The sequence below is a fragment of the Aythya marila genome (genome assembly GCF_965140915.1).
Source record: "Aythya marila genome assembly, chromosome: 9".
Taxonomy (NCBI): Eukaryota; Metazoa; Chordata; class Aves; order Anseriformes; family Anatidae; genus Aythya; species Aythya marila.
Window position 1 is genome coordinate 22,839,976 of NC_139050.1, and position 72,089 is coordinate 22,912,064.

A 72,089-nucleotide genomic window follows, 5' to 3' on the forward strand; every position below is an offset into this window, starting at 1 on the left:
AGTTGACAACATATGAGAAAAGAGAAATTATTGTTAACACAAGTGTAAGAACTCTTCAGTTGTGGCGTTTCAAGGAATAATGGGAATTCTTGATGACCATCTCACCATCTGTCAAGGCAGAATTTCCCTCATCTGGTTATGATAATTTGGGCAACAGTAAAGCCTTCTTTATATTTATTTCTGTTTCTGGAAAGAAATCCCGAAATATTCAGTTGTAAAGATTATTATTAAGACTTTCAAAGTCATTTCTGCTCTGTCCTACCTCCTAGCACCCTATGCATTGGCAAAGGGCTAAAATAAGTTTGTTTTTTTCAGAACTGGGGAAAAAAAAAAAGTCCTGTCTGCTGTGAGAAAGAATATAAATGAGAATGAAAAATGTAGGTTTAGGAAAAGTAACATTGAGATAACCCCCAAAATTCCTCTTATGCTTACTGGTTTGCAAGAGGGCCACTTTTGAATGGAGATAGATAGTTTAGGAAAAGAGCACTTATCAAAGCTAAACTTCAAGCCTTTGGAAACTTTGGTCAGGAATTGATTAAGATGTATGGAAAAAATGTTGCTAGCTAAAAGATGTCTATAGTTTTTAGAGTAAAAAACCACGTGCTGACACTGTTGTCACTTAAGTACCAGCACGTGCATGTTTCCATCTTCCCCAGTGGGAGCAAGGTCTTCTGAGAGCCTCAGAAGCTTGGTGTTGCTCTTACAAAGCCTGGTACTTAAAATTCCAGTGACAATATTGTTACTAATGCTACTTCCTGAAGCCTTCTCAGAAAAGAAAATTTTGTTTGCTTAAAAGTATCTATAGAGTATAGTGAGGAGGTGGGGTGTGCGGGTAGTCTCTTCAGTATTTTCAAGGCCAATTGATTTTTTAATTAACAGAAGTATGCTTGAAAATATAAAACATTCATTTCTGGAAATTGGTCTGCTTCCAGTTATTGCTGGAATTGTTTGGCAAGTCATATTTTTTAAAGTAGAAAATGAAATTCTCGTGCAGAAAGATAAATTGTTTAACTTCCATAAAAGTCTTTTAACTAATTCTTTTTACCTCAGATTTTGTTGTATTTTGTTGTGTTTAGATGTGCAGCATATCTGCTGTTGTGATTAAAGAAGTATAATTAATTTGAAATGCAGTTTCATTATGGTTTTCAATGCTTGCTTCAAATTAACTTATAATTTCCATCAATTTCTTAGGCATTTCTTCTAGATAGCTATTAGTTTTACTCCCGTAATATAATCAAGCACATTCTCAGCAACAGGAATGTGTAAGTGCATACACATTGTTTGAAGTTAAAATAAATAAATAAATAAATAAATAAATAAATAAATGTTTTAGTTTACTTGTAAACTAAAAGAATTATGAAAATGTTTTGGCAATTTGAAAATGTTCCTGTAGTTTTTCTGGACCTTGCTTTATTTTTTACTAGTGTAGAGAAAAATAGTTTAACTTGTGCTACCAAAATTAATGTCAAAACTAATTGACCTTCATAAGCAGATAATTTTATGCTTCTTTGAACATGGTCTGTAGGTTCACCCCATTGATATTACATTCATTACACTTTTTCAGAAATTACTTTTTCTATAAAAACACTTAGAGTGACTTATCAGAATAAAGAGGACAAAAATAGTAGACATAAAAGTTCTAACTTATTTTGTTTGGTTGCAGAGTAGTCATTGAGGTGTGTGAAACAGCTCATATTGCATAGGAGAGATTGGAAGGCTTCTATTTGAAAAGGGTTTTATAAAAAATCAAGTTGCATATAATATGAAGAGTGCATTAGTATTGGCTAAGTATCATTAAATTGTGTTAATGCAATTTCATTAATCAATACGTATTAATGTATCAATATTTACTTATAAATGTATTGGTTATTTATCAGTATATCTTTCTCATCCTCACTACTTTCCCATCCACTTTAATTTATAGATTCCTGTGAAAATATTTCAGTGCCTGTGTGCTGTTGCTGTTGACTTGTTTTCAGCATGATCCCACAATGGCACTGTAATGAGGCACAAAGCTGTGACTTGCCTTGTCAGAGCCAGGTGATGAAGAAATCTGAGATGTGCCCTACCCTGATCAACACAGTGGTTTCTATGGTACTTGAGTTAGAAATCTGAAAAACAAGGACAGTGATGATACACAAATTAAAAAATAACAACAACAAAAAACAACCAGTATTTTCCATTTGTAAATTGTCAGTAACTGACTGCTACATTCAATAGATAAATTATTCACAATGAAAACAGCAGGTTCTAATCATCTCCAAATTAATGCCTTCCTGGCTTTCTGTGTACTGGCTAACACAAAATAATTGCCTTGGCATATGCCATACTCTTCTATGAATTTTACAAGTACTAGGCTAGTCTGTAATAGTTGTTATCCACGGGATAATACAAATCACCTACCTTCTTCATAACCAATGCTTTAAACTGTATGCCACCATAAATTACTTGCACACCACACAGCTCTCTGTCTCCTTGCATTATTATGAGGGTAACGTATCCTAGGCATGCCTCTCCAATTGCACTGCATCATCCTAAGCAAACTGTTAGCATGGCATTCACAGCTGCTCTCACTATGTTGCTATAAATGATAGATGAGTACTACATTCTCTGGGTTTGAGTGCAATGCCAGTTCAGTACTTCTGGACTTGTTTACATGTCACTTTGAAAGCTATGGAGATATTGCAGAAGGGGTGAATTGGTTCAAATACAAAGAAATTAAAAAAAAAAAAAAAAGTATTCCCACCAGGAGATTTTTTTCACACTTGATTTGAATCTTTCAATACAGATACCCTCGTATTTTTTTGTTTGTTTTCTTGTATTCTGTACACATAAAAACAAAATTCTTTTAGACTAACAGGAATGGCAAAAGTAAAAGTTTGAAAGAAAGTAGTTGAATTTCATTGGTACTCTGACAAATTCTGTGCCGGAGACCAGCAGAGAGCAGATTCCTGGGTATTTAAAACTTCAGCAAGACAAAAAGAGATCACATAATCTAACTGTGCACACCTTCTCTGCAGGGCTATATTCAGTTTTCGTAATACTGACATATTGTGAAAAACTAATGGGAAAGCATTGTAGTGAATCATCTCAAATTAGAACAACTTTTTTCTGAACATCCTCAAATTTTCTTAAGGAACTCAAATTTGATTCAAAATCTTAAAGTGATTTTTTGTTGTCAGGGAGTATAAGCACACACTGGACCTGCAAGACTATCTTTTGCAAAATTAGACATTGAGGTCTGAATTTTCCATTTTAAGCCTGTCTCCTTTTGGGAATGGGCTAGTTGCTACTAACATACACTAACAGATTGCAATGCTATGGTGGCAGTTTCAAGTATAATTTTTCTTTTTGAATAGGAATGTTCGAGCAATTGTACAAGCAATTTGTTATCACTCAAATAAAGAAACTATTTTACAGTGAAAATCCCTGTTGTTTTGATCAAGACAAAATATTAACATTTAAAAATATATAAAATAAATTTCATAAGAGAAGAATATAATAAATTTATTAATTTAGCCATTTATTTGATATATTTTTTGGTGAGTTTTTCCTTTTGGTTTTGGCTTTCATGAGAGATTGGCCTCAAGTCCTCCAAATTCTGGTAGTTCTTATCAGTGAGGAAATCATATATATTACATGTGGATATATTCCTATGCAATAGCATGGGTGCTGGGTCCTCGGCACCTCTCTCATTCTTCCGTTGTCCAAACCACTTTTAAGTGTAGACATAACTTGTGGGTGTTTACTGCGCTGAGGGAGAGAATGAACATTTTTCCCGTTCCCAAACTAAACTGAAATCTTAGCATTTTGTATTAAAAAAAAATAAATTGAATGATATATATTTTATAAAGAATAAGGTGCCAAAGCTAGTATCAAAAAATGAGGCATGGAGATCTAGTGATTTGCTTCATTGCTCTGTCACTGTATATCATTCTGAATTTCTTCATTGCTTTTTGAAATCTATTTTGCCTTGAAATACTATGGGTTTTATGTATAAAATTGTATTTCTAGTGTTGATGTTCATGGGTTCCCAGGCATTAGGAATGCAATGTTCTCCTGAAGTCTGAAATGTATTTTGGGCATATATAGGTAAGGGAAGATTTGGTACAGCTTTAAAATTTAAGGGTAGTATGGTCAGAGTTATTAAAATCTTCAAAGTACGTGGAAAAGATCCTTATCCTCTTATTAATGTCTTGTAGCAGAGAATAAATCATGGAAAGTGTGCTGTTCTGAGTCTAGTTAGGAGTCTGTTTTTAAAAAAAAAAAAAAAAAAAAGCTAATGTTTTAACTATTAAATTGTGAGACATTGAGCCATATCAGTACTTTTTTTGTTTTTTCTTTATGAAATTGGGTAATGGAGTTTGAGTACATTTTTAATATAATGTATTGCTTTGATTTCATAATTGTTACAATATCTTTTTTCCATTCCTAATTATAATCACTAAATTTATTACACAATCCTCATTTTACTAATTATTGGTATAGAATCTAAACACATTTTTTCATGTTACTGTGATCTTTTTGATAATGTGTGGTATTAAAACATTTCCCCAGCCATATCAGGTGTTGTCACGAAACACTAGAGTTTGAAATGAGTCTGTGATGGGAGAACAAAACATTAATGAAACTGTTCTGTTGCCTTGATGTTATTCCTTAGCATTTTTGTTGCAAAGCCAGAATTAAAACTCCAAGCTTTTACATGCTCTGCTAGGAAAATTTCCTTTTATCTGAGCTTTGTGATATCCTCTTAGCCTGTATTTTTAATAATTCTTTCCATGTTATCAAGTACCAAACTTCTGTTGATGTGGAAGCTGTGCAAAGTGAACAGCAGAGAGTAGAACACTATTAATCTGTGGTTGTCTTTTAAATTTAATACTTCTCCTCAGATCAGTAGACTGAGGTCTGCTAACTATTACCCTGCATAAAAATCATTGCACAAATCTGAGCATAATGAGACCTGGATTTTGGTTTCATGCTACTAGTAATCAGAGCTAAAGTACAAATTATTTTATTTTTTTTTTTTTTTTTTCCTTTTCTGAGGTAGCTCCTGGTCCATAGCAGGATAAGTATGAAGATTTATAAATTTTAACAGATCTGCTGGTATGATAGTTCATTGCATACTAAATGAAGCCCATCAAAATTTATTGAGTGATTCCTACATCAATTCTGTATTTTACAGGTGAACCAGAACCTTACAAAGATATCTAATAATAATTTAAAGATTTCTAAGTGAGACAGTCAGTCTACAGCATCCTTCACTATTAGTTACCATTACTATCAAAATTTTATACTTTAGCTCACATTTATCTTGATACAAGTTTTTGTATGAGTTTTTCCATTACTTTTTGGTTAGCTTTATACAGTCCAAATTCAGAAATCTTAGCATTCATGGAATATGAACTTGTGTGGTTTGTTAGACATAAAATATGGTGCAGATAATTTCTCTTTTTATTGTAGCCAAATTTTTACACCTCCAGAGTAGATGCTGGCAGGGAAGAGATTCTAAGAGCTACTACACTAAGGGCATATTTGGAGTTTGGTCTGAGTTGATTGCTAGTCACATGAAAAAAATATTAATCATCATTATCATCACCACAGGTCTTCAGATTTTGAAGCAAACAGAATGTTATCTGATTGACACAAAGCAGAGCTACGTTTTGACAGAAGTCACCTGCATCTTGTTAATATATTCATGTACACACGTTCAGGCCAGTTCTGTCTCAAATGAATTAAGTTCCTGGAGTCCCACTGATGACATGAAGAAGAAAAATGACCTGAAATCACATGTTGAATAGGTAGGAGAATTCATGAGCTGTTTGTAACATAATATGAACTAAGTCGTTGGCAGATTCTGGATCTTCAATAAGAAAGGCAAACGTATTCTGGAGATATGTCACTTCCTCTTTATTTTAATATTATCTTTAAATCTTACTGTGCTGTTGCATGAATTTAATCTGTTTCATCACATGCTGAATTTGGTTTACAATTCTGTGGAAGAAAAGGTAGCCCTTATGGGATAGTTCACATATGCAAATTTCCTTGGAAACTGCCTCTTGTTTGGAACTTAAGATTATTTATTTTCTCTAAATTTAAGTAGCAATTTAAGAAGTGATACTAGAAGGAAGCTGTTTTGCTTCATCCAAGGTGACAGTAAAAAGGAGCTCTCCCTCTCTCCACTGGTAGAAGGTGCGAGGAGTGGCAGGAGCCAAAGCCAGAGATTGCTGTACCTAGATCAAGAGATCCAGTAGATATTAGAGCAACCAAGGGGACTAGACTTGTCAGTGCCTCAGTGCATTCATGCTTCTTAGTGGTAGTTTTAATTTGCTTTGAAGTACATTACTGTAAGTGTCCAAACTTACAACACAGTCTTCTAAACAATAGTCTTCTAAAGTCAGTTATTTTCAATCAGCAAAGCTTGCCTCAGTGGATATTCTTTAAAAACAATTGTGGAAATCACTGTTGAGAGGAAGCCAATTAAATCCTCTGCCATGACTGATTGATTTTTCTGATGCCTGGAACCAACCAGAGCTTTCCAGTCTCTTATCAGTGAATAATTCATGTCCTGTGAGTGAAGAACCCAACAAGAGTAAACCAAAATGTGCAAATATCCATCTTTAGACTTTCACAGCTCATCTTTGGATAAGACTGTTATAAAGTCATTTGGAAAAAGAAGCTCATACATAAAAATGAATGTTGCCATGCAACAAGTGCTAAAGAAAGAACCACAAGATTTGAGCCTTAATTAATTTTCCATAGCAGCTGGGAATGTTCAGGAATAAGGAAATTCAGGAGCACCAGTGTTGATTAAACTTCATTTCCTACAAATCTGTGGCTTGTAGTTGAATGACTTTAATGTCTGAGGGGATATATCTCCAACAGATACTTTTTCGTGATTGCCACATTTGTTAGTGTATACTCTCCAATAAAACTTCCTTAACATCTAATAAGATCTGATAAGAGTATAGGTTGCAGTCTCTCTCTATTTAAACAGGTACTACCTATTGCACAAGTACTTATTTTTTTCTAAATTTGTAGGAGTATAGTCATCTCTAAGGTCTTCAGCACCTCTGTTTAATTTGTGTCAGTATCTTGTAATAAGACCTGCAGAAGCAGATGGCCTGAGATCCTGTGAAGTTATTGGGCTCCTCCACGTGGATGAAACTTAAACCAGCATTAGGGCTGGTGTCTGTAAGAGGGCATAATTGGATGCAGATTTCTAAATGCTGATATCATATTGGAAAAAAAAAAACAACAAAGCACCAACCCTATGGTATTTACTATTTAGCTGACAGAATCCTCTGCTTCTGGGATTCATAAGAAATAATCTGCCAGACTGTGATTCATTAGTCAGAAGCTGATATTGTAGAAAAGGAAGAAATTTTGAAAGACACAAATTAAACTTGTCATTTCATCTTTTTGTGATTCAGTTCCAAATAGAGAAAACTGGATGTATCCATCTGGGAGAAAGGAGAGCAAAACAAAGTCTGTTGGTAGAAGTCTCAAATATTATGGTGAGTTAATGATCATAAAAGCATGTAAGTATAAACATGAATACCTTACATTCAACTATACAATCTAAGCTTCTTAAAATCCTACAGCTGGAGCATGCATGACCAGAATGGTCTTACTGTTTCCTCCATGAAATTGGTGCACTCTATGCACAGTGATTTTGGATATTGGTGACATTCAGTAGGAAACATTGCAATTAGGTCACACCTGCCTATGGCATATTATTTTTCTCAGTGAAGGAATTAATTTTTGCCCCCCAGAAAACAAATAATTAAGAAGAGCTGATTCCTCTCTGAGCTGCTGAAACAATTGTTAATTTTTGAGTGCTTTTCAAATGATCCATGGAATCCATGAACATAAAGGTTAGCAAAGTTATGCTCTATGACTGTGATGCAAAGGGCAGGTTTCTAGTCTAGCAGATGCTGAAGCAAGTGGAAACATCCCATTTCAGCAGCTGACACAATTATGGATTAGATAGGATTAGAGAACGTTCTGTTCGTTTCTCTTATTTCTCTTTCCTGTCCCACTGCAATTGCTTTTGTCAATTGTTATAAAAACTCATGGGGTTTGAGTGCCTGGTGGAAGTATCTCTGTTTGAATTCAGATGGCAGTGGATAGAGCCTGACTGAGTCACTGTCACTTTTGACCTTCACTACAATGTTAAACCCTGGAAGTAGAGTCTGTATCTTTAAAGGGATTTTTGTTTGCTGTCACCAAACATGATGCTTGCTTGCTGCAAAAGGATAGAAACGGAGCTTCCTTATCTTACGCAACAGGAAACAATATTAGCCCTGATAACACACCCACTTACACTGCTATCTTTTTCAGTATCAAATTTTGTCCATCGTATTTACAGTAACAAAATATATTACAAGCTGCTATGTTGACTGTGACTTGAGAGGAAGTTTGAACAAGAATCGCCGGGAGTAATATTCACTTGGATATGATTCAAAGCACACAGTTCAGAGATTAATAGATAACATAAAATAAAATTACAGATCAATGTGGCAAAGGATCATTCTAATGTACTTGTAATCATTTTCTCATCCATTGGTTGTGCTATCTCCCTTCTATATTGGCAGGGCCGCTTATCTTGTGGTACTGTGGCAACTCTGAACGTTTTATCACTTACTTTAAAAGTGGAATCAATTACAACTCTAGATTAAAATAGTGAATGTACTTCAGGGAGTAAAAAAGATATCTTGTTATGTGTTTTCTGAAATTGCTCATAAGGCCTAGCTGATAAGTCATAACTTGTAACTTAAGGAAATTAATAGGATGATTTTGGAGTAGATCTCATCTTGAGATGGGTGGAGGATGCAGATTCCTTCTTCACTGAGAACCTGTGGCAGCCAAAACTAGTAAGAAAAGGAGGGACTTTTAATACATTTACCATGTATATCTGTGTGGGAGAAACTGAAATACCTGTGTAATATGAAGACAAGGAATCACAATGATGGAGGGTGCAATTTTTCATCCTCTCCTGGCCTAGATTTGTTTTTGCTGCTTTTTTTTTGCAAGCCCCCTCTATGCTGACTTGCTAATTTAACAACAGAAGCTGAAACTATGTTGCCTATGTTTCCTACATTATCTCATTTGAGTTTATCATAAAGGAGAGGTTCTTTTCTTCAGGATGAAGTTTTGGAAAATATGAACACAAACTACTTGTCATTTCCAGAATGGGAGTAAGAACAGTATCATTATACGAAAAAGAAAACTTAAATCCAATGATTTTTTTGTTGCAGTTCAGAATTTTGGGAAAGGTCTTTGAACCTTGGCACAGGGGTGGAAATTTGACAAAACTTATATTTGTGATTATTAAATTTCAATCAGCTCAAGTCCCTGAAAAATCCATCTAAGGTGAAAACATCCCAGTGTGATATAGAAGAGGCTCAGCAGAACTTTGCTGTAATTGTGACACCTACCTGCAGGAAGGCCATTTGCTTGTCAGGCTCTGAGGAAGAGCAGAAAAGCCATTTCTTGCATTGAAATTGCTGTCTCTTCCTTCTGTTGGTCCCTGGCATCAGGGTAGGGAGCTGTCACACTCAAATACAGAGGAAGGAATGAAGACTGGCATAGAAGAAGGCACGAACTGAGAATTGGCATTGGATAAAAGGGAATAGGGAATGAGCTGAACAAGGAGATCCAAACTAGAAACTAGTTTGGGTGGGCAAACTAGTGGGATGAGAGAATTGGGAAGAGGAGGGAAAGAGATGAGAAGAGGATCGGCTTGTCCATATTCAGATTCTAGTTCTTTAATGTAATATGACAAAAAGTTGTCTATTTTTGAGTTAACTTATTGATTTGCAAATGTACTAAAACAGTTGTGAAAGCAGTGTTTATTTGGGGTAAAGTATATTAGTTGAGTGCTTTGTTCATGGAGCTGTTTCCTGTTTTTTTAGACCTGGCAGTCACTGCTGGTCTGAGCACTTGCCATTGAGTTTTGTTTAACAGTATAGATATAAATTTGGTTGCATTTTTTCTGTTGCATGTTAAGCAATCCCACTTTTCTTTGTGGAAACAACACAGCTAAAATATATACTATTTTGGCATTTGACATTGATTTTCATTTTAGTGTCATGAGTGGACATTTTGGTGGAGCCTGGAAAACCAACAGGATCATATATGGTGCAAGGAAATGAGCTGGCAGACTCTGAAGGTAATTAGGCAGCAATGCAGAGACCAGTTTTTCCTTCTAAAGTGTTGAGTGGTATGGATCTGAGAAAGGGGACTGTTATCTTTGCAATTCATCGAAGAAGCTTTGGCAAATTCATTATTACCAGACAGCCATTGGCTGCTGCTCGTGCCATAGCAGGTGTAGAGCAGACGATAAGACTGTATGGGCTACAGGGCTTTGGATTCATTCTGTGCTTAGTTTTGCTCTTGCTGCCATTGAAGCGAAAGGAAGACAGTCGGATCTGTACAAATTGTGGACTACCATTACTGTTTATGGTTCTCCATGTTGTACCCACTGAGTGGACCTTTGGAGGAGGATCAGGAACCAAATTTCTTTCAGTGGGAGATGAAGAGATACTATGCACTTGTTAGGACCAAACTTTAGAAGCATGTGTTCTTAATCTCACCTCTATGAAAACACTCAGTTACTAGTTTTCCTGTTTTATTATATGAGCTTTCGTTACTGTGACATTGATGCATATCAGTTCAGCATTACATAGCATTTGTCCTGTATCTAGCCACATCCTGATTTCTATCTTGTGGTTCATCTGGCTGCTAGTGTTTTAGACATCTGAATGCCATTGGGTTGCAGGATCTCATATCCTACAACCTTGTTCAGCTCAGTTCTGACTTCTAAATGTACAGATAAAATAGCGAATCTGTCTTATAACAGTTGAGTAGATGGAGTGTTTGAGTTTACAGAGTTATTCTAACTGGACTGTCTTGTTGGTAAGTCTTGACATTTAGGTTTGATATGTGGCAATCGAATGAGCTTTTAGTACACTGCTAGGATTGTATCCATTAGGCTTCTTTTCAGTAAAAAATCTTGCTGCTGTTTGTTGTGACATTTGAAATCTTGAGTCAAATGGCATTTTCGGAACTTTTGTACTCTATTACAACTCTGGTGGAGAAAAAAAGTTGGCATTAGCCATGACATTTTATGGGAATACACATCCAAACCCTGTCTGAGCTTGGATGTGAGTCTTTATTACAAACAAAGAGGACTTGTACCAGTATTTTTGCCTACCATTACTTTCAATTATGATTTCTTAAACAATTCATTTTTGTTTCTGAAGGTTTGGGAAAATACATTCAGGAAAATTAAGTTCCAGAGGATTTTAAAACTGCCTATGACACTCTTAAGATCATTAAAGAATGAAGTTAATGTTCTTGGTAATAATAAGAGCACTGTAATGTTTCACGCTCCGTGTGTTAAGAACATCTGAGACCGTCTTCGTGCTGTTCTATCTTCTAGGAGGAGCATAAATGAGCAGGTGAAAACTGGAAAGTGTTCAGGTTTATATGATGTGTGTGTACAGCTCCAGACTTGAATTGGGATTGCAGGTAGTGTCACAGAGGTGGTTCCAGACCTAAAGAGTTTTCTCTTTTCTGTGATCTGCTGAGCAGAGCTGGGACGGCAGCTGAGCTGTAAGTTTAGTAAGCACAGTACGTATAGGAATGCCTGCGTGGCATCACAAGTGCATGGGCCCTTTTTCACATTTATGCAGTAGGAGCTGGACTTGAATGTGTATTTTGTCAGGGAGGTCACTAAATGGGCATTGTATGGTGAATTAATTCAGGGAAATCCTGTGGCTGTGCTAGAGGTCAGGCTAGCTGATCACAGTCATTGCTTTTGCCCTGTAATCTGTAATGGATGATGTCCCTGAGAGTATCAACAAGAGATAAATGTGAATAACCCTAATGTACAAGGTCTTTCTATTTTGCCCCAAAACAATAGAACTCATTCAATTCGGAGAACGTCTGAATAATTTTGAAGAGTGCAAAGTCTGTTGCATATGACTGAGCTACTGCTCTTTTTGTATTTCCCATAAAATGAATAAACTATACCCATGAGTTTCATTTAACGTTATAATTTCCTTCTTCCCCAAAAAGATTTTACAAGTAGCTTAATAGAAAAACACTGTCAAATTAGGTTTTTTCCTTAAATGTTTTTGGACTGAAGCCTCTGTCTCAAAGGGAGGGTTTTATAACCCAATAATCTCACTTTATATATAACTCAATAATCTCACTTTAGTCCAATGTTTAATTAATTTTTATTTCATTTCCTCAGTTTTGGGAATCTAAAGTGTTTTGTAGGAAGAAATAGAAAAAGGGAGCATTGTGAATTCTTTTTTTTTTTTTTTTTTGTTAAAATCATAAAACAGGCCTCAAAGGAGAGCACTGCCTTCGTTCCAAACAAAATCTTTTTGTTCAAGTTTCTTTGATGAAAAAAACTATTCAGCTTGCTTGTGGGTTTGTTGTTCTGATAGCTGGCTACTCTAAATGGTTTTCAGGACTAGTGGACCTCGTAGGACAGGTTGGTACAGAGTCAGTGCACTTAGGCTGCAGCTAATTGGAACCTGAATTTTGCCATTAGTGAATGGTGAATGACATTTTTCCCTGCATTTGCCTGAACTGGAGGAGCAGAGGGTAAAATAAAATGAGCAAAACAACCTTCATACATATAAATGCTTAAACTGGCCACAGACCAGGTAAACAATAAATCATAATCCCTAAATAGCAGTAAATTAAAATAGTAAATATTTCCAAGTGACTGAAATAACCTTCATCTGGTTATTGGAGCAAAAGGAATAGGAAAGAGGCTTAGGCTCTGTGTTTGAGAGGCACAGGGACAGGGGAAGCCCTAGAGGATGTGTTTTGTGTGGTCTGCTGTATGGAAAGGCCAACAGAGATGAGGTTTTATTTTGTCTTCCCCCCACGCCCTCCAACTGTTAGCCTTCCAGTCTCTTGACGTGCACTGACTGTGTGGGTATAAGCAGCATTCTGTGGGGCGTAGCATTAATTAATTACAGTCATAGCACAGAACAGGAACCATTCACTTCACTAAGGGAAAATTAAGTTTGTCCCCGTTCCTGCAGCTTTATATGTGAACATGTGTCTTAGATTACAAACTCAATGATGAAGATGAAAAGCAGATGCTCTTTTGCTGATACCTCCTTTAAATCTTTGGGGAATGCAGTTAAATTTAGTACATGTTGTGAAGATAATGAATTTTTCCATGTTGAACTCATATCATCAAAATAGAAAATCTCTAGTTATCATTTGTTTTTAAGAAATGGCAACAGGACAACCCTTCATTTATCTCTTCTTGTTACTGAGCTGCTTTATCATCTTGGAATCTATGAAGAGTCCTATAGCAAAGCAAAATAATGAAAAAACTTGCATTAGCTGTTTAAGACATTGAAGAACATAGCTCTAAGTGACATTTTCAAGACCTTCTGAAAAGCCTATGGTAAAACCGTCGATAAGCACCACCAAGTGCTTACTGTTGTATCAGACAAATATGCTTTTAAAATTGTCAGATATATTCCTGTCTTTCATATGTCTGAAACTAAAACATAACATTTAGAGGAAATCTCTAACTAGCTGAGCAACTAACTGAGAAGAAAACTACCTGCAGAAACATTTTTTACATTACTTATTTGAAAGCAAGTCTAAATGCCTTATGGGGTAATGCAGCATAGACATATGTGTAGCTCCTGCTTACCTAAAATAACTTGCTTAGTTAAGTGACATAAACACACAAACTAAATCTCACCATGCCCAGCCTGAAGGGAATGCAGATTTGTGGAAAATGCTTATTCAAGTCTGAATAGAAACTGTTCTGAAATTTCCCCTTTTTCCTCCTTTTCCCCCTTCCCCTCTTTTTCACTTCTCTAGGCACTTTACATCTGCCCTTGAAGGGTACAGGTTTTGATGCCAACTTTAATGGGACAAGAGGTGGGTTAACGATGGGCACCTCTGGTCTTGTGGATGTTCTTGTCTCCCTTTATTAAGTACTTCAGGAACACCAGTCAGGCTCATTGTAGGAAAAGCAGAAACCTGCTGGGAAGACCTTTGATGACCCCAGGTTTTCTAACCAGAACTGTGAATTTCTTTAACTAGTTTGGGGTGGCCTGACAGGGGGAATATGGGTGAAAGGGAAGGAATCTGAATCTTTTATTTATTCTTTGTGCAGGGCTTCTCTGACCTTTTCTGGTATTCCTTATTTCATTTCTGGCTCTTTGTTCTGCCTGTGCTTCTTGATTACAGCTCCCTTTTCTGTGGGAAGACTGTAGGCCACAACATGAAATAATGAATGTATTCAGAGTAGAGCGGTGTATTTCGCTGAATGCACTGGAAGCTCCAACCTGGCAATGTTATTCTTGTGGCAATAATTGCAAGAACTGAAGTGGTGTGAATGAGAATGAAGCAGGCTACGCACACATAAGCTTAACTTTCCCTGAGAAAAGCATGAAATTAAATCTACCCAAATGCCTTTGAATCCTCACCATAAAACTTGTTAGTCTCAGTGGGAAAGGTGTTCTAAGTACGATCCCTGGAATCAATGCGCACTGTCAGTCTATGTACAGCATTATTGCTGTGCAGGAGGAATTGTACAAATTGTACAAATGTTAGTATGGGAATAAAGAAAATGTCATTAAGGACTGCAGTAAATGGTTTGTGAATTACAGCACAACAGAAGTTGCATTTGGCAGAATTATGAACTATGGATGAGCATGTACAGGTGGGACCCAGCAATCCATCAGCAAGACATGTTTCCTAATCCCTAATGCCAGGAGGCCTGGCATTATGCAGCTAATAAAATGAGAGACAAGGGTATGCGAACGCACCCTTCACAGAGGGTACTGTGCATGTATACAATTAATGACGCTTGTGAATTATGGAGCAATGACAAACAACACCACTATCGCAAAGGAGACCAGAGGGTTCATTCTGGGCAGATAAAATAAATTATGTACTTGTACACGACTCCTTAGATCTTCTTAGCCAACGGCCTCAGGCAATTAAATGAGCCAGAAATTGAGCTCTCCACAAGCATTTAAATAGCAACTGTTCACATGCATGCACAAGCAATTATGTGGTATTGAAATAAGAAAAGAAAATTGAATATAAAATCTGTTGGATAAGGAATAAAGCTGAATTTCAGTTTCCTGGCCATTCAGGAACTTTGGTCAGCACAATTCTAGGCTTCAGAAAAAAAGATAAGTTTGAAAAATCAAATCAAATAAAAACACCTAAATGCTTTATGTAGTTTCTTTATGTTTAAATGTGTTGAGGCACAGTATGTGCTCAATGTTTAAATGTGTTGAAGCACTGGTCTGTGTTATTTGCACACCTGCAAATATATTTTTGTTATTCTTATTCTTATTGTTATTTTTCTTATTTTATACTCCCTTTAGAACTTTTCCATTCCCTTAGAATTTTTCCGTTTGCAGTCCTCTTGCTTTCTGGGAAGATCAAAGACAAAGTGCGTATATATGAATCTATAGTATATATGTATGTATATAAACATATATGCATGTGTGTATATATATATATATATATACACACATAACTGTGAGAAATCTATTAAACTGACAGTCTTTCCTGAAACAGCAAGATAGTACCATGGCTTGGACAACAAATCACAGTAGTAAAATATGAATATGGTGCCTATATTGAATAGTGCGTTTCTGTGTGCACTGATTACATAGGCTGGACATGTAGGGATGACAGAATTGGATGAATAACTCCATTTGAGTAGTAAAAAGCTGAAGGCGCATAATTGACTGAGGTATTTTCTAAATTTAAAAGTGGGCTCCATTCCTTAAATAATTTGAATAGTTGAGCCAACTTCGATGATACTATGCCAATGTTTTTTTAATCTCTTATTGGGGTTTGGTAGAGATACAGATTTTAAAAGATCACTGAAAACTTAAGATTCAAAAACCCTAGTGAAATTACTTTTAAAGCTTGCTTTCTTTCTTTCTTTCTTTCTTTCTTTCTTTCTTTCTTTCTTTCTTTCTTCCTTTCTTCCTTTCTTCCTTTCTTCCTTTCTTCCTTTCTTCCTTTCTTCCTTTCTTCCTTTCTTCCTTTCTTCCTTTCTTTCTTTCTTTCTTCCTTTCTTTCTTCCTTTCTTTCTTCCTTTCTTTCTTTCTTTCTTTTTTTTTTTTTTTCTCTCCAGTAACAACTCTGATTCCTTCTGTTGTAGCAAAGTTGTTTTGCACATGTGAAATCAAAATTCATTAGTAGGAAGAAACTGAGAGTTATAATATTAGATTATCAAGTTAAGTAGGTTAAGAAAGTTAAACCTATTGAGGAGACTACAAACCTGAAAGCCATATTTCTAGGGCTGGTTATGTTTCTACTGCTTCCTGAGCTAGGACTTCAAAAAACTTACAGAGAATTGCATTTTTGGTGCAAAAGAAGGCTCTGCCTCCTGGATGGAGGCAAGTCTCAAGGAAGTTCACCTTGGTGAAATCTCAGCAAGGTGTAGAGAAAATTCAGGGAATGTCATACAGTTATGATACAAGGTAAGATTTTAGAAGTTTGCTTAAAGATCACTGCTTTGTAAGTGGCTTCTGTATTCTCACTGGGATTTTTTTTTTTCTTATTTGTGCTAACAGACAGTATGAAGCTATCCTAATAAATTCTATTCTGTAACATTCTGGAGAAGTGCATTCTGTTCACGTTAACTCAATTTATGAATGTCCATTTGCAACTGTTATTGTGAGCTGGTTTGTAGTGTAGGTGTTCCAACTACAGGCACATGCACACACTGTTCTTTCCTTTGGAATTTACTTTTGGCTCTTGTTTTGTTGTTTTTCCCCTTCCTCTGAGTATCAACAGAAAGTGCATATTTGATTTTTGTGAATATAGAAGACATTAAAGATTTTTTTTTCTACTTGTTAAAGTGATACACAAAGATTTTCAAATGTTAAAAGCAAAATACCTTATAAGGTTTTTTTTGTTATATTTTTAAAAGAAAAAAAAAGTATGTATTTTAAATTGAGCTATGCACTTATAGACTTTGGCTGGTTCTTATTGTGTTTTAAATATGTGTATCTAGCTATAGTGGAACCTTTCTTTGTAGTACTATTGATTTTTGCATCAACACCAAACCACTGTAGTTAGAGATGTGCTGACATGTCTATTAAATAACCTTTTATTTTCATGGAATTTTAATTCAGTGGTGGCATTTTTAATGGGGTGCAATTAAAAGTCAATCAACAGTATTCTGTGTGAGGAGTGCTGACTTTCAGAAATGCAAGTAAATATACAGAGTATTTTGCTTTGTAGCATCTTTGGTGGGAATAGCTGCTTTGACTTTCCAACTACAGAATTAATAAATACATTTAACATGTATTTCAGAATATGCAAAATGGCTGAAAAAGTTCTGTTAAACATTTTTATTTTCAGAGCTACCATATTGCAGGAACCTGCTGATGTTTATTGAGTTTTTTTCTATCGGGTATTTTGTTACTGAAGGATTCTGTTTTGATACAGATAATGTAACTTGGGGAAGACACATATGGTTTCTATGTGTGTGGAGTCACTCTGAGCAGCAGCAAGGAAAGGCGTTTTAAATAAGAATGAAAGTAATGGGATGTAATCACAGATAAGATATCAATTGCTTCTCTTACCCATTGCAAAAAACTGTTTCTGGGGGAGGGAGATTTAACAGGTATTTCCCATGAAATTTGTTATGTACTGATCTATCAAAATTAAATTACTAATGACAGCCAGTTTATCTCCCTCACCTCCCTTTTTTTTCCAGTCAACCATCTTGGAAAATTATTTCATACAGTTGACAGATTGGATTTTAAAATTTAAAAAATCCAGTCTAAAAAATCCAGGTAACTTCCCTCAAAGTACCTGAAGTGGAATATAAAAATTATTTCAGTGTGATTTTTCTTTTTATTTCTCTGATTCATGGTAGATTTTGAATACTCAATTTTTATCTTAATATTTGTAGCATTTCTTTGTTTGTGGGTTGATAAAGTGTCTCTTATTCTTCATTGTGAACTGCTGTTGCACTTCTGAGTGATGAAAGGAAGTTAGTAATCTATTGTTAACAACTAATGTACGATCAGAAATGTTTCTGTCTTTTTCTGATGAAGATATGGGTACACCAAATTCTCAAGGATGTTGAAGTGCTGAGATTTGGGTTATTGAGCAGTTGGTATCCTATATCTGTGAGGGCTTAAATATGTTCCTCAAGAACCTTAGGACAGCAGGAGGATTGTTGCTAAATACTTGTATTACCTGAAACTCTGCCTAAAAAAAGGAAGTAGATAAGGGGATAAGAGAATGAGAGGGGATGTCTAAACAGATTACACAATGAGACTGAGGGAATATTTACCTTATGTTGTGGCATTAGAATGACTCCTTGTATAAGTAGAATGGTTTGGGTTGGAAGGGACCTTAAAGATTGTCTCCTTCCACCCCCCTGCCAGAGGCAGGGACACCTCCCCCTAGACTATGTCGCTCAAAGCCTGGCCTTAAACACTTCCAGTGCTGTGACTTCACTGGAAAACAATGTGATATTGGGGTGCTCGTACTTTAATAGTTTTGCTTGTCATTGCTAAGTAAAATAGACCTGGAGCTGACTTTAAAAATCACCAGATGTACTTTGTTGCTGGTGGAGTTCCCCTTGTTCCTACACTATGCCACAATGGCATGCTATTGCCAAGATGAAACTTAGAACAAAATTTGCAGCCAGTATGTTTCCATTCAGTGACCTTAAAACAATTTAGAACAGCAGTTTCTGCCATTACAGGATTTAGTATGCTCTGTTCCTGGGGAGGAACATCACATCCTTTGAGCCTGGCACTATAAAAACGAGCTCACAAGTACACTCATGACAGTATAGAGAATTCTCCTGCATGTTATCCCTTTTATTTTCCTGCCACAAAAATAAAGGGCAAGCCTTAAATCCAACTGAACTATAATGTAAAAGCTGAACAACTGTCATTTTTACTTTGGCTGGCTTCCCTGTAGAATTTCTAAGACATGAAGCAAACCAAAGGCCACCATGCGGGAAGTATACAGAGTTTGAGGGCTCCCTTTATGTCTACTGCAGTTACTGAAGTCAAAAAGCACCCTAATTCCATTCAATTACCTTCAGTGTAATGCTATTTTTGAACTACCATGCATATGCATGGTGTGCTGTTCAGTAAGACCCTGCAAAGGTCAGTGGAGCGTCAGAAACTGTGTCGTGAAAAGAGAATAATGATTCTACAAGGCAAGAAGTGTTACTTTTTAATTATTATTATTTTTGTTTCAGCAGCTTCTCCCCTTTCCTCATTTCATCATTTTTCTGATCTGGGAGGAGAGCTGCTTTGTCTTGTAATGATCAAAGGAAGAGGAGAGTGCCTGATGGTATCAGGATTTTCACGGTGTGCCAACATTAGTAAAGAAAGAGATGGGGAGGAAGGAAAAAGTGAGTTATAAAATTACTTTTATTTCAAGATATGCTGTTTATTTCAGGAACATGTTGGTATGCATTTGAATTGAGAACCCAAACGCTGAAATCACACCATTGTGCTTGTGTGCCATAGGAAGGTGTAATTGTTCTTTTCCCAGCCATCTTTTTATTTATTTATTTATTTTACTACAATGTTTGTCAGAGTAGTTACTCCAGTTTCCATTGCTTTTGCTATGAAATCAACAGCATAAGACATAGGAAAAAAAAAAGTGAGGATAAATCCCTAGAAAATAATAATTGATTAGAGATGGCAAATCTTATCCTTGACAGTAGGAGGTGTTAATGAGACACAGAAGTGATTTTGCTCCTCTTTACCAATGAAGGATTTATCTCAGCGAAGGAGTCTAAAAGATTTGTACCATCTGTCTTCAAAGCTGGGACTTTCTACTTTCAGTTCCAGAATGGGAGCACCTAATGCAGTTTTTCCCCATTTTCAGTAAGCTCAGTAGCATACAAAGCTGGACTTCACAGCTAATGCTGTTCTGAATAAGAAAAAACAGTAAATTGAAACCTTGAGTATCTTATAGCAGTACAAAGAGACAACAGGTCACTCCTGAGCAGCAGCCAAATGTAGATGCATAGGACTGTTTTTCTACTTCTTACAAAAAGTTTATTTTGTTCTCTGATCTTTGAAAACCCTAAAAAATTAGGACATAGAATATTTTCTTTTTGTTGTTGAAATCTTTTTATGAAGATAAAAGTATTCTCTCTTGACATGGAAGATAGCATGAGGGATTTCAGATTTTCTTCTTAGCTCTCTTTTATCAAAAATATTGAATAACCTGCTCTTTGTTTGGTTGTTTTTTGTTTTGTTTTCCTCATGTAAAACAAAGCTTGCAACTGCTTAAGTCTCCTGGGGAAACAGCAGCATTTGTATGTGAAAAATAGCAAGCTGTGTGAACTAGTCATTCCAAATAATTTAGCCATTGAATTTAGGTGTTTATGAATTACATATTTTCTGCAGATTTCTTAAACTTTTGTTCTTTCTTCACTTCTCTCTTTTATTTATGTATGTATGTATTTATTTATTTATTTTGGTGAAAACTAAGCCTGTTGTGTGGGTTCCTTTCATAAGTCTTTCTCCAGTGCTTCTACGAGTTATATTTGTTAGGGTATCAAGCTTCTAGATCTGTACAGCTTAAGATGGTGCCTCCCTTTCTCCACAGTGATTACAGCAATCAGATATGAAGCCATCTGGTACAGGTTGTGTTAAGCTTTTAATGTTTTAAGTGAGATTTAAAACTAAATAAATGAACAGAAATATTAATGGTGTCTGTATGTCTCCTAGCAGAACTCTGTGCCCCAGCCTCAATTCAGCAATGTTTTGCCTGGTTGGATTTGGATCAGAGCTTACTGTCTATCTTATTACATACTGAGACATGTTGAATTTTGCACTTAGATCAGAACCTACTGAATGGACTTCAAGGCTGTTCCAGTTGTAGATAATAACGAGCTACATTTAGCACATTGTGATATTTTATATTTTTAAAAATGACAAATATTTGCAGAGCATTGGGCTAAAATATATTCTCAAAGACTTAAAATTATATTTTGAAATCCATATATTAACTCTGAGGTGCATTACCAATTTCTCATGTGTGCTGCACAAGTGTTTCTGAATCAGATGTTCATTTAAACTAGCAGTATGAAAAACTGCTCCCTAGTCTTTTTTTTTATTTATTTTATAGAATATGAAGGAGAAGATTTTTTCTCCTTTGTGTGACCACCCAGAATTAATTGTATGAAAATTTAACTAATAAGAAAGAATAGGTATCTAAATTAAGAATGAAGGGTTTTTATTATTATTTTAATTTTAATTTTCACCTTGTTTCAGGTTGCAATAAAATGTCATGCTCTTAACTAAGGTGTTAGGGGTCACTTGCTTAGCTCAGAAAAGCCTGGTACCTAATTAAATGTGTCACTTCTTAATTTGCTGGAATTGTCACTTCTTCCCACAGAGGGTTCATAATGCAGGAGACTGAATCTCTGCTTGGGTTTAACCGAACAGCTCTAACCTGAGAAAGAAGAGATTGTGGGCTGTATGCGCTGTTCCTCTGGATTCTCTCTCTAGAAGTTGAGATTGATATAGTAGTCAAACTATTAAGAAAGAGAAAAAGGTATTTCTGAGAAATGTCCTTTTGCAAATCATGAAAAACTGCATAGTATTGTTACTGATGCCATGTCAGTGATTCTTTACCTTCAAGGGCTTTAATACAAGAATAGACAGAAGATAAAGACAGAATGAGACATATACCACATAGATGCTGGGAGTGCAGGCAATCAAGCTTGATCTTAACATCATCTACGCTGGGCCTTCAATGTCACTGGCTAATGCCTCTGGGACTTCCCCTGTGGAAATGAGGTGAAATTACATGTCTCCAGAAGCATCCCACATCACCTACAATAGGCCATTTTTCAGAGTAAACTTTCAAAACACCAGCTGCTCCATTCTTTGTAAGTAAACCCACCGAGACAGAGGTAAGTTAGGTGCCTACAGCTAGATCGAGTGAGTCTACTTATATCTTGAATGATGCAACCCTGCAAATGTGAACAAGGTGCCGTAAGGGATGCCATGTGCTGAGAAGACCAACAAGATGTAGGCTGTATTCAAGATTTTTCTTTTGGCTACTTGTCAAAGGTCAGGCAGATGAACCCACAGTGAAACAGAGTGCACCAAGGGACTTGAAGTCCTTTTATTGTGTTATGGCTTCTTCCATGCATAATAGCAGAATCATGGGCTCTAGATAAAGTTTTTTTTTTTTTTTTTTCCTTTAAAATTTATTTTTGAAATTCAGATTTATGCTGATTTCTGTTACAGTATTGAAATACCCTGTTGCTTTAATTCTTTCAACTTTGAAAGGAGCTTCTTTTCTTCCCAGAAGTTATTTGAGAAGGAAATGATTTTTATTTTGTTTGAATTTTATTTTGAATATATTTTAGAAGAAAATGAATACAATACTTCTTTAATATCAGTTTTCAAAGTTCTTTTGGGATGACAGGTAGTACTTAAAAAGTTATTATTATTATTATTTATTTATTTTTCAGTGAAAAATCAGAATCACACTCGGATTCTAAAGCAACTGAAAACAAATATTATGACAGCTGAAAAACATTATCAACAGACAAAACAAAACCTGTTTATTAAACTGTGTCAAAAATAAATATATAAATCCTGTTGATATTAAGCAAATATAGGCTACAGTTTAAACAACTATTTTATTTTGTTAGCATTGATGCTGGGAACTTGGGCCTCTTTTTTTTGGGAGGAAAAAAGTGTCTATTCCACTCTAGTGATAAAAAACAATAAATACAAACACTGAGAATAGATTCTATCATACAGAATAACATGTTTTTGAAAAATATATACTACCAGTATAGTTATAAAGAGAAGAGGGAAACGTGCTTAGTGTGCCATAAACTAAAAATGCTGTCGCTCTGATAAGCTGCAGTGATTTGGCATTTGTTTTTATTAAATGCACTTTGTTAGGTTTTTCATGTTTCAAATGCAGGTAGAGCACAAATTAATTTGTAATTTCAGTCTTCCATTTGTCTCTCTCTCTCTCTTTTTTTTTTTTTTCCTAGAGAAGTCTTCATTAAAGGCAAATGATTTTGTATTAGATACCTTATGATTTGTTATAATGCAAGTAACATTTAGCACATCTTGTAGACTGTCTGAAGAATTCCCATAAGTTTCCTAGCAAATGTCATCTCGCTTCTGAATTGAGTGAAGTACTGCCTTCCTTTTGCTTTCCTGCAATTTGTCATGCTTCATACTTGGCTAAATCTGCCAATTTTCATTGTCCTCACTGACAACGGCTGTCGGCATGCCACTTATGTCTTCAAAACTCTTGGTGGCAGCATCCTCTAAGTTACAGCATTGACTTGCAACCTGAACAATTTAGAGATTTAGATCTGCGTGGCTTCTTGCTATATCATGCTCAGAAATAACACCATAAAATCCCTTAATTGCTCTAGAAAGGAAGAACACAGCTGGATGTAATAAAGTGGCCAACAGGTCCAATAAAGTCGTCATTATCTCCTGACTGCCTTGGAGAACTTGTATTGACAGTGATGGAATTAAAATCATTCAGAGGAGCATGCACGTAATGAATCTCATCACTGTGAAAAGACAAGGTGCAGGCCAGCTAAATAATTTTCTTCTTTTATCAGCTACAGAGCTGAATAGATGCTTTCCTTTGTACATTCTCATTTATTGCAAACTCATGACTGCTTTGGAATTCTTCTCAAATGTAAGAGGTAGGAATCTGTAATCTGCCCAAATTGTGGACAATTCCTACTTTTGAGAACAAAACTGAAGATAAATTTTAGTCTTCTGAGAGAAGTTCCACTCTTTATGCTTAACTTGCCAGAAGGTGAGATTATTTTGCTATTTATTTTACTTTTTAAACTATTAATATTCAAAGTAAATTAAGGAATTCCTTGTCAATTCCACCATCTTATTGAATTTGACACTGTCATAGATATATTGTAGTCCAGGCGCTATTTATCCATACTCACAGTCAGTGTTGTGGAGAGTCAGATGAATTATTACCACCTTTTTGGTTTGTTGTTAGATGGACTAACTCCAGGGAGGGTTTGGCTTTTCAAAGCTATCTCAATCAGATTTTTTTTTTTTTTTAAAGTAATTCAGCAGATGGACAATTCTGTTAATTAATTTTATCTAAAAAATAAAAAATAAAAAGATGGTAATCAGTAGAAGTAATTCCAGTTGAGACATATTTCAAATAATGATTACTTATTTTTGTTATTACTTTTAACTGTTATTTTATGAATTTGTTAGTATTCATTTAGAATTTAGAATTCTAAATACAAGGGATGAATTCAGAAGACAATGAAAAAATGTGTATATGTTTTAAAAAGTATTTAAAAAAATTCTGATATTTAATATTGCAAGTAATATTAAGATGCCCAATATATCTATTGGAACAAAAGGGAAAAGAACATCACACTGAAGATTAATTTCAAATCATACTTATTATTTGAAATACTTTAAAAATAACTGTTGTATTTCCTTGTCCTAACTTGACTGTTCACCTTCAAGGAGGATGACATAATGGTTCAAGTCACAGTGGATATTTTGGGATGTTTTTAGTTCATGCAGAAAAATCAACCCAGTCTGTGAACACCTCTGCCTAACAACTGCTAAGGAGTTGATGAGGATTCATTGCCAGTATAAAATGTTTGCTGACAATTCTTTTTCTTCCATAAATGCTTTGGGTCTTCTCCTATGCTAAGAAAGGCCTGGCTAGCTCTTGGTAGCTCTTCAGAGAGTCATTACTAGCCTATATTCTTTCTAACCTGCATCTCCATAGATGTCTTGAAGGAAAAGGGAAGAAAAGAGTGGGGTGTATTGACATGGATTACAGGGCTCATGACCCTGGACATTCCAGTCGTACGTGTTTGATTTTGTTTACTCATTAGAAGCTTAGTGCAGAAGGATTTTATTTTGTCCAGCCATTTTGATGGTCCTATGCGCTAAGCTTGTATTTAGTGATAAAAAACCTAACATGAAAATAGTCTGAATCACCAAGTCCCCCCTCAGATAGGCAGGTTCTCTGGAGATAGCAGCCCTGAAGCTAATAACTTAGCCTGCTATCGAGTTTGCTGCAGGGGAGTGTTTTAGCATTGCTTTTCCTGGATGAAGAGTTTACAGTGCTGTTGGGCTCAAGTTGCTTTGGGCTGCAGGTGCAATTCCACCCTTAGGCAATCTAGTTTGCTCTTCAACTTTCTTTTCAGCTGAGAGGTATTTGGAGGACTGTCTATTTGCCGTTGTAGCTGTGAAGGCTGAAATGGTCACCAGAAGTGGTCAGGGCATGGTGCGAGAAGTCTGTGGCTTCTGGGAATGGTTGGTGCTCCAGCTGATGTTGGGTTGTATTAATAAATGAGGGTTTTGCACTGATCCGGGAAGGAAACTTTATACAGATAACTTGAATTTTCCTTACAGAATTTCCGTACAGAATTTTCCTTCACAGTCTTCCTATCACTTTTTAGAGTTGTCAGCATTTAAGTTCTCTACAAGTATTGAATAAAATTTCTACCTTGGCAACTCTGTTTTCAAAGGATAGCTTAACAGTTGGTCTTTGATTAGGTCTTAGAGAGCAACAGAACAGATCTACAATAAGTCTCTCTCTCTGATTATGTGTTTTGCAATTCTTTCCTGCTGCAATCTATACAAATACCCAGTAGCACTCCCTTACATGCCCATAGGCATGTCCACATTACAGCGACTGCCACCCCAGGTATCTTTTAACTGATTACCCACATACACCTTTGCTCAAAAAGTTCTATAAGAGCTGCTGCCTAGTGCCTATTTGCCTTGCTTTCAAGCAGGTTTTGACCTCTGCTGTTAAAATGTGCTCCACGTACCTGAGACAGCAAATTAAGCAGTGCTAAAGCACTCCCACCCAAGCTGCAGTCTTGTGGTAGCCGTATCCTAAAATGCTGCTGGTTGGAGAGGTGTACCTGGTGATAAATTGTACTGTCTTATGGCTGGTGTTTGGGTAAGAACAGAACCACACCATCACAAAAGGTCTTTCAGTTTTTCTTCTATTCACCAGTGCAGCCACAAAAGCAATGCGCTTTATATGTAAGCAGTGTATGATGTTTGCAGATAATGTGCTTTTCACTTGCCCCAGAAAAATACCATTAGCTTGTGCTAGAGCAGCTTGTATTTTTGCTTATGGATACTTTCAGTTTATCAGTCAAAAATGAGGATTAGTGTGCATAATCTATGCATCACACAAAGGCCAAACATAACCTTATTCAAAATCACAGTGTATCATATGTAGCCTTCCCTCACTGCTGGTAAAAGGAGAGAGGTAATACCTTCTTCATCTCAGAAGTGAGGCAATAGGGGCCTATCACCTTAGCATCTGTGTCCTGCTGCATATCCCAGAGTATTTTAATCTCTGCATTTAGCTCCCTTTTCATATGCATTTATGAAAGAGCTTTGCACAGATGGGTAAAATTCTTTATCCACATTTCTTGGTGGTTTAGTGTAGCTACATTGGGAGGAGTAATTATTTCTATCAGCAAGATTGTGACAGCCACCACATATTATGGAAATTTTCTTCATTGAAACTTTAAAATTTTTTCCTTTTGTCTGATTCTCATAGCAACACAAAGAATAGTTTAGAAATATAATTGCAATCTGTAAAAGAAATATAACCAGACTGGCTATGAAGCTGAATCACATTAGAGCATTGGGAATAGAGCCACCTATAAAAGAAAATGAGCAGAAAGAAAATCACAGCATGGGCAGTTGTCTTTTGTCAAGAAAGGGGAATTTGTACCGGCCAACTGACCACCCAAGAGAAAAGTCATTTTGGCAGTGACGGCATGTAGTCTGCCACTGTTGGAAAGCTCCCTGGGTATGTATTTAACAGCAACAATTATTTTGTTATCAGGCACATGGAGTATAGTTTTGCTATTTAACTGATTTCTTCTGATGCTTTACTTTGTATGTGACTGGGCTGTGTATAGTGCTAATACAGTTGCACTCTCAGCTAAGACATCGAACAATCAGCATAACCTTTTCTAACTCAAGGGTTCAATTGTAAAACACCAAAAAATAAACCTGGCAGCTTGTGAGGAGTTGTAAATGAAATGTTGATACAGTTACTGTGTTCTTCAGAAGGTCCTTATGAAAGTTGAATCTACTTTATTTGATGAAACAATTAATACATGACATAAATCTCTTGATGCCTCATCCTTTCTCAACACTGTGCTCACTGAATCACAGTCATATATATTGTACACTCGCATATTTTTCTTACATCCCTTTTTTGGCTTTGCATACATGCAATCTAATAACTAGTTGCAGTAAAAATTAATAATATTTTCCATTTCTGTTACTACTCCTAATAAACTGTTATTCTAAATTTTGTGTTAGCTGAACCTCATAAGAAGTCTTGTGAGAAATCCTAATTAGAGTTTTACTGGATTCACACACACACGTTCAAATGTGAATTCTGTTCTATTCCACACAGACTTTATAAACATAAAACTTTCATATTGATTAATCCTCATTGACCCAGCATCCCTTTCTCACTCAAGAGTGTGCAGTATGAAGAAATTCAAAATTCATATAATAATTTTTAGATGTGATAAATGTAAATCTGAAACAATATGGGATAGAAAAATGTGTACATTCATATTCCAAAGAAAGAGACCATATTACTGCAGTTCTAAAATATTAGTTCAACACACCCCAGAGGGAAAAAAAAATTATAAATGAGATAAATGCAATTGAGAGTCTTACATTTGAAACAAAACATATTTTAGATAGACTGGAAAAAGAGAAATGTAACCTTCTCTCATTTGGGACCGGGATAATTATCTTTTATTACTATTTAATTATAGTGCATGATCATAGAGATATTACCGAGAACTAATTACTGGTCAAAAGTAAAAGATGACTGTTTAAATGCCTTTATGTCTGCAAATTCAAAATAATTTACTTATCTATGAAAATATGCATTTGCCAATTAAGTGGAATGGAATTTCAATGTTGACTTCTTCATTTTAGTGAGTACTAGTTTAAATATTGTTTAAACATTGTTAGAAATTTTCTCACAATATCATCAGTGCTTTGTCAAATCCTTAACACAAAAAATGCTACCTTGAAAGGATGGTCTCTGCATTTACACTTATGTAAGGAATAACTTCAATGTTTTCAAATTCCCTACTGATTTTGAACATCCTGGAATTTATTTAGTCCATGAGATGCAGCTGGTGAGGAGTACCTTTGCTGAATCTCACATTTCCATCACTCTTTTTAAGAACTCTTGAAGGAGTGTGAATACTACCCCTAGACACAGATTGAGTGTTTCAGCCTTGCTAAGTGATGGGAGAGCTTCATGGGATGGAACAATTCATGTGGTGCTACTCCAAGCTGCTGCTGTTTCCTCTGGTATTGGTTCATCCTCACCGTTTCTGTGTTTGCTAGAGGCACGTAATAGCAAAGGTGGGTATGTTTTTTGTAAGAGAAAGGGGGATGATCTAATTGCAGCTCATACCTTAGCTTGTGATTCATGCTATGGGCATTTGGAAACATTGTGAAGAGATGGTATTGCAGGGTTAGATTGTACGTTATGTGTGTGGCTTTTTGGGGTGCCAGCCAGCCAAATGTTTATACAGCTCTATGAATAACAGAGGAAGAATTGAGAGTGTAGCTGTAAAACCAGGAGAGCTCACACTATAGTGCAGGTGTGTTACTGTGCATTTATTGGCCTAATTAGGTTTGAGTTGATGCAGGCTTGTTTGCGGACAAGTTTTTGTGGATACTGCTGTGTAACAATGATTTGGAGGGATTTCCGATCTCCATAAGAAAATATAATTCTCCTCGGTACAAATAACAATGAGAAGGCATGGAAAATCCTTCAAGATTACACTGTGGCTCTGTTTGCCTTTAATAGATAAAAAGCATAAGCTACTTGCACCCTGCATGAGTCCAAGTATATTAAGATATGTTGTCCAAACTGAGATGAAAGCATGTTTAGAAAAATACCCTTTCCTGCACCTGCTCCTGAGAGGTTGCTTTTAGTTTTGTCAGAAACAGTTTAAATGATTAGGTTCTGGAAAGGAAGAAAGGACAGGAGGTAGCATTATAGTCTATTTTTATGCATGATGTATGTGGTATTAAGCCCTAAATATACAAGTAAGTAAAGAGTATCAGCAGCTGAGGGAGGATGATTTTAAGAGGAAGGTAGTTTTCTTCTTAAAGAAATTAAAATTTGTATGAAGAAGGCATCCTACATAAGGAATTGTCATCTCTGCAAAATGCAGAGATCTCTCCTTAGATTTGGTGATAGTTCCTGTTATGTCATCTGTTTCCCTTTTCTTTGCTGCTATCTGGATTTGAAAGTGCAGAAGCAGAGAAAAAGAGTAGAGGGGCAATGGTGGAAAGAGGTGACTGGTTGTCTACCGACCTCCTCCTGCAGTACAGTTGCTATTTGTTGCAGATACAGGAGGCTATGCAGGTGTTAAAGCTAGAGTCATCTGTGACCACCCTATACACCAAGGCAAACAGCTCACATCTGACTTTGTCTCGGTCAGGTTTGTGCACTTAGTGATGCTTGGTTATATGTAAGGACTTCTGTGGTATGTGGGGTATGCTTTATCTTAAAAATACATAAAGATTTTATTCTAGAGAATAAATAGGTAACGTTTAAGAGATCTTACTGCTCAAAACTGCTGCAGTATGTGAAACTGAAGCAGAGCTTGCCTCAACTGAGCTGACAGTAGACAAGAAAAATGTGATGCCTAGCTGCTGGAATGACCAAGATATGAATTTCTGCAGCAGGTGACTGGGAGGGAATGGGTTTCAATGAACAAAGTAAATTTCTTGAAGTGATTTAAAATTCTGATTTGAAAGACACCTATCAAGATACCTACTTGAGATTTAACCAAAACAGAATTTTACTCTTAAGTCTCTGGAGTCCTGGAAAAAAATCTGCTTGAAAATCTATAGAAATTGGCAGAATATGCCTGTACATATAATGCATGAGTTCAGTGTTGCAGTGTAAGTGACATTGATTTGCATTCTCATGTGGATATGGAAAAAAAAAAAAAAAAAAAAGACAGGAAAAACTACACTTTAGAACTAGGATTTGTCATATTTACTTGTAGCAAAGGAAATGAGTGTTTTTATCTCTGGGTAGAATAACTGCCAGAAATAAAGTAACGGAGAACGTGTGTTCGAATGAGGTATTGATGCTTTTACTGCTGACACTTTTTTATGTCAGCCACTCATTACAGGCCAATAAACCAGGAGTACAGGGAAATTTAAGCAGAGAGCTATGGCAAGTCAATAATAGACATGTTCAAATGATTTAAGGCAAAAATCTCTATTACAGAGTGTGTTATTGGTCAAACTTGGTGAATGTCCTTCATCGCACAGTTTATGTTTCTTAAACAGCTAGCAAAACTACTATGCTACCATTCAGAAAGTAGAAAACTATGCTGTGCAAAAGTTGAAAATACCTACTGTCATACTGATGGAGCTGTCAAGAGAATCTTTTTGGAAAAAATAGCTACAAGCTTGGTTCAGTTGAAATTGGCTACGTTATGCTGATGGAAGCTCTAGAAAAGCAGTGGTGAATTCAGTCTCAGATATTGCATATAAAATTTTAAGGGCTGAGAGAGAAGCCTGTTTTCTAGTAAGCATTTAATATTTTGTACAGTGACTTTAGTATTAGTGTCACCGGTCTTATAAAGGTATCATAAAAGTTATACTAAAGAATTCCACTTGTTTGCTTTCTTATTTTAACCTATTGAACATTTAATTATTTATTGTAAAATTGCTTAGCTTTGACACCTACTCTTAGAGCAGAATAAGCTTCATTTGATGGTTGCTTAGGACTGAGAGGTTAAGACCTGCCAAGAAGTAAGAGATATAGACTTGAATCTCCTTTGGGTAAGAAAGGAATTGAATCTAGGTTCTCTTGTGCCTCTGAGTAATCTAACTACTGAGCAGCCAGATAAATGGAGGATGATATTTTCTTCCCCATTCTTTCTCCTAATATTTTGTTCTAGCTCAGGAAAACAATGCTAGGTGGTTAGGGTGTTATGGGATCTTTATGCAAGTTAGGGACCTTAGGGACCTCGATGAGTATGGCAAGGGATTTGTAGTAACTTTTTTTTTTTTTTTTAAACCTGTTGTCTACATCCTTTCATGAATTTTTCCAAGCGACACCAGAAATCTGGTAGATTTAAAACCTAGCTTTTTGAAAAATGAATATCATTAAAAAGTCAATTTTAAGATTAAGATAACCTCATTTGAAAAACTTATCCTGCGACAAGCGTGGGGAAGAATTAAGTTTTATAGGCAAAGGGTCCTGAGATGCACAGTTGTTTTGGAAAACACTTTTCTTTGCTAGTGCTGAAAACAAAGAGAGATAACTGTTAATTGCTTTTCACATTGGTATAAAGTTTTTTTTTTGTTTGTTTGTTTGTTTTCTTTTTTTTTTTTGTTAGTTCCTTGTTTCATTAAAGATCTTTAGTGAGCAAATGGAGCTAACAGTGGTTTGATTCATAGTTAAGTGGAAGTATATTAAAACAGTTGTAAGGAATTTTTTGTAAAAAAAAAATATACATATATATATAAATAATTGACTTTACTTATAAATTATTAGTAGGAAATGCAGAGAGATAAAGATTGTGATATGCACCTTAAAATATCCCATGGAACTGAAGTGAAGTTCCCAACTCTCTCGTTTTATGTTGACTAGGAAGTATGGAACCCATGTCCTTGGGAGGTTGTGTGGCTAAGAAGTAGGATAAGCAGCCAAAATCAAGTGCCCTTACGATTCTGTTTTTCATCTAACTGCTATCTTGTCATTTAAGTGCAGCATGCTAATTAAAAGGACAAAAAAACCTCACAACTTTGATGGCAGTACTGTGCTTAGGATCAGTATTTGTGAGTCACTCTGCTCTCCTACTGCTTCTCTGAGGGTTACAGATTATATACTTATACCCAGGAGTTTACATAAAAACATATTTTAGTTTTAAGTGTATGCAGTGTGATACCTTCACATTTCTCAAAGTTGCTTAATGCTAATTTGGCAAAAAGTTTTGTCCAGCAGTATGTAATTACAACAAGAAGCAAAATCCCTGCTTTTGCAACCCTGGCCCCTGTAGGCAGTGACTTGCTGACATAAGGAGTCCCAATGAAGTCATATTTTTTTTTAATTATTTGAAGTGATTTCAACTCCAGCAAGAGCAACAACACAGCAGCGGTGAGTTAAGATCTTTCCCCCAAGTTGCAGGCTGGCAGAGATGATGGGTATGCGGCGCTCCATACTCTTGCCTGGACCTGGCCAGCTGCAGAACTGAGGACACCTCATCCTTAGGTGTGCTTGGGCCATACACTGCTTTCACAGGAGGTAGCCATCAGAGTGGTAATAACTTCTCGGGTTAATGAAGTGTTTTAAAATCTTGGGGTTCTCTGCAGCTGCTAGCACTTACTGTCTTGTGACTGTTTTGGTCTTAGACAGTCTGCGGGTGCTCCATTCGCTCAAGATGGGGACCTTACCAGCAGTGGTTTGGTGCTGGGAAAGATGAGTTGCCATCGGTTTTGCAATGGCCTTTTTTATTTATTTTTTATTTATTTTTTAATTTTATTTTTCATCCTTTATTGTCCATGAAGCTCATGTGTTTCTGTGGAGTACAGGAAAATTAATCTGGTAAAAACAAACAAAAAACAGCTGCACTGCAGTACCCTGTCGCTGTGCACTGTTATGGGAACCCAATATACATTCGCTACAGTACTGTGCCATATATTCCTTTCAGAGATGATTTTGGGGGCGCTAATGCAGTGGCCAGGCTCTGGTGGTTACCATATGGGTGTGGGGAGTTATGTCTGGTGTTTGCTCTCTGTTCCTTTCAGCTGGCAAGAGACGGAAGCCCAAGAGAGGCAGCACAGCAGACTCTGGGGAGAAGAGGAACTTGCTTGCAGTTGATGATACCTCTGGCCAGCCCCCAGAATGGTGATGATGAGCTCTGCAAGAGCTGTCTCCAACCCTCCGCAGCTGTGGAGATGGCTGTTGTGTCTGGCCTTAAGGGAAGGAAAAAGTAAAGAGTGGAAAATTAGAATGTCATGGAGGATAATTGGTCCTGAACTAGTTTTAATTTAATTTGTTTTTAATTAAGGGCTTAAGGTAGCCCAAAAAGAAGACAGTAAGCAAATAACAATGCCTCATGACTTGCAGGTGGTTTAAGGAACATACTTTGCAAACTAAGAAGTTACAGGTAGAATACTGATTTCTTTTTTCTTCTTTCTTTCTTTCTTTTTTTTTTTTTTTTTTTTTGGTTAAATTTTCTACAATAGATTGATTCTATCTGCTGTGTAGTGGCTTAATAGCTATTAAAAATAAGGGATTTGAGGGGTTACTTTATTGATTTCACAAAATTGATGTTTTTAATTAGAAATGAGATAATCTATCTGGGAAAATAATGATGTTGAGAATGATTTTTTTTTTTATAAACAGGTTTAATGAAGCTAGAGGGTACAGTGGGAACCATAACATATGGTGTGTTAGGGTAATCACAGAAATATTTGAATGAAGCATTTGCTTTTCCAAAATCTTTTTCCTCTTTAAGGGAACTACTGTGCACATCTTAGGCTATGAATTTGTTTACACAACTGGCTTAGTGCCAGTTGTAGCCTTTGGATTAGATGTGGTGTTATGGAATCGCATCAGTCAACCTGGAATAATCTGAAGCAGCAACCAATATTTTATACATCTTACACATTATTCTAAATTTCATTATCTTTTAACCAAATAGCATATTTTAAAGAAGAGTAATGAAATATACAAAGGCATAGTTAAGAACATGGGCCCACAAATACGTTACCATAAAGTAAGGAAAAGTGGAAGTTTACTGACCAAGTGTATCATTTCCTTTGCTTTAAGAGTCTCTGCGCAGAATCTTACCCATTACATGATAGGAGCAATAAACCACACTTCTTTTATTGTATTCAGAGTATATAAGGGCATAAAGGTGGTAAGTGGAGTAGTTGGGATTATTTCCCATTGTGACTTGCTTTCTGCTATTTCCCTGTTCTTAGTGGCAGTTTCTCCTTGAGAAAATTTTTGGGAGTTTCTGATCAAGAAATACACTTGAATAGCCGTCCAAAACCAGGTCTTTTTTTTTTTTTTTTTTATTATTCCTGTATGTAATTGGAAATGCAGTAATGTGGGGTAGATATTTAAAGGAGATAACTAAGGACAGCCTCTCTAACGATTATGTAAAGATGCTTTTCTTCAACTCACACAAGTGTTTATGACCTCACTTCACGTTCATGTTTATGACCTCAGTTCACGTCACTTTAGGGAACAGAAAAGGAAATAGACTGTGAAAAATCAGTGATTCTGACAAAAACTGTGGTGAAACCTGGGGAGGCAATGGACACTTGTTGGACCTCATGTGCTATAGCACTGTAAGCAGTTTTCCCACCATAAAAGATCTCGAGGGTGACTACGTTGAATGAAAATTCTCAAGATAACTGCTGTCAGAATGTCTTGCCTCTTAGACACATAAATCTTCTATTATCAGCGTAAAGAAATGCATCTCATTTGCAAACTTTTTTTGTCTGAGCAGCTGGAGTTGTCTGAGGTTATTTTGTTCCCCTGTGCATAGTCTCAGGAAGGCGTAACGATTTGTATGCTCCTATCTGCACTATGAGGCTTCAGGCAAAATGCATCCAGCACTCCCCTGGGACAGGGAGACTCCATGTGGTGCCCAAAGAGCCCATAAATTATTTGTTCACCTATTCTGAATATTCATAACTTCAGCAAGTGGGACACTGAACAAAGCTGATGGCACTGCAGTTTTTCATGCAACCTAAGAGTTTCAATCCTTGATTGTCTTAACATTTTTAATTCAAATTGTCTTTATCTAACTTTCTATCATTTAATGTTTTCTTAATTTGAGAACATATGAAGCAGCATCCTCACAGATTTTTTTATTTTATTTCAGTAAAATTCACACAAAAATACTAATCAGAGCACAATTTGAGAAATTAAAGCTTGTTTTTTTAGGGGGGAGGGGGAGAGGATGGTTCATTCCCCTTTTTAATAGCTATGTGCTAGTACTTGCAAGTCTAAAAAGAAATAAAGAGAATCAGGGGAATACACAAATGTGATGTAAAATTGTTGTCAGCAGAAAAAAACGTGTTACTCACAAAAATCTCTAGGATTCCTTTCAGTACTCAGTTTAAGAGAAAAAAAAAATGTAATGAGAATATAATAGCCAGCTATGATATTGGCTTCATAATGTACCAGATACGTTGCCTATTTTGTTTCAAATGGTATTTAAGGCTGATCAGAATAACACAGACAGAACTGAACATAATAACTAGATCTCTTCTGTTTAGTGGCCTGGACTCCAACATTTAATGGAACAATTTCACCACAAATGGTATTTTAACTCTGGCTGATTCACATTTTAATTGAAGCCTAAATTTTCTAACTATGCTATCATTACAGAAAGTTCACTGGAGTGCACTTCCATTACATGAATTACAGCATTCCAGGGATGCCAAGTTCAGTGGAGAGTGATAAAATTGATGTTGAAACTCTTGTTTTATTATCTTGAGGAGGGGGAAGGATTTGCAAATAAAGTAGACTTCATCACATGGCCTAATTATAATGGAAAATGGAGAGATGGCGAAATTTGACATCAAGATCAATTTATCTGTTAGAAAAGTAGAACAACTTAACACAACTGACCCTTCTAACAGAGGCTATAGCAGATGCAAAGTCTCTGAGCTATCAAATATACAGTGGAATTTCTTGAAGGTGTCCAGTGATTTATCCAAATTCATCCTAAATTTGTCATCTGACATTGATGAATATTGTCTTGAGATCAGGATATTTTCTGATGTGTCCAAGTGTGTTTCATTTATGGATTTTGATTGATTGGTAGTTAACTGAAAACTTTTTCCACACAGTTCTCTCCTTAATAGTCCAGATACTTGATATGTGAATTCAACTAATGTACAACTTAAAAGTATCCAAGGGATGGAGCGAGACATGCTGTACTTTGCTTTTATCACTTTTAAAGCCTTGGCTTCAAGTCTGCCCTTTTCTGTATTTTCTGCTCAACTGCTATCCTTTTAATGGGTATAAAGCTGTACATCTCAGATCCACGTTTCCCCAGCTAGATGGTGTTGCCTGCTCAACTGCACACCATTTCTACCGATCTCTTATTTAAGAGAGAGGGAATGGGAAACATCACTTGATATTGCATTTGAAGTCATACTTTGACCTAGAGCTCAGGAGAAGCAAGGACTCATATGCCTGAGCAAAGAGCTGATTTCATCAGAGGGAGGAAAAGATTTACACTTGTTACCTTTTGTTCTTTTCCACTTTTCTTATGTCTGTGTTTAAGCTGGTAGCATTAATGTGGAAAAGAAGTTTCTGTAACTTTTTTTTTTTTTTTTTTTTTTTTTTTTTTGCAGGTGCAGAATGGTGAGAACACAGGGGAGCTTTCAAAAGTTTAGGTCATGTTACTGCAAGGATTGCAGCATCCAGTGGCAGACACACGACTGGGACAGACATATGGAAAATTTTGCCGTATTTGTGTGGGTCAAATAGGGTAACTCTGCAAATGTTTGTTTGATGTTACAAATGTTTGATAAAGAAAATGGTAGTAGCTTCATTACAACCAGTCACACGTAATGTCAGTTGTACCATGCTGGTGCACAGTCTTGTTTAGATGGTGAACTTACCTCCCTGTGGATATCAGTTCTGAAATCATAACTATGTAGGGAACCTTGCTAACAACTGACCAATTCATTCCTACTTCTGAAATACCTGAAAACTCTTTGTTGGCCTCTTGTGTTGTGTTGGAGGCATTGTGGAGCTTGTCTGCGTGACACTACCAGTGTGCTTACTTAGTCCTAAAGGAACCTTTGGAGGCAGAAAGTTACAGGTTTTGGACTAAGCTTGTTACAGCCCTGTGACTTAAAGCAATTGTATCTTAGGTGTAATTTCTGTTATTTTAGTCCATGGCTTCCAGTTACTTACTCTGAGCCTTGCAGGTAGTTTGCACACATGTCCATCTGTGTAGCAGTTATGCATAGCTGTGGATTGTCTTGTGCTACCCTAGGTTTATCTTTGTGATAAGTTTGCACTTTTGCAGGTTAATATAACCATGGAGTTTTAAACACTGTGTAATTTCATTATTACTGTTAGAGTAATGAACTGTAACTTCAGATCTTACTATTTGCAAATGAGAACTTCCACTTACAGTGGCACTCACCTCTGCAACCTAACCAAAGCAATTATACTGAGTTATGCTTCATATGTATAACCACTCAATTTCTTGCAGGAGGCAGCTGCAGAAGTCATCATCCTGTGCCAGAGTAATTTATATAATGCATCTCTACTGTATATATTAGCTCTTGCTCTTTTCTCTAGCAATACCAGCACTCTCTGCCTCTTTGCTTTAGATTTCTCTGCCTAAGGCTTCTCAAAATTATAAAGCATAGAGAAGTGTTCACTAATTGGGTATATTGGAGGTGGAGAGAAACCTCGTTAAAATCAAGGAGTTATTTGTGGATGTTGAAGAAGAATCTAAACACTTGTAGCTGGAGTTCACTGGATCATTATTTTAAATTATATGCGAGGAGAAGGTACACTAGCAATGGAGATACACACGTTTTGCTTACAAGATCCAGAATTCACCAGAATTCCATTCCATGCCTTGACATAGATTTCTTTTTTTTTTTTTTTTTTTTTTTTTTTTTAACACATTAATAAATTTGGTCACTTTGAGTTAATTTTATTTATTTATTTATTCGTTTTAGTACAGTACATCACAAGCATCCAGAATGATTTTTACAAATCTTACTGTCACATATGTATGCTGAAGGATGAAGATGGTGAAGTTGGGAATAATTCCAGACCAAGCACCTTTCAATAACTTCAACTATTCTGTGACCATCTATAATTTTTGTACATACTTTTTTTTTTGTTTACAAAAATGGTATGAGAAATGGTATGAGAATAACTGTGAATGAACCTTAAATCTTTATAGTATAATACTTCTAGATTTCTTTACCTTCCTCTGCAGGCCTTTTGGATTTTTTTTTTTTTTTCCACATAAAAATATGTGTTTTCCTTACAACTACCAGATGACTGGACCCATGTTCCAAATAACTTCTTGCAGTGGCCCCTGAGAGAAGTTATGTGTGAATATCAACTTTATCACAAAGAACTTGCAGGAGAGCAGCAATTTTTTCCAAAACAAAATTGGATTAGTTTGACATATGGAAGATGGCTGTTTTTGATGCTGTGAGGATTCAGTGAGGAAACATATTTTTCAGAAGGTAAGTGTGCATTTAATGCTTGCTTTCAGGGTTTCTTGAGATAATGTTTAAAAAATGGAAATCCCAAGAGTGCAATATGATTCTATATTTCACCTATGTACTCCATTTTACAGAATGTGCACAGCAACTTTCAACAACCACAGACAGTTGGCTTTAGGAGGTCATTTCATGGCTGGGAGAGATGGAAGTGGTTTGAGGATGTGATTTTTATGGATGGAAAACTATGCCTTTGGTTCTAAGGAAACTCATTTTTATTGGAGAAATGAGACAGAACAGTACATGAGTACAACTAAAGGTTGTTATAGTTATTTTTCCCCTCCCTTCTCTTCCACCTGACCCCCAACCCTCTGGTGAGAATACAATAGGTTTGTAGGAAATGAAATGCTAGGATCTCAATGTATGCTATTCCTCAGACCTAATCTCTGCTCTTTGTGCTCATATATACTTTTATTATCCCCCTTACATATATTTTGTAAGAAAAAAAATACCAAAATAATCTTAGCATACTCTTCAATACTCTTAGTATTGAAACTAATTTGTATAATATTCTAAATAGTTCTTCTAACCCTGAAAACGAGACCCTAATTAACTAAACCATGACAATTGTTTTCTCTTTGTTGACTAATGCTAAATCATGATCCTATTAGCATTGTGTAATGCAACTGATAATGTTAGCATAAAAATTATAGAACAACATAATATTGCAGATAGATGCTCATATATTCTGTAAACTTGATTTGAAGAGAACTGAATGTGCCATGAATTACTTTTAGGTTGGGAGCTTGTTGAAAACTGTCACTAGAGCATCCATGAATAAATTGTTAAAATACTACTGTTTCATATAGTGATATGGCACTGTTACTTATTGATTGTATTATCATATATTTATTTTTAAAAGGACAATAAGAAATACTTCTTGGTGAAGTTACATTGAAAGCTGCTTTAATGTTGTGTGCTTTTCACCAGCAACCTTCATTCTCAAAGACAGAAATTTATTCATTCTGTACATCTGTGCACAGCCCCAGAGATTTTAATAGTATCTTAGTTTAAGGAGAACTGGTGAGAGAGAGAACTTTTTCTGCAGTGTGTAAGGCCAGAAGAGAGCATGTAGCCTGACCTTCTGTAAATGTCAAACCTTAAGAGCTCTTGAGCTGTTCTTTGCTTCTAATAGAAGACATGCAGCCTTTCTTGTTACAAAGAATTGCTGTGACTTCTGAGGGTTTATCTGAATAGTTCATTAACCTACTTGTATTCTCTTCCAGGCTAATTTGCCATCCTCAGCTTCTAACTAATTTTTCTATTGGATGACAAAATTATGTTGCTAATATTTTGTTCTCAAAATTCCTATAGTGGTCTATTCAGATGGCATTGTAGAGATGGTGGAAGTCTGTAAATAAAATGGTAGGCCCTTACATTTTGCAACCTTTTCAGAACCTTCCAAATGGATAAATAAAATTCATGTGCATTAAAAAATTTACAATGTTATTTTGACAAATATAATTTGTGACCCTATAGCTCAGAGGAAAAAGCTAGTAGATAGTTAAATGTGATTAATCCTTCAAATATTTTTTGATGAGTGGACCGAAAGAAATGCAGTCTGATTCCGTATTACGTCTTCTCATTTATTTATTGACGTAAACATCAAAGCACCTGTTATGTGAGTGGTACCTAGTGAATTCACAACATGTACAATGTACATGTGTGTGCTGTACCACCTGTACAACCTATTGCATTTCCAAATGAGCAGAGATGGTGGGTTCCTGATTCTCAATTATATGCTGAATTGTTTGTAACTCTGAAAATAGGACATTTTTCTGAAAGATGGAGTTACAGAACAATATTGAAAACATACATGGACGAATTGTTCTTTCTGAGGGTGGTCACAAAACACTTAGTCACATTCAACCAGTCAGACCGTGCCACTGATTTAACCATCCATAAGCTGTAATTAAGCAACACAAGCTGACAGGCAGTGCTTTTCTATAAGCTTATTGCACATCTCAGAAGTCTTTGAGATAATTAGGCTTTCAGACTGCTCCCTTCTTTTACTCTGGGCCCATAGATACAGAATTGATTTGACTTTCAGCAGTTCCTTACCTCTGCCAGGCACAATTATATTTCCATTCTTTGCAAACAAAAGAAAAACCCAAAGTATTTAATGTTTATCTCTTGGTCTAGGAATCAAACAGGTTTATGGGGAAACAAAAGAAACAGTGTTGAAAGCCAGTGCATGAATCTGTGACGTCTGAGCTATATAACAGGAAAGGAAGTTAAACAAGGTTAGTGTTATACATTTCCAAGGCATTCAATATAAAGATGTGTTTCCAAGGAGGAATACTGCTGACATAGAATCCAACTCATGCATTTATTTATTTTTATATAGAGCCCTTCATTGAGAGCATCGCATAATGTGTAAGTGTGAATTATAAGCTGCAGATAGTATCTAACTATGGCATTATAGAAGCCCTGAACTTGAGAGCTAGAATTTAGGGAAGCCATAAAAAAGGAGATGGGGGGGCTGGCAGTGTAGCAAGTCAGACATGAGTAATGCCTTGGCCCCTGGTAGGGCTGGCCAAGGTGGGATCTGTGCTGGCAATATTCCTGTTGTGATGAAAGATCTGGGAGAGAAACAAGAATCTGGAATCATGGAGATTCCTCACCCCCACCCCTTTTTTTTTTTTTTTTTTTTTTTTTTTGTTGCTAGCTAAGTCACGAGTGAGGTAAGTGTGGAGAGAACAGGAGGACCCAGAAGCAGGAGTGGAGCAAAGCTCCACAACCCAAAGGAGGTTTCATAGCACACTGAAGCTCTCTGGGACCTAGACATTGTGTAACAGAAATGGTAGGAAAGTAAATGGTGACGGAAAATTGTCTTTGCAGACCTTAGAGAAGCAGAATGAGATACAGGTAGATTTATTTTCACACTTCAATTACTGTGGTTTGTATACAAAATCAAACGTGCAGCTGGTTTAAGTGGGATTGTGGTCTTCTGTGTTGAAGTTAACCAGGGATAGGAAGAGGACCAAAGATCTTAACACAGAATCAACAAATACAGGCCTCATTGATGTCTGCAATATAAATGCTAGAAGGGACAATATGCTTTAGTTATGCTTTTGAGCACACTTTAAATCTAATTTTAGTACACAATAAAAATGAATGCTCCGTTTTTGAAATGCATCTGCTGAGCTTGAGTTTCCATACCAGATGGCTTTATATTATGCTAAAACTCAACGTACAGTATGATAGTGTTCACTGGATCTGCTGAAAGTGACCTTGCATTTTTTTCTATGTGAAGTCTAAATATGATATTTATGAATTTCGACATGCAAAAATGCCTTTCTAGTTTGCTGTCATAGTCTGTTTTACCTGGTTTTAAGAGTTAGCTGTTTTTTATGGTCCGATGTGTGCGGTGTTTCTGCTTTAAAGATTGATTCAGATATAAGCCATACCAACATTGCATAGCAATCTTGTACTACACAATGCATGTGCTACTACATAAATATTGTAGACAAATCACATCTATGCCTCCAACTCTGTATCTGAGTTTGGAATTTACACCTGGCTCCTGTCCATGCTTTATCTTTCATTCATTGCTCAGCTTCTTCCACCCTCCCTCATGCTCTGTTGTAGCAGCCAAGCAAACCAAAAGCGCTGCTGTGCTGACACCAAACCAGTAGAGCAATGCTTTTGGGTCAGCTGGCATCCCTGGAGCTCTGGTGGCTTGACCTCAGGTTTTTCTGTAAAAACTCTGTGGACAGAGCACTGCCTAAAATTAGATGGTGAGGTGGTGAGTAAAGCTTGGTTCCACCTCAGAGGTGGAACCTTGATATAAAATGAAATGTCACCATGTCATTGACATCTGTGTGATTTGTTCCACTGCATACACTGAAAACTTGGAGTTCTGCACATCTGGAGCTGTGCCAAGTGCATGCAAAATGCTGCCTTTTTGATTGTGTGTGTGGTTTTTTGCTTGTTTGGTTTTTATTTCTGCTTTATAATCACAAATGAGTACTCAAGCTGCATGGCAGATGTGAATCTCCGAATATATATTTATTTTCATAGTATTTGGGACAAATTCCCAAACTCTAAGATAGTTTCCTAGCTATATAAATATAACATATATAAATTCAGTAAAATTAATTTTATTTAAGTGCTTGGTATGGTCCAAAACTTGATCTCTCATTGTTTTTCAAGTGTTTTCACACTTGAAAGTCACATCCAAAAAACTGGGGAATAGCTATATGCAGCGACTCACTTAATGTTGTTCTGTTTCTCTGCGGCCCAGATTCTCTTAAAAATCTAGATGTGAATGCCTAATTTCCTCAATGTCCTTTTGACATTTTTGACAAGTGTTCGCTAGGGTCTTCTCTTGGTGAACTTCGTCACTGAATTAGCACCTCTCACGGGCTGTCTCTGCGAGCATCTCATATCGTTCTGACATTAAGTGCAAGCAAAACAGAGACAATAGTGATTGAGACTGGCAGTTTGTTGGCTGCTTTTCGGTCATGTTTCACTGAAGTCAATGTCACTTGATAGCTCCCAACACCTTTTAGCCAGGAACTTTTTTGTTAGTTTTGGCAGCAAGTTGTCTTTTTCGTTTTACACTGCTTCCTTATCTAGGTCGTGTCAATGTTACTTATTTAGCAACTTAAAATTCACAGAGACACGTGCAATATTCTGACTGCTAACACTGCCGTGATGCTGTGGTCTAGGGATACATAGGCTTGGTGGTGCACAAAGTGGTGGACATCTGTGTTAGTGCCATTTTGTTTTCTTTGTTTTGATATGTTAAGCTGCATTAAAAACATGTAAAAGATGCAAGAAGTAGTTTTCTATGTAAGCAATTCTTACCTTCCCACAGGACACTTGTTAAATCACATCTGGAATAGTAGAAGTCCCCAGGGCAAATACTCTAGGAATTCTTGTTCATTGAGTGAAAAATGTTGAGCACCCCTGCAATAAGATATTAGTCAGTACATGGTAATTTTATATCGGGACCAATTCAAAAATCTGTTGGATGCATTTTGTCTCCTTTCCAATAGATGCCTAAATTTTGTCAGAAAAAGTCTTGTCTACGCAGCATTCTCATAGTGCAGAGAAAGTGAGATGGTGCTAGACAACAAACACAAGCCTTTTTAGACTTAAAAAACCAAGAGAATGCAATTTGTTAAACAAGACCATTGACCATGTTCAATTTAGGCTGGACTAAACTTGTCAGTTTTTCAGTAGACTACTGAGTTGCAAGTACCTCTTTGTAACAATTATGGCAAAGAGAAAGACAAGGTAACAGGAAAAACGCTTTGGCTAGGCTGCAGCTTCATTCACTAATAATAGAAAACTATCCAGCAGTAACTCAGCCCTAATCCGTATATTGGCAGAAACCTACAAATAACGTATTTAATCTCCTCATAACACTGTTGATAGAAGCTTACTGAGGACGACAGGAACAAGCAAGCAGGAGGCCCTCACTTCGTAGCTTTTAGGAAGCCCAGGCCCTTTCAGACACCTTCTTCAGCAGCTGGTTTTTGTTAACCTGCTCTCAGAAGTGTGCATGTGGAAATGTGTGCATGCTCAGGAAGGCTGGGGTGTTTCTGAGACTCAAATTTACAGCTATTTTTGTAACCGGTAAAAATATTTTTATTACATTACAGTTTTGCTGCTCCATGGAAGTTGCTGTCTAGGGCTGTGTCTGGACCTGCGGGACTAAGTTATCACTCTGGGATCTCCAATGGATTCCTGCCTGGCGGTGCACACTTTCCCTGAGGTGTAAGTAGTTCTGCACTAACTCCAATGGACAGAGAAGCAAGGGAAAAAGGAGTACAACTTTGCACTTTACTGACGTTTGTCTTCATCTGCTACTTGCAGCCTTAAATAAGTTTTTTTGTGGAGGCGTTCAGGTCTGCATCTAAAAGATGCATCACAGGTGAGACACCCTGTGGAGGTGTTGTGCTGATTCAGGATCAGTTCTATAATTTATTCAGTTGACTTTTTAATGTATGACACAGAAAATAATTTGACTTTATGTTTTTAAGTTTAGACTGTTTTTGACTTTTGTGTATGTTCTGATGTTGTTAGTGAATTATTGCTCTCTGTTTTGCTATACTTTGTCTCCAAAATGATTCTGGATCATTGAATACTTAACTGTAATAATATGCAATGCAGCTTCTGAAAATTTCCATGTATGGCTGCGAAACATAAAAAGTCATCTTATTATTGATGTGTTGCTATTAATATTGATGTCATAACATGGTGTTGCAACAATTGTAATAAATTGTTGAGATAAGGAAAGTAAACAGAAAATGCTCCCGGTAGAGTAATTCAAACCTTACATACAGAACAGCAGTGGCAAAGTCATGCAAGGAGACTTCACAGTGGCATTTTAGTGAATAACTAAAGTTTTATTGACTTATGTTCCACATGACACAGCATTAAGCAGTACCCCACACCCTAATTCCTTTCTCAATGGCAGCAAGAATGTCCTGCAATTTCCATCAAATTATGTTTCCTTCCCACTGAATCTTTTGGTCTTTATGTTTCTTTTTGACATAACCACTTTTTCTTTTTCCTTCTTCAAGTCAATCCCTAGAGTTAAGGATTTTCTTTAGAAAAGTTTTTTTTTTTTTTTTTTTTTTGTTTAATACAGTTGATGTGACAAAACTTTTTTTTTTTTGCAAGATTTGCCTCTATTTCACGGAGCTTTGGAAATGTATAGCTGCTATATAACACTTGATATTGATAATAAAAGGAACCCTACATATTTGTAGGAATTATTACCACAGGCCTGACATTGGAAAGTCTTGTCTCATTTCCCCAAAGTACAATCAAGGTGAAAGATGATCATATGCTGGGTTGTTTGACCACACTGGCGCTTTGAAAAGCAAATTGCTGATGTGAGGCCTCAGAATTTGTCTTATAAGGGAGTGCTTTATAGGTTCTTTTATAGTTCTTATATGACCCATACAAAGGTAGCATAATATCATATCCAAACCGGTACTTTAATATACACAGATCAATGCAGACAGAAGCTATGTTTTAAAGTCTGGGTTGCTCTCAGACTCCGGAAAGGTGAAGCAGGGATAAAATGTTGGTGCCTGGAACCAGTGCTCTACTTCATAGGCACAAAACAGGTGTTTGTTTGTTTTACATACAGGTGGGTTAAGAGGATTTTTCTCAGAATGCAGTATACTGGTGATAGCAGTTCTCATACTGCTTCTGGAAGTTAGGAGAAACAGTCCTGTCCTGAATTAACCAGACTCATGGCAAGTTATAACTGCATAAGAATAAGTTACATTTAATTGGCTTTAGTTTCTCTTATATGTATGTTGGAACAGTCATCTTAATATTTTCAGGTTGAAACTTGGTAAGTTTGGTCTAGCAAAGTAGAAAAATCTTGATTATTATGTTGGAATGAAGTTTGCAAAACTAAGGAGAACTGTTTTGTCTTCTACCTGATGCTGTTTCTTTTATTATCTATCAGAATTCTAATAGCAAACCTCAGCTCTGGGAATGAAAGAATGAAAGGAAATGAAAGTCACCCACTTGTGTTTCACCCCCCACATTGACCAAGGCATGAGCTGCAAGGCAATGATTGCAAACTTCTGTGCTCTGATGTCTACTTGAGGCTGCATAGAATAACAACTTTCTCAGCTACCTCTTCCTCTGTGGGACTGAATTTCTATTCTTTGGGCTTTCTGGATCTATATCAAAACTTTTCATCATCCAGTTCCTTTGTGCAGTATATAATTGATAATATAGTGCTTTATGTTCATTTTTGCATCCCTGGCTGCTCTAGAAATGACATCTGTCACTAGAATGCACACACTGAGGAAGCCAGATGTGCTTGGAGGAGGTGGGGGGGTTGTTCAGATGCTCAACTGAAGGAGTCATAACTTATAATCCTGTTCAGGTGTCAACATCCCCAATTTATTAGTCTGGAAATTGCTCATGGGATGATTGTGGTTAATATTATTTGTTATTGCAGTGTTTAATCATGGCTTTTGCTGTGAATCCCATCCTTCTGCTAGGTAAAAACTTTTTTTTTCCTAGTACTTGTAAATCTCTGTATTCTTATGTGGTCCTTTTTCTCTCTTCTTAGCCTTCAGTTCTGCACTTACTTTTCTTTCTTTGTTTCCTCTCTCTTTAAAGGCTTTTTTGTTTTTAAGTCTTAAGTGTCCATTTCTAAACTTGACACCTGACTTTGAGGACCAATGACTCTGGCAGTGGTTTTCCTTTTAACTCCCACTAATTCTATACTCTGATTGCTGGAACCACTTCTAGCCTATCCACCTTGCTTTGGACTGTTGTAATACCTCCCCTGGCAAAAACATCAGAGAAACAACAGGGACCCTTTCAAAAATTTGCTTCTATGGTCAAAACTGAATATATGAAATATGCACAGACTTGAGATTTCCTTGCTTGAATTGTTCCTTCCTAATTAAAGATTGCATCCTTATGAGATTGATGATCTTTGCCCTTTTTAAACTTTTTTTTTTTTTTTTTTTTTCCCTACAGATTTTATTTAGGAATGAAGTTTACTTAAATTCCCATTTTCTTCTTGTTGCTGAAAAGATTGTTTCTGGCACTTCTAAGGTAGTTTAGAGGTTAGACAACATGGAAGTTATTGAGTAAATTTTACTGCCTCGGGATAGAAATGATAATAATATTTCCTCCTGAGTCATCTTATTTCTGAGTAGCCATTCTGTTCACTTAGGTTGTTATATTTTCAAGGGCATTTTCAACAAGCAACATATATTCCTGAAGACAAAATTCCCTTCAGATATTATTGTGTCACATCATGCAACTGTAAACAGCCAAACTTTTCTTACAGTCAGTCCCAGACAAACACTCTGGCCATGACACATGCTGGTACCTGAGTGCTTGCTGCAGAGATTTTCCCTGCACGGTACATACACATGCACATTACGTGTACACCATGAAAACTAGATGCAGTTCCAGTGGAAGATGCAACTTTTAATCATTTAATGGATGAATTCCAGGTTTTCAAGAGTGTGAAGCAGGGAATAAAAACAGGTCTTAAATCTTTCCTGTGTTGATCTCTGCAGTGTGAAAAAACGTGATAAAAGACCATTTATGGCAAGAAAAGGAGAGTCCTAAATATGCTTTTCTATTTCACGTCCTTGTTTGTGTAATTTGTTTTAATTTCCTTTTGGGACAGTCTATTATCTGTCAATGATATTTTACCTTGTTATTTTGCTAGTTTAATTTCAAGGAGTGATTTAGGAATCAAGAGCAAGTTAGTCTGGTGAAAAACTACCGAATTATGTCATACATACAAAGTAAACCTGAGATTCATAAATAACTGTGTTCCTGTACTGAACTCACTGACTTCGGTGGAAACTCTATAAAAAGTGCTGGATTTCCTCACTATGAACCGCTTCCAAGAGTAGTACACATTTACCTTTTAGAGAAGATAATCAATTAAATAAACAAGGCACATGTACAGAGGAAAATTGAGTATTTTGTTAGTTCAGTGGGCAGAGATTATGAGAACTTCATCCCAAATGCTTTTACAGATGGAATTACATGTGGAGAAGGTGGACAATGTGTGTCATTCCTTCTACTTCATACAAACTTGCACATCTTAGTAGTCCATCACACAGTTTTTCTTTCCTGCCACAGGACAAAATATCATTCATACAATAGAAATACATCTCTTAAATATTTGCATTTTTATTTTTATAGTTTTACCTTCTCCCACAGATCAGATCTCTCTTTCATTTTTACTCATACTATAATGCATATAGTAAAGGCAAAGTGCAGTCACTACCTTTAAAATGAAACACAATTCTTCCTTCAAAATTCTCAGAAGAAAGAATTTGACCAGCATTCTTTGTACAGGTGACAGTAAACTGCAGTTATTACTAAACCACTCAAAGAAATTCATGTGCAAAACTTTCATCTCTGAACAACCACGTCAAATAAGACACTGTTGTTTTAACAAGGCTATTTGCAGTGCTCTAAAAATATGGTTAAAACAGGATTAGAGTGGTGTCTGTTGTGCATTCTCTTTTATGCAAATTTCATTCGTACAGAGGGACTTGGATGACAGGAAAAGGGAAGCTTTTTCTGTACTTGAGAAAAATTTGAGGCTAGAGTGGTTGACAATATAAGGGACAATGATGTAATAACAAGAGCAAATACTTTACCTCAAAACTAAAAACCTAAACTTGTGATTGAAATGACCATGAATTGCCATCATTACTGTATTGCTGACACACTACTGATCCCAAAATTCCCTTAAAAATCTTTCAGCATTTGACTGATTGTGGTGCTAATAATAGGATGCTGCTGCAATTTTACTGTCAGAGTTGTTCTTGGGTTTGACATTGTCTTTACCAATCCATTAATGAATATAATGCTTATGTAAGGTGTTACTATGAATTCCTGGTTCAGAGCCAGATACGGTGGTGGTGATGTTGTGCAGCCTAGCACGTTATTCACAGGAAAGGTTTCTTTAGTTCCTTCTGCAAGTGAGCATTGGGAAGAGAAAGATTAGGGTAGCAGATTCTTTACTTTTTCAAAAGCTGCTCTGTAGCAAGCACTGAATCACCTGAATTGTTTCTCAGAATTGAAATATATCAGGATCAAGAAACAGAAGAAGAAGAAAAAAAGTTAGAAAGTTCAATACTTGCTATTATTCCATTGGCTTTTTGATATTGGAGGTCCCTTTCTGCACCTTTAAAATATAAGCATGTATCAGTTTTTGCAGCTATTCCTGTGCTTACAAAATCTTGGGAAGAAAGAAGATAAATTCCTGTTAAATTCCTAATCCACGTTTGTGCTGGATGTATTATATTTCTCAAAAGAAATCAAAGCTCCATGTTATATACCTGCAGGAGCATTATTGACTGGATGACTTGAATATTATTTCCTGGATGACTACTACTTTTTTTTTTATATATATATATTTTAAATTCTAAGTTTAGGCACATTCTTATAATATTTTGTTCTCTAGTTCCATAGGAACTGGGAGGATTAGAAGAGGCATGTGCTTATGGTGCTGTACTATTTGTGCCTGCCAGACGATTCCCCAAGTCTTCTTCTGGGAGAGTGCAGCTATGTTTCAACTGCTTTGCAGACAGATTGCAAACTGGCAATCTAGGTCATTGTAAATACAAAATAAAACAGCTGCCAATAAAACTGAAATATAATTCAGTATTCCCAGTACATGCAAGCGAAGAAACAAATCCAGGATATTTGGACTGAAAACTGACATTTCCTTCTCAGTTTATGGGGCTGTGTTCTTCCACTCCCTGAACACTCTCAGTTGCTGCAAGGACAAAGAAATAATATGGACATAGCATAAGAAAGTTTCAGATTCTCTGACACTTATGTTGTTACAGACCTTGCTTTGCAAGTAAGCACCTGGCTTTGTGTTGATCAATTTGCAGGATAAGATATTGCCAAAGGTGACTAAAGGCAGTGAAATTAGAAATCAGATTTATTTTGGAAGAGGCACAAGGTTGGCAGTGTCATTTGGCTGCAGAAAGTACTAATACTATTCTGAGCTCCATGAACATCTACAGGATGTAACAGATCAGGTAGGTATTTAGCTTTTAAAAATGTCTCTTATAACCACATGTGAGAGGCTGCATTTGTTTCTGGACATATTTTCACCAGACAAAAATATAAATGCAGAGGGAGTTCAAAGAACAAAAATGATAGTTAAAGGTTTAGAAATTCTAACTTTTGTTGATTTAAAAAAAATACTCATAGGCATAGTTTTATTAAATGATGGTGGAGTAGCAAAGTTTGGAACTGCTCTGATTCTTACAGATCTTATTTTGTGAATAATTGATTCTTTAAGCAGTTTGAGAAAATCAGCTCAGATTTGCTGTGTTCCTCTAAGATGCTTTGCAGTTCTTTACTTTAAAAGCAGCTCTTGCTGCTCTTAACCTTTGACTGGAATTTGACCCTAATTTGTTGTTTCCACAGACATTGCCCTTAGCTTGTCAGTCCCACAAATTACATTACTGAGTGGGACTCTAAACATTTGCCAGTGTCACCAAATACTGATGAATTGACCCTCTTCACTCAGGGATTGCTGAGTAAGTCAGAATAGTACCTGTTGGCGTATTAAACGTGCAATGTTTTTACTTTATTGCTTGAAGCATGCTGAAAAAGAGAGGAATCATTAACAAATGAGTCCTCATAAAGACATAGCTGAAAAGTTGTGATATTATGCCTTTTCCACTCTTCTTCATTCAGAAGTGGATCCAGACTTTGCCAGAGTGAATAGAAAGATGGCAGCAGTTTGTTTTCAGATGAGATAATTTATAAGATACAAAGGTTCAAAGCCAATATTGTGAGGGAAGTTTTAGTCTCAATGAAAAATTTATCACTCAGTTCAGTACGACCAGGATATTACCTTTAAGATTTTTATGTGTTATGGTTAACAGTGATATTATTGCCACGTATGGTTTATTGAAGTCAACAAATGCTGCTGTTGCAAATGAGACTCAGGAGATGCAGCTTATCTTAAGTCCATACTTATCTGTCTGTCACACAATGACTTTTATGTAACTTTACTATTATAATCCTTTTTTTTTTTTTTTTTTTCTTTTTTTTTAAATTTTATTTTTCTAAAGAGAGAGGGAAAAAAAAAGCCCAACGATTTATAAGACAGTGAGCACACTAGTCTAGGGAATGAAATGTCTGGTTTTTCTTCCAACCTCTGCCAGTGTGACCTTGCACAGAAACTTCTCTGTATTTCAGCATCCACAACTATAAAATGTGAGTAATGTATAAATGCATCATTTCTGTTGAATAATGATGCTGCATGGTCCTGTTTTGTTCTTTATTTCTATTTGCTGTAGAGTTTGAGATTTGCCAGTAAAAAGCATACAAGTAGTGAATTACATTTCAGGGTTCTTGATACTCAGTTTGTTGCAACATACTGTGTTTTTTTTTTTTTGTTTTTTTTTTTTTTTTGTTTTGTTTTGTTTTTTTTTTTGTATCTCTACAAAGGTGATATTAATTACTCAGAAACTGTTACAGCCAAGTTAACTAAATAGAGAAAGCCAAATGTGTAATGCTTTGCAGGCTGCACATGCAAGGCACAGCAAGGGAATCAGGTTCAAAGAGTTAGAAAAGTTTTTACAAGTCACTCATCCTCTGCGACATAACATCCACCCCACAGCCTTCCTGACTTATGCAAGTCTAGGCAATAAATTTAATCTTAACTTTCTTTGAGCAGCTTGCACCTATTAAGAAGATAAGTTTTACTATGTTTTTACTGTATTCGGATGATTGCCATTCACTTACATGTATTGCTGTTTCATGTAACTTATTCATCTTTTTCTTCTACCCCTTATTTACTTTATACATAAATAAGTCAGTCACTATAGGTTTCTGATGCACAAACTCCATAGTTTTTTTTTTTTTTTTTTTTTTTTTCCCTTAACTCTTTGTGATAGATGCAACTTTGAAGTTGAAAACAAGTGACAGCAAATCTCCACAATGACCCTGTCTCTCCTATTATGTGCACCAATTTACAATAAAGTTCCTAGTGATACTATAGTAGTAAAATTATAAAAACATCGGAAAGAAGTTTCATATCAAGCTGTTAGAGTCAAATAGTGTGGTCAACTGTGAAAAAATTGTCAAGAAATACTAAACATTTTCTTTGTTCCCTTCGTATATGCCAGGATATGAAGTTGCATAGAAAAAATATTCCTCAAAAAAAGGGAGAATATGATGAAGAGGACTAATAATATTCTTTTGACTTTGTAGCCATCTTGAAAAACCTTTTCTAGTTGCTTCCAACACGTTCTGGATTCAACTCATGATCATAATGATGAAGGACACCACATCCCATTAGCAATCATCTGAGCCATCCAGTTCTCCTGAGAGTCTGTTTCAGTAAGCTGGTCGATGTTCCTCCGTGATGCATACAAAATATATTTTACAATTAAAGTATTTTTTCCATTCATCATTTGAATCAAATTACAAGGCACTCAAACATTGAATAATTTATATTTCTCAAAAAGATGTTAGGATATTAAATAGCAGCAATAATGTTAGCTTTATTAAATTGTTGCAGAGAACACTTTTCTATCTTTGGTACTGCCTCAAAATCTTAATCTCTCTGACATAATTTCAGGTCAGACGTTCCCCAGCTGGCACAGCTAGTCAGTGAATTCTGTAGAAGAAAGTTCTTTTCAAAATCATGTTTCCATTAATTCTCTGCATTTGAAGACAAATGCACAGTTCTTTACCCAGATCCATGTTGCCCTTCTGGCAGTCTGCACATTGCCTGAGTGCCTGGCTTGGTAGTGTATCATTATGTAATGGGTGTATGTCTTCTGCTAATGTGTTTTCAAAGAGGTGCAGAGACATGTGGAGGGACATTTAGTTTTAAGTGGGATATTTGTTGGCAAACTTCAAGTTTGGATGCTGGCTCTATGAGAATGTCAGCAAAAATGTTTATATATATATATATATATATATATTTATTTTTTTTTTTCTGACTTGAGTTTCAACAGAATGATTTCAAGATACCCCACATAGGGTTTCAAAGCACAGACAGCATGCATGGGAATGGGAATTTGCCATTGAGAATGTTGCATGCATATATAGGATTGTGCAAACAAGGCTGTTACAAACTAGAAAGAAGAGTGGGAAAGAAAATTACATTGTGATCAGGCAAGTTAATACTCTGTGTGAGGGAAGAGTTAAAATAACTGTAATAGAATGGGCATATATAAACCTTACTTGCCTAACAACCACGGATATGAAGAAAAGAAAGCATTGTGAGCATGATAACAAGGATATTATGATGGTTAACATGACATTTAAGTGGCAATGGAATGAGCAATTCTATAAGCCCTCAGGAAGACAAGTGCTACTGAAACATGACAAATTTATTGAACCAATTTCCTAACACTCTTGTTACCATATTTTTTTTCCCTGCAATACTACAGTGAATTCTGTCTTGCATTTTGGCACAAAAATAAAGAGAAGAGAGTGGCATCTAGAAACAGAGTAGCAGAGCCTGAAGTCTCTGTTCCTAAATAAAGGGGGTGAAGTAGTCACTTGCTTGTCTCTACAGAATACAGAGAACTCCACGGAACATTGAAGGCCCAAATTGACAGGTATTGTCAAAAGGACCTTATGATAAGGTATAGCTCGTCTCACTTAAAAAGATTAGCAGGGATAGTATGAGATATAGTACAGAAAGGGGTTCTGTGTCTTCTGCTGAGGTATGTCTGTCTGTTGCTGTGTAGAAGACTCATGTTAAACTTGGCTTTCTGGGCTGGAAGGGGAAAACTGCAATTTAAACTCCAAAGAGTTTCATTCCCCCACCCTCCCCAACTATTAATCTGATTGCTGAAGAGAGAATCTGGCATTCTCTAAGTAAAAACTGTAAATAAGGGGTTATGTGAAGTCGTTCTTGGCTACAGTGCAAAGGGAACCTCTTGTCTAAGCTATAATGAGACTTGAAATGTTTTGGAAAGAAATGTGGTGTTTGTGGATGTTTATCTAAAAAAAAAAAAAAAAAATAGAATCTGCAATTTTATACTGTAATATACAGGAACATTGAATTAACTCTAGTGATAGTGCCCATTTCTAATGGTTTGCCTAAAGATTCTGGTCATAAAATTTTCAGTGAAATAGAATTTTATCAGAAAATAGCTATTTTTCATCCACAAAAGTTACATATTTTACCTTAGTTTTATCAGACTTCAGCCAGACCAGTTGTAATCTAACATAATGGATTTCCATGGGTGTCCATATCCACTGGCATGGTGCTAGAGAGCTCTTACAAGATAGAAAAAATTCTGATGGAGACTGTAAATGTGCTTTGAGTTTAGCCCCAAATCTTCAGAGCTTTGACGTTCCCAGATCCCTTCCTGAGTAAACAGGAACATTTGATACGGGGATTGACTTGTGGTTTCCAAAAGAAAAATCTGATTTGTGGCAAATTAAGTACCAAAAATTAAAACAAACAAACAAACAAAAAACTGTCAAAACAAGGTAGCTGTCGTTACAGAAAGTTCCTTATCTGAAATATAAATACTTAGCACTTTCTTGTTCCAGGATCTGGATTTAGTTGCTAATGATTAATACTCTTTAGTGATGTGACTTCAGCCAAGGCTAACACGCTTCGTGCCGAGTATCTGCAAACTGATCCAATTTCACTCATCTCAGTAACCGGCTGAAGTCACACTGTCACTTTTAGTGCTGGACCCAGTCTTTTATGTGTTTTAAAATCGCTCTCTGCTAGCCAAAAAGAAAAAGCTCAATGGGGAAAAAGGGAAAACACAGTAATAAACAAAAGCAAAAAACAGAGATGACTGCAAAGAGGAACCTTGTGAAGACGATAGTAGGGAAAATTGTGCTTGAGCATGAAACAATGAACCAGGACTGAACCTCAGCACCTTCGTATCTTCACAGTGAGTCACTTAACCTTGCCACGTTACAGATTTATTTATTATTTCTGTAAAATCAGGATAATTACCAGCCTGAAACAATTGTGAGACTAATTAATTGTTTGCAAAGTGCTTGAAAATTGTGAAGTGCAATAATAAGTGCTGAGTGTTGGAACTCTTTTTTTTTTTTTTTTTTTTTTGGCAGATACAGTATTAGCAGTACCTGCGGTTACAAATTGGTATGGAGGATTGGTTTGTGTTTCAGAATTTTCTGCCTTATTTCACTAATTAGCTCAGTCTCTGTTGCAGTAACCCAGAAAAAGAAAAAGAAAAAAAAAAAGATACCTGCCCGTCACTCTTTTTTTTTTTTTTTTTTTTTTTTGGACAATCACAGGGATGGTCTGACGGATGGCCTATGTCCTTCACTGAAGTGGCATAGAAAAAAAATATTTTGCATTTCTATTCATCAAATTTCTATGAAATTTTCCTGTTTAAAATTTTGTCTCAGTCACCCTACCTGTCTCTGTTCATTTATTCGTGTCATTTGGTGTAATAATCCAGCAGATCTCTTCAAAAACTGCGGACAAAATAATGTGCCAAATGCAAAGATATTAACAGACCAGTTTCTAAAGCTGTTGTAAAAATGTTCTAAGATCTTCATTCCTGGATTTGGAGTTACGTTTGGTAGCAGAGCAGATAGAAAGAGCTAGATGTTTGTGAATGGCTAAACAGATATTTTTAATGTTTATTTGAATTAAAAATTCTTTGGGCATTCATTCTGAAATTGTCCCTATAGAAGTATGCTTGCATACATCCATATTCTCTAATGTGGATGTTACATAAATAAAAATATTAATAGAAGGAAGTAGCAGCTTCTTCACTGTAGCCAAGTCTGGGAGTAGATAAATTGTTAATTTAAATTAAATTGCTTTTATGAACTTCTTGTTCATTTATATTAATTGCTTGTTCTGACCTGACCTAACCTACTTAGGTGGAACTGCAGAAATTAAAGATGCGTCCATTTTACATGCAGAGAATGCACAGGGAATTACTTGCTTAAATGCACTCACATATGCTGTCTACATAAAAATTAATAAAACTCACTGATATTGTGGCCCAATAAGACTAGAAGTGCCCATGAGGTTTCTTTCTGCCAGGATTTTGGTTTTACTTCATGGTGGGAAAGTCTGGAATGGTTTTGCCTTGAGGTTTGAATGTCTGATGGATTCAGAATTATTCCCATTTATTTGTCCCAGGTGTGTTAGACAAAAGACAGAATCCAAGAGATGTAGTTTAATCGGTTTTGCCACTTTATTAACTTTTCTCAGTAGAGAATTATGCAGCACTAAGTCATGCAGTGTTAATTCTCATCCTTCCTCACCTTTATATATTTATTTGAGGGCTGCCATCACTCCTGAATCTGGTTTGTGCTCTTTGGTGTCAAGATGTTTCAGGAAGAGGTTTGCTTCCTGAAAATGGTTGCGAAGAGGAGGAAGTGGAGGAACTAGCCAAAGGCACAAAAAGACTCTCAGTGTGGTATGTAAGCCACTAAGACTAGCTCAGCTGTTTGGAAATGTTTTTATTTCTACTTCTCCATAACATCTCCTTTCCTTAAGGCAGCTACCATAGCAGTGTCCACTCACTTTTCATGCAAAGGTCATATGCTTTTGAGGTTGTGGAAAGCATAATAAATGCTTTGTAAGTTGTCTACAATAAATAGATCTGTGAAGTTCTTAGAGCGATTCTGGAAAAACATCCACAGCATTGTACATTGTGGATTTTTGTTGGTTATGAAAGTGAAAATTGTCTTTTTTCTTGCATGTGCACATGTGCGCATTTGGACTTTTCCAGTCAGTGCAAATCAAAATACTGGGAATCTGGTCATGCAGATATTATTTTGAGTAACACCACTGAGAATGATGAGGAGCTCTGAAAAATGTTGTTAGAGCCATCTAGAACATACAGAATTGACGGAAGCTGTCATACATATTATAAAATTTTGCTCAGTTAAATAAACTGAAAAATGAATGTAACCTTAAGATGTATGATAATAACAGTGGGCAGGAGAGGGAGCACATGGTGCAGCAAAACCCAGCATCCTTAATGTTCCATATTTTCAAATCAGGAGTTAGAATGATTTTCTGGTTTCTCTATCACATGGAACACCAATGTTTGTATTATCCCCTTCATCATGATTCTGATCTATTCCATGAAAACTTAAAATTGAATGGATTCTGTATGTAGGCCAGAACGAACATTTTGTACTTTGGTTTTCCTTACCTTTTGTATTTTACCTCTTTTGAATTAGTATCCAATCTAAAGATACAAAGGAGAGAGGAAAAAATACCTACAAAAGACTTATCTCAAAAAAAAAAAAGATATCATTTTTTAATCTCAGAATGCGTTTATGCAGTATTTAAGGAATAAAACTATTATTAATAACCTCTTATTTGACCATATTCTGTGTCAAAATTGATTATTTTCTCAAAGCATCAGTCTGTGGAGCTACATGAATAGACAAGGAAATCAGTTTTATAGTGAATTATGCTTCTGTTTTATACTGAAGTATGCTAATAGCTATTTTGGCTTCAAAATGACTCTGGCAACCTTGATCCTCTGTAAGATCAATAGACAGAAAACAAATACACCAGGACAGATAGTAAAAAATTTTATGATTCTTAGATTTAGAGTCCATCCGTCTATTTTTCCCTGTAAAGCGGGGAAATTCTCACTGGAGACTTGCTAGTTTAGCCCCTCATATATGGTAAAGTTTTCAAAAACGTTTATGGAGCTTCCAAGTAAATATTTGTAAAAGAAATAGAGCAGCATTGAAAATCTAATGATAAGACAACTTAGCTGAATGAACAGTAATGACAGATCTTATTTCTAAGACTTTTAGTCACACAGAGAGATACTTTGCTCAGGGAAAGACATTTTTAAATCCAAATATATTGGGCATGGAAGTCTTTTAATTCTGGAAACAGAATTCTCCATTGAAACACATCGTAGTCTGTTGATGAGTTTTTCTGTTAGTCCAAGATAAATTACAGATGAAAAGCATGATATGGTACAAAGAAAGCTGTAGACTATGAGCTTTAGTAAACAAGTTCAGAAGTATTCTACATAAGTGTAGGTCTTCCTTTGTGATAATGGGTTAATAGGTGCTGTCTGAAGATTTTTCTGGTAGACACTGTGATTTTTGATTCTGTGATGAAAGCACTGCCACAACAGGAATAAATATGTGTTTTTTCTGCCCTTGACTGAATAACAGCTCTTTGCTGTTCTGCTTAGCTGAAACTTCAGGAACAAAAGTGTTCTCATAAAGTCATCTGCAGAGACTTTAAGAGCGGTGCAGTACAAACACTTTCACTGAACATTTTCTAATTGCTTTTGTATCTTCTGTAATGTGAATTCCTGGCCAAGATCTGAATTCTAGGTAACAAAGACACATCAGAGGGTGCCACTTACCTCAGAGTCTGAAATGACTTCCAGAGTTTGGCATTTGGAATGAATATATTGGAAAGGAAGAGAGCTTGTACTGTGTTGTACAATTGTACTGTGTTGTACAATTGATGCATTGAATGTATCACATGCATGCTAGCTTAATGGCTTTTTTATTTTTTATTTTTTTATTATTATTTTTTATTTTTTCATGTAATTCTGAACACAAATGATTAGCCAAAGCATAACAGTTAAAGACTGCAGTAATCCAAGGGGGTTAGCTCTTTTTTCCTTGGCCAGCAATATTGGAAACTAACAAGTAGATGGCATTATATCTCTATTTTTAAATTGAGAAACAACTGCTTAGGATTTCATGTAGTGTCTTCCTTTCTTTTATAGTGTTACATGGTTAGTCTGAATAAAGAAACGTATTTAATTTAACAGTTATAGCCTCTGATTCTAAATGATCAATATAAACATTTCATTAAAATCGATTCAACACAAAATAAATTAACTTTTACATTCAAATACTTCGGTTTTGATAAAATGCCTAACAAGAAATGACCTTGTGCTGGAAGTGGCCAAGTAATGAACTACCAATTTCCTGAAAATCAAAAATATCTGTAGGTAATCAATGGGTCTGAAAATGGGAAAGGAGAAAAAATATTAGTCTTTTTTAGCATTTCATTTTGTATTTTCAGGTTTATAATCAAGGAAGGAATCTTTCTCCCTTCAAAACTCACAGGTAAAAGTGAACTAGATTTAGAACAAAAGTTTCTCAGAAGGATTCAGTTACCAGTAGCTGTGTCTAGTTATGTTTATGGACCACGGAGGTTTAAAATAAGTAACTAGATATAGCAAACAATAAAGTGGATGCAGTTTCACTGTATGTGGAGAGCATACAGATGATACTGAATTTGGTAGGAAATCTTCTGCACGAGTGATGAAGTCCTACTGTGCCCTGTTAAGGATGGCAATTTATAGTGATCAGAAGGGATCAGCACTTGGTGCAAGTTGTGTGATGTGTCAAGGTCCAGGAAGAAAGAAGCGTGCCTAAGAATTTTAGAAAACCTTCCTGTCTTCCTCTTTTCAAATGGGTGAGATCTGTAGAGCAGCAGTAGTTTCAATAGTAAGGAAAAGGGGGAAAGGAACCATGCAATATCTAGGCTGTGAGAAGGTACTGTACTAATGGAGTAGGTTAATATTTCCTCAGCCTTTCTGGTAAATGTGTGAGAGCAGATATATTATTTTCACCAAGCCAGCTTTTAATATTAGGTGCAAGACTTCTTGAGCTTCAGCAGCTACACTGGCTCTGAAGCACCAGATTCTTTGCTGGACGAGAGGCTTATCTGGACTGGAACTGCAGCTGGGTTCCATTGGCCACAGCTTCAGCATATGTAAAATGAGGCAAAAAATGATCATGAACAAAGGATAGAAATTTGTCAGTCTGGAAGATCTACAGCTTCTGCTACAGGAAAATAAATAAGTTTTTAAAAACAAGCTAATTACTTAAATTCAGTCCTACATCCTATGCCTATCAGCAAATGAAGTTGGTAAATATATATATATATATAAATCTTTATCATGATTTTTCTAGGATAAGTGTGTTAAAATATTCCATAACAATCACAAACATGAGAAAATTTGGATTAAGAAATGCATGTGATCAGTGAGTGTCAGCATTCTGGCATTGGTACAAATAGTGGCCAACTAAACTTGTAAATCCATAGTACTTTATTTAATTGCAACAGTAAGGAATTCTAGGCAGAGGTATGGTAACATGTCACTGCAATATTAAAATAACACTTTTATAGATTACTTCAGTAAATCTAGAAGACCATCAAGATAAGTGAAGAAAATAATTTAAAAAATCCTGCAAAGGCTACATCCCCAGTGATTCTAGCTATTTGTACAAAGAACTGGTGGTTCTTAAATAAAAATGTTCACTGCACAGTGTATTGTGAAATGTTCCCCTTGATTCAAATGTTTGTCCCAGGAGTAGTAACTTCAGGGTTTATCAGTTTCATGCAATGCCATTGTTTTCTTTCACAAGTATAAGCAATTGTCATATAATTAATATTTACCGATGGTAACAATCATTGATATTTAAGACCAAAAAAGAACCGCTAGATACAGTGAAAGAAAGATAATAAAGTTAGAAAAAAAAGTCTTAACAATAATGTCTGTGCCCATATTTGAATTGATTGTGTTAATATCAGTAGAGGTTGATATTTTCTGTATTTGGATAGATTTTCAATGTTATAACCACATTCGAACAACAAGTGCAGTTCAATGTTTTGTGAAGTCTAATAACAAAATGCACAAATATATTTGTGCTGTAGCCATCTTGAACCAGACTGTGTTACCTTACTACCTAGTTCTATAGATGCATATTAAGATTTTGCCACAAATACATGTGTATTAAAATATTTAATAATGAACTAAAAAAAAAGAAGCCCTATAAATGACAAGATGAAGGTAACTTGAAAGCTATATGGCATTATCAATTACTTGATATATTTGCCCCATAGTACAGTTAGTTTCTCTATAAATTGGAAATGCAACTCAGTCCTTGATCTACCTAATGTAAGTTCTGGTAGAGGGACTTTTTGTCCAGGTTATTCTCCTGCATGCATTTTAAACAACAATGCTGCACTTCCTCTCTTGCTACTTTAGCGATTGCTACTTCGTAAAATCCTCTCCAATAGCACTTGTTCTTTTCAGCCTGGTAAGTGGCCCTCCTTTCCTTGTGCATTTTGCATGCTTTGAATGCTGATAGATGGGATATGATTTACCTGATATACAGGTATATACAGGAGAGAAAAATTTAACTTCTTGTTACAAGTATTATTGATATTAAAGAATACAAAGGGTCTCCAGTCCTTAAAAAGGGTGCTTAAAAAAGCTGCAGAAAGGTAACTTCCTAAGATTTGACCCTTTATGTAAGAAATCTCAGCACAGGTATGTGCCCATGCTGTTGTTATTCAGTGAGGCATTTTATAGCATTTTATATTTCAGTAACAGAAAGGCATCGCTTTCTCTATTGAAAATGCCTAGAATTTTATCTGTAGCTCTTTTGAGCCTGTTTTTTAAAAGCATCTGAGTGACTTGGACATCTAAGTCCCAAGAAAAGTCACTCAAACTTAGATAAATGGATTTTAGGGACAGGATTATAAGCATTTGCTATGAATTTCAGCATGCCACTCTCTATGGAATCTTAATTACTAACTGAGGTTGCAACATGTCCCTAACTTCTTTATGACATACAATAACTCTCTCTGAAAGATAACAGTCTTGATAACAGTCACCTGGGTAGATAAGTCACACACGTGTAAACTTTACTATTTTTTATTCACTCCTCTTATTGTGTCTCTGAAAATCTCCGTCACTCACTTCAGCTGGCATTCTCCTAATTTAATAGACTATGCTTGTCAAGATCGTATATCAAAAGCTACAGACAATCAGTTAAGTCCTTAGTCATCTGTCAAATAATGGGGTTTTAGGTACAGTGAGAATAAGCTGCCAAAGTAGGGTATGTTGCATTCTGAGTTTTAAACTGTTTACTCAATACAAAAAGAGCATTAAGAGATTGATAGTCTATTTGAAATTCCTTTGAAAATATATCCCAGACTGGATCTTTTCTGTTGCTTGTCTCTTGTGAGCCTCTTTAAAAAATCCGTTCTTTTAGATCCACAACTGCTATAAAACCATAAACCTGTCAGAGCCCTACTGATCCAATTACAACTTTAAAACTTTTAAGCTTATGATTTACAGTGAGTTCATTCCAGTTAAATACAAAGGAATCTTCTTAAACTCTACATTATCTAGCAGTATATTTCACAGCAGATCACCTCTTTTTCCCTTCACTTATGCAAAGCAAAATAATAATTCTTGGAAATTAAAGGTAGGGATCATTCAGTTTCCTAACATAATTAGAGCTTGACTATAAACCATGCACTGTTCTGTCAAGAAAGCCTGTGTTCTACTGCGATATAAAATATGTTTTTTATTTTTGTTTTGTTTTGTGTTTGTTTGTTTTCTTTTGTTATGAAAAAAACAAACAAACAACCCAGCAACAACAAAAAAACACATTAGTAAGATGCTGGTAAAGAATCTGTAGCAATGCATGTAATGCAACAGGCCAGTTTTGCCAGAGGTGGTGAACATTTCCTTAGGTTTTATTTCCTTATAATGCAACTTTTAGATGAAATATTTAAGAAGGTTTAGACTTGTGCTGCTATAACTGAACTGTGTCATTAATCTCTCTTTTTAGGCCATCTAGGGTTCTCTTAAACATAAGAATTGCCTGGCTCCCTTGTTGTACCCTTATGCTCAGTTTCTCTTAAACAACGATATTGTTCTCAAAAGAAACATTGAAAAATACTATTTGCGGTGTCTCGTTTATATAAATAAATTTAGAGAATGAATCCTATTGGATGTCAATGGCTACCTTACATCTGTATAGTGCCAAAGTGTTACATATATTATAATCATTAGTAAAATGTCTGAGGTGACATTTCACCTTAGCAATTATACAAAATTCAATGAAAAATATGTTTGTGCTAATTGGTTTTGTGATTGCAGAGGAGCTTGTTAAATAATCACCTCTGAACCTCAAGAAAAGCCTTAAAACATGGTTAAAATGTTTACATGACCGATGTTTTGTTTGTATGGATACCCATCAGTGGTTATTTTCATAAGTTAGACACATCTCAGAGGAAACACCTAAGCCTACTTTTTAGTGCGAGTAGTCATGTTGTCACATTTCAGGCTGAACTCCCATGAAGCCTGGAGGATTATGTGTAATCATACATTTGGACTAGGGGAAATTTTGTCATCTCTGCTTTATGATGAGAGAAATGTTAACATTTCTGTTATAAATAAATGTTAACAGCATAAATGTTAAAACAGCAAGTCCATTTCTCTAGAGATTATCTTTGGTTCCATTAACAGATTGCTTCTGCCCATCTCTTTCTTTGGCTTAGACGGGGTGTGTGGGGGCAGACCGTTCTCATTCTCCTTTCTTCACTACTCTCTCCTGGTCCTGTTTCTCTTGGCTGTGCAATTTTCCAAATGATGCTGCTCATGTACCTCAGTAAAATTATGGTCTTATTGCCTTTATTTGTCCAATGTTATTTGTTCTTATATTCATTTTAAGATACAGTTTGAAAATGCTTTTGTACCTGTCATCTCTTCCAGTAGAACTTGTTATTGCTATTGTTACTTGTATCTGATTTATAATTCTGGGCAATACAGCTGATGTGCATGCCCTGTTGTGTTTGTCATTGTGTGTAAACATAGTGAAGGTAAAGTAGTTTGTAAGGCAATTCAAGCAAAGAGTGGGAGTTAAAACAGACAGAGCGCTAAAATTCTAGTCCTCGTGGTCCCGCTACTGAATGCAGGCTGGAAATTGAAGAGTCCTGAGACATCTGTGTGCACTGCATACTATTTTGTCATCTTCTGTAGCATTATTTGCTCCCATCTTCTCTGCTTTTTTTGACTAGTCTGAACTGTTTCTTCACTGTGCTATCCCACAACTGTGCCTTTGCTGTAAAACCCTACTCCTCTGAAGACGCTGCCATCTGGAACAGCCTTTCCGAGTGTCTCTGCCTCATTGACTTCCTGTATCTTTTAAAATCTCATTGGAAAGCAGCTTTTCTCACTTGTCTGAGCCTCTTAATAGTATATTCCATCTCTTCCATTATAAGCTATTTAATTTAGTGATTATATTATTCTAATCTGTAAAGTACTTTAGAATACTGTTTGGAAGTAAAATACCCTGTGTTATAATGCTATTTTGGATTGTACATTTACAGAATAACACATTTGAAGTTATCGATCACAATAATATATATATACATACTGCTAGTTTGTCTTTTTTTTTGAGTGAATGTTTTCTACTAGTAGTAGTGCAGATAAAGTTGTTAATAGCTTTATTTATTTATTTATTTATTTTGAAGGTGTCTAGGACAGAAAACATGAGTGACTGAGCCATGGTCATTTGTATTTACCCCAAGTCATATGTGAAAGAAACCCAGTCATTTTCCAGCATGTAGTTTTTCTTATCAGGGTTGTGTTCCCAGTGTGAGGTAGACAAAGCTGAATTATCATGGGGAATTCAGAGTTAATACCAAAGGAGACCAAGACTTATTGGAGACTTATTGATTAGGAAAGGGACTTCTGTAATCCTTGATTCCATGCTGTCAGTTTCATTATTTTTAATATGGACTTATATGCCACTGGATCTGAGACTGCAAGTTGTTACAAGATGTTAGTATAAATGCCTGGTTAACTTTTAATGGGAAAAAAAAAGTTGCATTTTCAAATACAGAAATTTGGTAGAAGGTTGGTCATCAAAGACCCAGTTATATGGCAGGACCACAGCAAGAAATCTGGTGATAGCTTCAAATACAAAGGTGTAGCTCAAGAGATATAAGCAATTAGAGTTGGCAGGAAGAGGATGTCAGATGTGTGGCTGTCTCTTGCATGAATTGTCTCCCAGAAAGCTGAAGGACAGCACAAAATTATCTTTCCTAAGAGACTCATCCATTAATGGTGTTAATGACTGTCAGTTACATTCAATTTGATAGTTATCATCTGAAATGATTGATTGTAGCTATGCTGCACATGGATATAGTTAGCAAAATCTCTCTGCACTTTAGCTACTCCTAAAAGATACTTGTTAGCAGCAGAGGTCGATGGCTAGTACTCTTTTGATGGTGCTGTATACACCTCACTGGTATACATCATGATGTTTGTTTACATGCATGATGTAAATACTGGACTGTGTTGTAAAGGGAAAGCAGTTTTCAAATCAACAGTATCTGGTTTGCTGCCTCTCTAGTACTGACGCAGATGTTAACTCACCTAAAGTGCTTTGGGAGATGGTAGAAAACTGCTTGAGAAAAGCTAGGATGGCCAGCATACAAAAGTTATGTGTTTTTGAAAACCAATTTAATACAAGCCAAATTATATGTAAAGCAAAGAGGAATCAAATGTAATATAACAGTTACACAAAAGCACAGCAGATAGTCTTGGCTACCAAAACTTTTTCTGGAAGACCTGAAAGCCCTGGGATGAGCGCGTGTTTTTTTTTTTTTTCTTTCTTTTTTTCTTTTTTTTTTTCTTTTTTTTTCTTTTTTTTTTTTTTTCTTTTTTCCTTGCACTTTTTGTTTCTAGCATTGTTAATAACACCATAATCACTTTGTCTTGCTTTTTGGGATGATATCTCTCAGAAGGAGGCTGTGTTCACCAGCTGAGCTCTTCGTGTGATGCCTTTTCAATTGTGGAAAGCCAGCTCAGCTACTGGCATCCTCAAACCTTTGAAGAGACCTGTTGCCAAAAGGGCTTCCAGCTCAGGAGAAGCTGTGCCTATAAAGAAAGGAAGAAATAGAGGAATGGTTCAGTTACCTGAACATAAGTGTCAGGTGCCGGCTTGATACCCTAGTTTGTCTGATGAATCTGTATGGGGCTGGCAGATATGACAAAGACCCACATGAGCCTGCTGTTCCTGTAGAGGGGAGATAGAAGCTAAGCAGGAAGCTCCATCATGCTTATAGCACTGGCAATTTCTGTGCAGGTAACTGGGTCACTCCTAGGATTTCTTTCTTGGAAATCTTCACTCCTTCCATTAGTGGTTAAATATCTGAAGCACTGCATCCTCACCCTGAGATCACTTAAGTAATATAATTGCCCATTTATGTAAAATTTCAATTTCTCCCAAGTTCAGAGGATGATGAATACATAGATTGTGGTTTGGCCTATTGCAGCAAGAGGTTTGAGGAAGAAAGCTTGGGTTCAGATCCATTTCTGTAACCAAGTTTCCTTGAAGCTTCAGGGATGGGATTGGGACTCATTATCGTAATGCATTACATTAATACTATAGATGAAATTTCAATTCAATCTTCTTCATGAGAAAGCCTTTGACATGATGTATTAACCATCAGATTAGAAGTAGACTGACTAATTATTTAATGCAATTGAATGCCAGGGTTTGTCATCTGATGAAGCTGGCTGGGTGGGGAATATGAATTTGTTAGCATCAGTGTGCTTATGAACTTTAAATGGGAGGAAAATTAAAATTCCATGGATGGGATATTTATTCACAGTCTTTATTCACAGAGTGACGTACCACAGTGTCAAAAAATGCTAACATAAAAATACCTATCTTTTTATTCATACGTAGTCTTAGAAAAAAGGTTAACACGATCCCAATCATAGTTTATATAGAGTTACATGCTCTTATTCTTTAACATGTCTGAACATCTCTATACTTACCTGAAAAACATCCCACAGATGGGTTGTAGTTTCCAATTATCATAAGGGCATAAAGAATGAGAAAGGAATAAGCCATCTGGGTCATTAACTCTAAATCCTTGCTATCACAGGGAAATTTAGGTTAAACTCATCAAACCACTCTTCCATCTCTTTCAGATGGTTCTCTGGCCATCCTCATTTTTTGGTACTGATCCTCATGTCAAGTACTTTAATGAGTAATTTCCAGTGTGACAACTAATCAGATATTCTACCAAAGTCCAGATAGATTAGACTTACCTCATTTTCCCTTCCAGGATACTAGTTCTCATAGGGGAGGGAAAAAAAGTTGGCAGGTCAGCATTACAAATGTTTGCTTGGAAACTGAGCTTCTGTTTGATCCTGTTTTCCATTTCATTTCAGGTCTGCCCCCAACTGTTACAGGGTGTTTAAAATCTCACATGCAGTAAAGCCACAAGAATAGTTCCATGATTACATTCATCACTTTTTTTTTTTTTTTTTTTTTCTCATTTTGAAAGTAAAACATTGCTTTCAGTATTCTCTAGTCACATGGAAAGTCATTTGAAGTGCCTTAAACAAATAAATAATTAATTTATAAAATTTACAGTATTTGAGAACTCATACGCCAGCTACTTTGGGATGGTGATTCTCTAATCCCGTTCATTGACAGAGTTAGTAAATGTTTTGTTTCATCTAAGATTTGGTAATTTCTGTGACTGTACTCTCATACTCACCATCTGTTTTATTTTTGTCCCAGATTCAGTACTGCTGTTAATAGAAATGGAATGTATGCATTTACATTTAGGACTATACCTAGGTTGTTTTATCAAACTGCCTAAAATCCACACTTTATCTTTCTTGTTCTTCTTTTATTCACGATAAAATATTTTTCTTCTATTTATGTTAATTTCCATTGTAAAATCATCTTGGCTTTTGACAGTTTTCACTATCTGGCTTCTAAAATTCAGCTTCTTTACAAAAATAGTTCTTTTTTCACCCTTTGTGGGCCTTTTCTCAGTACCTTTTCTGGTTGTTTCTCCAATTAAATGTGGACTACGTGTCTGTTCCATATTTGAAGATTTTAAAATTTTCCATAAAATTTACTATTCCCAGTATATTTATCTCCAAACAAATTCAAATAGTATCTACTGGTATGCAAATATGACCATGGGATCAGTAGTAAACTTCTAAGATGCTATTGCAATGAAAATCATTTTACAAGTCCTCCTCAAAATCATCCCAAAATTTTTACACTCTCATTTAATATTACATGAAAATTTCTCGTGTTAATAATATACCATGCTAACCATGCTAAAGATTTCACCTTTTTTTTTTTTTTTTTTTTTTTTTTACTAAAGCTTTTATTTTCAGAAAGCATATCTTTCCTTCACATCATTTCACTGATTCCAAATAATACCAGTGCAAGAAGGTGAAAAATGAAGTGGGTTTATCTTTATTTTTTTTTTTTTGCCAATAATATGTAGTCTCTGAAATTTGTCACTGTCCAAAGGAGTATTATGTGTGTAGACTCTCTCTTCATATGAAACATGTTGTTTTATGAAGTGATATGCATTGCCAAATGATGTGTCACAAGGTTTTCCACAACTGGTTTAACTGCCCTTTTCTGGTTTGACTGCCCTTTTCTGGTAGCTGGTAAGAAAAATAGAGACAAAACCACCACCACCAAAAAACAAACAAAGAAACAAAACAACAAAGAAAAAAATATGACAGTTACAAAAAGGTAAAGAAAAATTAAGCAATGAGTTTAGATGGAGACATCCAAAATAGCTGATGAAAAAAACTAGAAGCTGTTGTTCTTCATTAACAGAAGGTACAAGCTGCATTCACTTCTATATGGAAATTGGAAGCTGCTGTATGTTTTAGCAACGTAGGAGTTTTAGACACAAATACTCCATAGGTAAATCAGTGTTTTTCTTGTATCCATATGTATAAGACTCTGATTCTAATCTACCTGAAATTTGTATTTAATTATGCAACATTTTAGTGTAGAGGAAATGTTTTATGATGATAAAATAGTGTAATATTATACAATATGTATATTATGCAACTGAAAGACTATAAATAATAACTCTGCTGTGGGCTACATGAGTATATGTGTATAGTTCTTCTTTCTTTGTATAGTTCTTCACACACCTCTTTGAGAAGGGAGGTCAGCATTTTCAAGAAAGCTCCAAGCATTTTAATAAAACATTCAATATTTGAGCTAATGTCTCATAAATTTGAGACAGTTTTACTGAATGATAAAGGAAAAACCTTGAATAGAATTTTAAAATGTTTAAATTTATAACTTACTAAATATTTAACTGAGAAAATATTTGCTGCAGAGAGGAGGAAAGGTTACTGAATGTCTCTGGCTAGTCTTTGGCACCTAATTAGATATTAGGTCTTTTTCCTTCTCTTTCCTTCTGACCTGGATAGCTGCACCTCTGTTTGAATGGACTCAGGAGTGTCAAGCAGGTTTGGTATCTTGCTGATTGGGCTGCTGGCATCTCTGAGTTTCAGACAAAGAATTTGGACTGCTTTCCAAATGATATAATCCAAAAAAGACAATAGATCAACAGGGACACTTCCATAACTGAATTACCTTCTCTGTCACCAGAGGACTTACTGGAGTATAGCAGCAAGGATATGAAATCTGGTGATGTGGGTTAACAACATGAAAAGATATGCTGTTTGTCTGGTTAAGGGAGAAAAACTTCTGAAGAGGAACTTTCAGGACATAGGAACTGAAGCAGTGAATTTCAGGCTCTCTCTGGTGTGAATCTCTGATCCTTTCCTGCAGCAAACAAAACTATTAGGGAAAATAAAACCATATTCCCACTGGAAGAAAAATATGTATGGCACACTATAGTCTATTTCATTATTATTTATTTTACCATAAGATTTTCCTTGTCAAAAACTGTCATTTTCTCTCCAGTTTCTTTAGCATAACAGAATTCCCACCATCCTTGGCAGTGTGACTGACTTTTTGGCTGGGTATGCATGATTTCTGTTGTACTATGTAGTGATAGTTCCTTCATGGTCTGGGCTGTGTAGTTAAATTACCAGCAAATTTTAATGCAAATGTAGTTGCTGCCTCCAATGTTGTCAAACTGGTAGCAATTTCAAGCAAAAAGGAATATAAATCATGATTTACAGGTGTATTTACATTTATATTAAAGTACCTATTAATTTTTAATCCTATTTGTATTTATCAAAAGCTAGAACCTCTACGTGTCCTCTACAAAAGTGTGCAATAAAACAGCAGCCTCTGAGTAATTAACATGCCACAGGCATTTGCAAGAGGAAATACAAATTTTAATGGATAAATCTAGTTTTCATTTATGGCAAAATCTTGCACATGTTTTTTAATGAGGCATATTTTTCATAACTATCTATATTTTGTGGCATCTGTATCTAATCTCATAAATACTATAATATCACCCAGCAGATTAGGTCCTGTCAAAATAAAAAAAAAGGGCAAAATTACATTGTTATTCTTTGAGCACATAGAGACTTACATTTTACTTCCTTGAACAATTTAATTTCTGGTAATTAGAATGGTTGCAATCTTTCAGATTAGAAGGGTTTAGTGTTTATTAAGAGGTTGCCTTCTGTGTTGCAAGATGGTTATCAGCATGGGTCCAGTCTGGTATTACCAAAGACATAATATTCAGGGAGATGGCTTTTTTCTACCTCTTGCATTTTTTAACCTAAAGGAAGGAATTAGATTTGTAAGGGCTTCTGATCTTATTCATGCTCTGCTTATCACAGATTTCCTGTACAACTTGAATAAGATAGTGCCATATTTTAAGGCAATGCAGACCAGATCACCCCAAATCAGTATTCTCCCTCTTTAATGAACTTCAGCACAGCCTCTGGGAAGCATGCCAGGAGCGTGAGGGGATTTCACAAGCTGGGGTGGGGAAAGGGCAAGGATTTAACAAAAAGAAAGGAATGGCAGGTTACATGATGTAATCTCTTCTCGTATCATTTTTGACATAGTGGAAAATTGGGTATATGAGCTCAAGGTGCCCTCAGGCATCTTGACTTGCCAGTGGTACTTACTCAGCACATCGCTGACCTTGGTATTGTTATAGAATCAGATTTGCCCACAGATGAACTGCTTGTGAAGAGTTTATCCAAATACCGAGTCACAAAAGCACCTGAGTGCCTTACTCTTACTGACTTCCAAGGTTGATCAGAATTGACATTGCTGCACAGAATATTTTGTTTTCAACAGTCTGGCATTTTCCTTTGAAAACCTGGCAGGTAGGGAAATCTCACATTGGTTCTAAAACTTGCTGTCTAATGTTATCTGACTTGTCTAAGGTGGCCTTTGACAAGCAGAGAAGTGATTGCAAGGCTCACAGGTTTAAGGTTAGCTCCCTATCCCTGGGCCATTTGTATTGATGTATTATCGTAAAGTTTAGTAGGTTATTCAAATACAACAAATTCCCAAAGTTCTAAGAAAGACATCTCATGCTTTTGTTCTAAAAAAAATAAAATCTTTCTCTGACAGCATATTGAAGTGATCTCTGTAAGGAAACTCTAATAGATTTTTTTTTTCTTCTACATTGTTTGGTGAGAGGATGGGGGGAAAGTAATCTGATCCCTGCTACGTATTAAATGGCTCAGAAATGACATCTCTATATGCACAGACATTTTAATTCTATTCAAGTTAATGGCTGTAAAGTTGATTATTTTTAAAATATCTGAATTTGTGGTTGTACAATCAAGTGAGATTCTCAATTATATTCAAAGCTTTATTTTTAAAAGCAGGATTGATATTTTTCAAAGCCAGTTTTGTTTTAGTATCTGTAGCGTTTTCAAACCTTGGTATGTTATATGAGCGTACTGCTGACAATTCTGTCACTTTGGAATCATAACAATGATGTCTCTTTAGATTAAGTTTTAAAAATATATAGTGATTATATTTTCTGTCTTACATCATAAAAAGCAGAGCTTTACCATCACAGGTTTCAGAAGATTAAAAAACGAGCCAATATGCTAAAAATGGTTTAAAATTATTGATCCAAATTTGGTTCCCAATATTATTTTCTTATGCAAAATTATAATTCTTTTCTTCTTGTTGCCAAAGTATTGTTTCTGATGGCTGATTAAGATCTAAAAATACTAGATCACTATGATCTAACAATAATAGTACATTGCTCTAAAAATATTAAATATGAAAATACATAAAGCTTGAGTATTTGTAGCAAAATATTTCTTGGTGTAAAGCTGGGATAAATGCTTTACATTTCAACTGACAACTCAACACAGTTGAGTAAAAATCCGTCCTGAATACAGAACAAAATGAGTGAGAGAACATTGTGGTGCACTTTGGTCACCCCTTGTGGATCTCAGTCTGTCTTCTGCTGGTGTCCTGCAGAGAGAGTGCTGCAAGGTCTGTGAGTCTCATGGTTGCAACATGCTACCAAACCTCTGCTCTTTGCCATGAAGAAAGATCTTTGTTGTCCTTCAAACACAAAGATCTTTGTTGTCCTTCAAACGCATCTTTTTCATGATTTATGCAGGTCATTTTTTTTATTTTTTTTTTTTAATTTTTTTTTTCCTTTCTTTCTTTCCCCATCTCAGGTAGGGCACAGTCTGGGCACTATATCTCCCAGATCTCCAAACAGTGTTTTGTATTTTCTTTCCTTGCTCTCTA